This window comes from Anser cygnoides, chromosome 11 (genome assembly GCF_040182565.1).
Source record: "Anser cygnoides isolate HZ-2024a breed goose chromosome 11, Taihu_goose_T2T_genome, whole genome shotgun sequence".
NCBI classification, from domain to species: Eukaryota; Metazoa; Chordata; class Aves; order Anseriformes; family Anatidae; genus Anser; species Anser cygnoides.
In genome coordinates this window covers 18,316,932-18,389,020 of record NC_089883.1, presented here as the reverse complement: position 1 = coordinate 18,389,020, position 72,089 = coordinate 18,316,932, and the positions used below count along the sequence as shown (strand labels likewise).

Sequence of the window (72,089 nt, the reverse complement as noted above, 5' to 3'; positions counted from 1 at the left end):
GTTTTGATGCCTGCTTGGAATTCAGTAGCTACCATCACACTACGGTTAGTATAAATCCTTTCCGGGGAAGAGCACCTACAGCTGAGGCAGATTCTTCGGTATTGTGTATGTAAAAGAGTCCCAACAGTCCTCTTCATTTGTCTTTTAAACACTTATCGAAAGGAAAAGAAAGGAAGCTGAACCATCCAGGAAAGACAGCATGGTTTAATAGTTGAAGTGGAGCACTGGGAGCCAGGAGGATTTTGGTTTCTAATCAATTTGAGCTGCTGGTTCACTCTTTGACCTCCTTGTATTTTTGTAAACATGCCTAGAAGATGACGCGCAACACTAGACCTCCTTGAAAACTTTATACTGTGTTTAGGTTGAAGCTTCGTGGATAAAAATATTAGGAGAAAATGCCAAGAATCTTATTATTCAGTGAATCTGATTTTCCAGCAAATCTGCTTGCTGTGCTGTTTAGCTCTTTGCCTTGCAGACTCTTACGCTGCAATGCTTCCTATTCCTAAGTAGGGAACTATATCACTTGCCATGCATTTGAGACTGAAGGTCTTGTGCTGGCTGTGCAATAACCAGCAGGATCTGTGGAATGTCTTTGCTGCAGAGGTAAAGCCCTAAGTCTAGATTTCCTTGCTTTAGGGGCAGTTTCAAGTTTGTTTTTCTTCAAACAAAAACAAAATGGTTTATTGTGTTACAAGCAGAATGGTTATGAAAAGAGGGAAGGAAAAAAATAAGTCTAATAAAACTATGTAAAAGCTGTAACCTTAGCCAACCAAAGCAAGGATGCTTCCTGAATTGAGCTATGTTTACTTTAAACACAGCTTACTGTGCCGTGTTATTTCAGTACATATTGTGTGTGGTATCCAGCTATTTTAAAGATAAGATCAGATTCACAAGTAAGATCAAAATATCTCTCTCAGCTGTGAACTTCTTAAGCATTGCTAAGAGTCACAATGGAAGGCTGTGGTCTATGCGGTGCTGTATGACTCTGCACACGGATAAATATTTGTCAGGATGTCCAAGGCAGCGTGAGCCTTCTCAAAAGCTCGAGCCTCCTCTAAAGATCAGGAGAATTCATTTCATCAGTTCACCTGGCATCCTTTGGCTATGAAACTTTTTCAGATGGACTTTATTTAACAAGCACAGTGGGATAAGCAGAGAAGAGAAAAGAATGAGTAAGAAATAGGGCCACTACAGCCCCTACCCATATGAGGGGAAAGGAGCCTATGCAGGTGTGTGCCCAATAAATCTCCTGTATGCATGCTATGGTATACTTAATCAACCACCTTTCCCCTTCTGCTTCTTGCTAGCTTCTCTGCTAAGAAAGTGACCGATAGTGGCATTGGGAAATAGCAACTCACTAAGGTCCTTCATATCCTCTCTGCAGGAGAAAGGTAACTAAGTTTGCACATATATAACAGACCAACTCAATATGCTTACAGACTCAACTATTTGTTTTTAAAATGAGACAGTTACCCGTTAAAGTCAAGTATATATCAATAGATGTGTTTACAGTAGGTTCCATGAAGGCATTGTTTCAAAGACAAAACGGGCTTTTCATCAGACCTGCCCCCATTTCATGATGGAAATCTTGACTACTTGTATAGGATTTTATTTTACTTATGCTTTTAGCTTGTGTCCACAAGTGAAATGAGAGGCAGGCAGTATCTGTGATCCAGCCTGACATCAGAGCAGTAGTACTGGAAATGTCCTGATGCACTGTGATGCATCTATCATTCAGCTTGTTTGAGCAAAATAATGAGCTTTTTGTAGTCATGTAACTACCACATACCTAGCCTCTTGTTGCAATATGTTTGTATTCACCTGGAGGAATTTTACTGCACAGCTTCACAGTGCTGTTTCCAAGAAGTCACATGCTTATGACATAAGCCGCAGGATCCCATATATAAATTGCAGCATCTGTTGATGTCTGTGTGCCATCAAATGAATGATATTAGCAGTTTTATTTGAAGGGTAGGGGTAGTGCAGGTGGCAGAAGGCAAGTGAGCATCTGGAAGCCCAGTGGGCCAGGAAGTCTGCCTAGGTCTGTTTTGTACAGTGTCAAGCCTACCACGCAGGATGAGTAACTCCTGGGTAGAGTATGTCTACCCACTGAGTAATTAAATAAACCCCTACCTCCTATACCTGCCAAGCTGAGAACACCAGACTGATTTCACAAACTCTTATAAATCTTGCAGTTTTAGTTTTTCTTCTCAAGAACATAAGGATACCAACTAGCCATGAGACGTACTGGTGACACCCACGACACAAATTGCAAGCGCACTTTCCCAAAGCATACAGGCAGTGACATGCTGCTGATCACAACCTGAGTGTGCACAGCTGTTTGCTGCCCCAGACCACCTGTAAGGCCCTTTGAGAGTACTCTGCAGCAGTGCAGAGAATCAGATAAAAGCAGCACATTTATAGCTCTGATTGGCACTTTATCTAGTCAGTGCAATAGTTCTCATCACATTTATAACTTCTACAAATTTAGAAATAATATGGAGGAAAAAGGGGAGATTGATACTCATTAACTTTGCTGCTCCTCTGAAACTTTTCATTGCTCAGTAGAGATTGACATTCTTGGCTCTTGAGAAAAATGAAACAAAACGCCACAGAACAGGGAAAGCTTCGATGTAAGTTTTCCAGAGAGAAGTCTTAAACGTGGGAACTGCAGTCAAGACTGCAAGATGCTTCAGATGAATTGTTCTCATCAACAAGGAAAGGAGCCATAAACCTCAGAGGAAAGGAAGCCGAGAGCAGGGGAGCACACTGCGCAGGTGGCAGCAGAGAGCAGGCGGTAACAGTCCCAAACGTCCTGCCAATGCAAGTCTTAATCCCAGTTTGCAGGTATATTTTAATACATCATGAATTGTATTTAATGACATAATGCACTCTCTGTACTGTGACTGTATGCATTTGCCAAAATACAGGAGTTTGTTGCAAAGAATCTCACGCTTGGATATGTGATGCTGGTGACCACTACCAGTGGCAGTCATAATTTGCCCAGCGGCACTGCTGCCTTATTTTGTTGCTGACATCCTTCAGTATAATGAGGGTGGTAAAACTCCTCCCTTAGCACTGCTAAGCAGCCAGGAAGTCCTGCTGTGGCTGTCATTTCAGATGAGGTATTGCATCCTCTTTGATGACTTCTGTTAATTATGGTCTAATAGTATACATTTTGTCCTGGTTTCCTAGGCAGAAACTCATGTGGAGCTGACTGTTATACTCCTTCTGCAAAGAGGGCTTATATATAAATCAACCTAAAGGAGGTCTTGAGAAGATAAAGTGTATCTTGAAGCTTGGGAAACTTGAGGTTGAGCTCCAGCCACAGCAGATTTCTTGCAAGCTGGAGGATATTATTTAATAATCTTCCTTGGGTATTTAATATTCTCTTTGGTTATCAATTCTCCACCAATGTAGCACAGGACAGAACAAAGCCAGGCTGCCATTCTGAGAAATATGCCCTACAGAAAGTGATCTGCTCAACAAAGATCCTTTTCAGTATAGAACTATAGTCAAAATAGCATTTAAGATATTAAGGTGCATGAAGTGACTAAAGTGAAAAGGGGTGTGATGCTTTCCTATAAAAGTGCTGCTGCTGTAAGAAGTACTCAAATATACTATTGCATCGCTAGAACAGATTCACAGAAAACTGATGATGGTCCCGGGTCTGGAGAACTTAATTTGAAGAGCACCTGGATATACTGAACTTGTTCAGAGGTTTGTATTATGTGATGAAGGACAGAAAGAGCATTGATCAACATCTACTCTACTCTGTCTTGGAACACTGTGACAAGGAGACAATCGCTAGAAGGGAGTAAGGAGTATCAAAACTGGTGCTTTTTTATACAGCGTAATTAGACTGTGGAACTCTCTGGTGCTGATGGTGACAATTTAGCAAGAAGCAGAAGTTTTATAATAGGTAAGAATACCCACTATTCATGAAAATGTGTCATCAGGCTTTACTAAACCTATAGTTCAGAAAGTAAGCCAATTTGTAATGATTGGAAATCCAGGAAAATATTTGGAGGGAATGGGAAGATAATTAATATCTGTCTCTTGTGGAGTTCTTACTTCTCTCTCTCTGAAACAGGAAATCCTGGCCACTGACAAGGTAGACAGCTCTGATGCAGTCTGAGCATCTGTACTACTCTGTATAACAGCAAGTGATGATTTGAAAGACAATGTGAGGTAGTTAGTGACTAGAGCTGGACTACAACTTAAGAGAGAGAATTTCTCGGAAACTGAGTTGTCTTTTGCCTAAACACTTCAAAGTACTTTCAAACAAATGATTTCCAGCATCATTTTAGATCTGAGTTCATTCCACCTAACTTCAGGCACTGACCTAGAGAGGTGTCAGCAATATAATAAAAGTATGAGTAGGTGTGTTTGAGCTTTTGTTAGGGGATATTTTGTTGTGATCTTTCTCAGGAGTTTCCCCTTTTTTCATCTGACACGACAAGGTTCTAGTATCTCTGCCTTTCACAGAAACCAAGACCTGTTTGATGTTTGTTTACTGGGATATGGATCAACACCAGTGACCAGTCCATTTGCAAAGATACTGCTTGTGATGTGCAGAACATGACCTGTGCAGGCTAGTGAATTTTGAGGGGTCACCATTTCACTGTGTGGACCCTAAAAGTTACTTCACTTTTCTAGAATTCACACAAGACAGTAATGAACTGTGGTGAAATGAGCATGATTTATTTACAGGTTTTACACTAGCCATCTCATCAGGAATTTGTTATGTTTAATAGGTGATTGAGATCACAGTTTCTACTTGAACAGGTTCCCCTGTTTGTATCATGGAGTTCTGTACAAAATCATGCTCTTCGTGTCCAAAGGAAAACTCAGAATTTCCACAAAGCTAAAAGCTAATCTTTTTTGAAGATTTTACATTAAAATGATCAGATGGTGTTGACCAAAAGACAGCTAAATTTTCAGTCAAAGCAATTACAAGTGTCTAGATCATATGTGGCTACAGAAACACTGGAATTCCAAGTTATATCTACATAACAGGGTAAGTGACTGCATTATAACCTTTGTGTTGCTGTTGCAAAGTTGTTGCTGGTACCAAAATAGGGTAACTTAAAGGTATACAAGGAACCTGACCTGTATACTTCAGCTGTTTCTGGTACTGTCAGACAAAGAGCAATCCAACCAGAGGCTGAAAATCTTCCAGAGAACTTGATGGAATCTGTGAAAAATACACGGAGTACATGTGGTATTAGTAGAAAAATAATAAACTACATCAGCCGGAAAAGGTTAAAAACTGAAGGCTTGGTATATGTTCTGTAGATCAGGGAAATGAAAGATGATTGACCTGTGCCAGCACAATTAGATTCCGAATAATCTTAAAGCTATGTGTTTGTCAATATATGCTCAAGAAGGCTCTGGAACTGGGCTAGTAGCAAGTAAATAAAATAAAACAACCACCACCACCGAACTTATTTCAGATATCCTTAGTGCTGATGTTAATCTGTATCTGTTTGTGCTTGTCCTGCACTGCAAAAATCCAGCCTAGAGATGAGGAAGTTAATGTCAGGTTCCCACTGGGGTAAAAACTTCGGCCAAATATCCAATTATGTGTTCTAACTTGCTATTTCTAGGTCCCTCTGTTGCCATCAAAGGATCACCTTTATACTTAAATGATTCTAAATCTCGGGGTGAGATACAGTTTATGGTTACAACAGGTTTATATAGAGAAGCTATTGTATTATACAGGAAGATTTGGACAACTGTCGTAGTACCCCAAAAGTGTTCTTGATATGTTCATCTTCAGTTGTGGTTTATGAACACATTGGCCGCTGTCCCCTATCATGAGTCAAGGAAATGAAAACACTATTTTATTGAGAAACCTGTTTCAACGTTGTCACCTTAAGGATGGGGACAGAAATGCTCAGTGGGCATACAATTCTAGAGGTTGTTTCAATCACTTTTGTCTAATGGTTAATTCTGTAGAATCTTTTAGTTTAAATATATTCAACAGGACACCAAACGTATATTAACACAAGAGAACCCCAAAATTCATAGAGATACTATAATTCTAGTAATATGAGAAGTTGGAAATGTACCAAAATTCTTTCATAAGAGCCTGCTAGCCTGTCTGCAGTCAGAATATTTTGGTGTATTTTCCATTCTAACACTTTAGCAAAAGTAAAGTGTGTGTCATAGGATAGCTGATTGAAGATGATTTCTGGTGTTTGTTACTTCCCCTAGGTTTACTCAAATAAACCAAGCTAGAAAATGAACAGACAACAGTTGCTTCCTATCTATCCAGTATATGCAATTAATGTATTAATTGATTATAGCCTCTGTACAACATCTGTAGAACTTACTGGGAATTTTGCTATTGATTTTAGAGGCAGGAGGATTGAGCCTTGTGTTACTATTAGTCCTTTGTTAAAAGTTAGAAATATAGAAATTTCCAGGGACGGAGTGATGGTCTAACATCCTGTTTTCAATAGTGGACAATTCCCAGGGCCCCTCAGGAAGGCAAATCCCCTCCTCTCTTTCCCCTGCATAGTCTAGAGTCAGTTGTGTCACAGGAGACTAGTATCACTCTCTCTAATAATTGCTAGCCATGTGGGTAAACTTAACTGATAACTCTGAATTCATGCTAGCTAGTTCACTGTTTTTGTCTGACCCAAACCTGATCCCGTACATACATATGTACCTCCTTCCTTCAATACTAGCAACTTCTTTGTTCAGTGACCTGCAATGGCAATGGACCTCTAGGTTAATTATAAAAAGCAATAAGATAATTCTTTTGTACTACTTTAATTCTATTAACCCACATTAATATCCAGAGCACCTCCATTTACTTCTTGGTTATTATCAGGCAGATGCCTGTAAAAATAAGAGTAGAAGTAGGGCAATTGTCTTTTAGTGATATTTTGTGTCTTTCTATTCTTGTTCTGCGTTAGGGAGAATAGGTGTTCCAGACAGGGCTGTTCTAGGCATTCATTTCTCTCCATACCCCTCTTTTACCTGCTTTCTCTGCTTATATTAACACTGCAGTTCTAAGATCAGCAAGGTTAAGTTGTACTAACTAAAAGATGGGGTTAATCAACTGTTACACATATGACTGTGTATGTGTGTATCGAGAGAAAATAACCTTTGAATTAGACAATTTTAATGGGAAAAGAACACTCCTTGCTGAAGGTGCATTTTGTTATAAATACAGAAGCCTTCTAGCGATAGTTTTCCATGCTGAAATACTTCTGCAAAAAACAAGTGTGCAGCTGGGAAGAATTTAAAGACACCTCTTGAGATATGCCCTTTCTGTTTCCTTCTGCCAGGTGAAGATGAAATTCTGCCTGGGCAAGCTATAAACCAACTCAAGGAGGACTAATGATTCTCTTGTGTTAGTTATGCAGTCCAGATGGTTTGGTAGCTTGTGAAGCTTTCAGGTAACACCTTTGGAAGATTTCCAGAGTTGGGGATGGTGCTCTATTAACCTATAATAAATAAACGTCTTGAAGAAATAATCTGGATAAGCCAGAAGTGCAACAAAATGCCTGAGCATGGTGAAGTTATGAGAAAGGGAAAGGATAACAATTAATTATGGAAATTCAATTTTCCAGTCAACATTAATCATGCTTTTATAAATACCGTATATCTACAAAATTAAATATATATTATTAAAATTAGGTTGGGAAATTTAAAGACTTCATCAGCAGACATGGTTTGAAATCCTTTTACAGAAGCATGATGGAAGCACTAGAGACAGGGCTCAGGCACTTGAATAGAAAGAGAGATAAAATTGAGATGAGTGACGCAAAAGAGGAGCGGCCTTCCCCAGAGCCTGCAAAGAGTTTGTCATAATATAGAGTCACTTACTGTGCACTCCTTTCTGCATATTTTTTTCTGCATTTCTCTTGGATACAAGTAGAGGTAAAATGTAGGCCCATTTTGAAACGCGGGGAAAGATTTTTGTGGAGATTTCCTCCTTCCAAATCTCCTTATTGGAATAAATTTACAGAGTAAGTCAAAACTCCATGGAAATTAATGGCTCTTTCAAGTCATTTCCAAGGTCTTTCGATAGAGTACTCGCTATATTTTTTGTGTGTTTTTCTCTGCAGAGAGAAACCTGATAGGAATAAATCCACCGAGGAAACGGTTTAATTTCAGAATAGAAACTTTATTTCTGAATTATGAGCAATCTTGCAAACTGGTTAATTTCCTTTTGTAGACCAGCCTTTGTCAACCAAAAGCCACAGGTTTACTTGGATTTCACATTGTCATCAGACAGGCAGAATGTCAGGAAATCCTGCTGTACTGGTTCAGGTCACTGATACCGGTTTCATCTGTTTTAAAGGCTGTAGTATTTCTTGTAAGTGACTTCCTGGAATAATTCACATCTCTTGCTCTGTGAACAAGACCCAGAACTATGCTTCTGTCAGCTGCATTCTTGCTAACTAGATGATGAACCATATGCAGGTGAAGGAAAATCTCCCTGGGCTGAAGAGGCCTGAAGGATGACATGCAAGAGATCTGAGGAGTGGCCATCCAGATTCACGGATACAGTGTATGACCAAATATATAAGTGGCTAGGTGTGTGAATCCATTTCCTTCCTAAGACTGGGACTCTTGTTAGAGGGGCATTTTCCTAAGTAATATTTAGTCACTATGATTGAGCTATTAGTAAGTGCCCTTAACTATTTAGTCCTCCCTATACACTCCTTCCTAATAACTTCACCTCAGTTAGGCCCAATGATATCTTCTGTATTGATTATAACTTTACTTCTTTTTTGATTACTATAATGGCTTATGCGCAGAGGAAAGTAGACAGTTCTTGATGGGATAAAAAATTTTACTTGTGCTGTAGATACAGATAGGTCCACTAGAATGTTTTTTAGGGCTGGATGGACCAAAGTTTTCCTGATGATAGTCGCCTGATATCAAGAATCAGTATGATCTGGTATTTTATGGTTAAAATTCCTGCACTTCCACCTTATTTTCTTTTTACATGATTTCTGGTAAATGTTTTAGTAGTATTTAGAAAGAAAATAAGAGAATGAGATCTTCCACTTCACAAATTTTATGCATGGCTCCTTGTGCCAGCTATGGGTGCGAACAGGCAATGGGCTGGGAAAATCACTAATAATTGCTAAAGTGCCATGAGCATCATTCTGAGATGGGGAACGTGGAAGAATGAAGGCCTTAAACCAGGTCTAAAACCAGGCACAGCCAGACAATGAAGAACTTTTGTAGTATCTGTGCAGGTGCTCAAGAAAATGCCTGTTTGCTTTTATTGATTAGAAAAATATTCTATCATCCTCTGCCCTGAAGTAGGGCTGAAGTCTGCTACTTTTTATTCCAGTCTTCTATTATAAAATGGAACAGAATGTAGTTTTTGCCCCTTCTTCCTCTTCTGTTTCATTTCCTTTGGAGAAATAAAGAACTAAGGCAAAATCTTCCCCTTTGCAAATTGGAAGCAAAATATATGCATTGATTTTCTGTCTTTAACACTCTTGGTCCCTGAAATATGTCCATTACTCTCATCTGTAGAACTTGTACTTCACAGTTTGCCTCTAAAATTTACTTGTTTTCCTGCCACAGTAACAGTAATGAAAAAATAACCTTTTGGAAGAGATCTATCCTTTGATATTATCTCTAGGGAGTGGAATAGTTTTTAAAAGCAACTACCCAACAATATAACTGTGGTGCTAATGGTGGGCGTGCCTGTTTTTTGCTCTCCTACCTACCTTAACCAGTTCAATTATATGACCTGGCCAAGTCACACCCCTGCATGAGCAATGCTGCTACTCCTATGCTGCATTATTTTTATGTGATGTTTATATTGAACTGTTCTGCTTGCATACCATAGGCTGACTAAAACAAAGCCTACTGCTGAAGGAATAATCACAGGCTTCTAGAGCTGCATATTTATCTCAGGGCACATTGTTATGGGCTGTGACCATATGCTAACTGAATAGGAGATTCATGTGAAAGAGGAAATGGTGAAGATGAATCAAGGGGTGGTACTTCTGCTGAATAAGAACTGAACCGATGCCCTACATGCTTCAGCAAAATGGGAGGTGGTGCTACCTAGAGACCTAAGAGTTAGTGATTGAAAAATGACAAAACTGTTTTCTTTCATTCATGTGCAGCCACGTATTTATGATAAATGAAACTGTGCTATATTTGTCTCTATATGTTTAATATCTGTCTTAACAGTAGATTTCAGTAAGCTGCAAGCCTTTATTTTAATAAAACAAAGGCCATGGCTATAGCTATGTAAATATTATGGCTTATAGACATGCTCAGTCAAAACCCCTTCCAAACAAAGCTGAAAACATGCCCCTCTAAGGCTTTGCACCTTTCTCTAAAATCTTAACTCTAATTTTTATTTCACTCTAAGTTGCTTTTTAACAGTCTAAGTCTGCAATTCTTAGTTACTAGCTGTAATCCTCATTGTTCTCACTAACTGCTAGATGCACAAACAGCATGAAATACACCAAGATCCATACACGTGCATAAAGCTACACAGCAGAATCCCGTTGCTGTTACCATTACCTAATTAGCTTTGATGGCCGGTTCTGCATTCTTGTCCAGATATGAATTTAGTGACAAACCCATCCTCTTTTGTCCTTTCTGTTTCTTCTACAGGAAATGATAGTTACCATTGCCTTGTATTATGTATTTATTGAGCTATCTAGGATTCTGTGAGTTCATTGATACATAGTTGAAAAAGTACTGTGAGAACATCAGCAGGAAGATGGATTGTAATTAGGAAGTAAGAAAACAGTTACAAACAGAAAGCATTAAAAGAAAAACTGTTACTGCAATGATAGTGATTGATGACCAGTAAAAGTGGAATTGAGCTGCTATTGCAGGTAACTCTGGCAATTTCTTTTTTGATTTAGTTCAACTGTAACTGAAATAATCACATAAAATGGGTACTGAAGGCTTTGCAAAATAAAATGTATATTCTGCATTTCAAACTCCTGGTGTAAGAATTCCTAATTATAGATGTGTGTATGTGAGATCAGCAGGGGAGGTTCTGAGCTTCTGTAGTAATCCTGTAGTAGCCACGTACTGAGAGTGTTACGTGACAGCAAACAGTTATGTCAAAACGTCTGAGAAGTGATTTGATGCTTGTAGCTAAACCAGGCTGGATATTTAGATAGCTATGCTATGTCACTTCAAAAGGCTAACTGCAAACCAGACTAGCTCCAAAATGTAGCAAAGGCATATTTGCCAGTGCAAGATACAAATATTGCTCAAGATCAGAACTGTACAATATTATACTTTGGTTTGTATACTACATATTATGAGGCCTACGACTACAGAATTTGGAGGCTCAGTTTCAGATGACCATCTCCTAACAAGCTGTTTCATGTCTGTTAACAGGCCAACATTTTCATGCTAGCTGTAATGCCCAAAAAAGAAAGTTTGAGAGTTACATGATGCTGAGCTAAGTGCATATCTATAGAATACAAAGTTGAAAGCTAGCTGGGGGCAGGGGGGAATAATAATAAAAAAGAACAACTCTGAAGAAAAATAGGTGATCAAGCCCACGGGTCTTAACAGGTCTGGCTCTGAAATATTTTATATGCATCTATCCATTTGACAGTCTTTGCTGTAAGTGGGTTTCATGCCTTCGGGATGAATAAGGCAGAATAGATTTTAATCCCCCTGGAAAGTGAAGACTATTAGAAGTTAATTATAACACTTCATTTTTGTGGCAATACAAATGGGAATTTATAACCTTAATGACCATTTGTGTGAGTTCTTGCACAATTTGTAACTCCAACATTATTCCCCAATCCCACAGGACTAATACTCCAGCTGATAAAGTGTTGCTGGGATTTTTCCTCTGGACTCTGTCAGCTGTTAGTCTGAAGATGGAGGAAAGATATTGATGAAAAAAATGAGCCTTTTAACATGGCCACATTGAGGCAATTTGTTAAGGTAAGGCCAGGCTGCCTAGTCCAACAGTATTGCTGACACAGTTTGCTGTTCTGTGAGAGGAGACCTATTCCCCACTCCATGTATCGTATGTCCTGTTGCTCATCTTGTGACTTTTAACATAAAGGCCTGTTGTTTCTGTGACATTGTTTGATTTCTCCTGCAGCATAATGGCCTTTTACCTCCTAGACAAGTGATGCTGGTGGAAAAAAGGTACTTACACTTCAAATTTGATACAGTTTCTGTATAATCACATTAGCTGTTTCACAAGTATTGCCCTAGATATTCACATTATAGTGTCAGCTTGTAATTAACCTGCTGTTCCTTTGGATCATTGCATTCACAAAGCACTGGAAGGTTTTGAACTAAAAGCTCATCCATCCTGGTCAGATTATTTTCTGCCACCACATTGTATAGAGTCTGAGCAGTCTGTATGGCTGTGTATACGTTTTATGCAGTCTGCACAAGTGTAAAAATACAAAGAATAGTGTTGATTTTGTCAAACTAATCAAGTGGTGATTTACTTTCCATTCCCCCACCCTGTTTCTGTAAGTTAGTGCCATGTCCAAAGCACAGACAGCAAGAAGTGCCTGCAGAAGGGTGCTATGAACCATGCAGGGAATAAGACCTGTAAATCCTGGCAAATCTACTTCAGTCTTTATCAGAGCTAGCCAGGTAGGGTCATGGGTCCAAGCTGAAACAAGCAGATGTTTCTCCCTCATCTCTCAGAGATTGAAAGAGGGAGTGGATTGTCTATGGCGTGTCACTTCTTGACTTAAGTCTCCATGGGGGGTGAGAGAGAAAGCAAACCTTAAAATTCAAGGACCTCCCGAGTCAGTCAGTAGTTGTATAGATATATTTGTGATTTACAGTCCTTGTAGCTTGTCTTCCGTGAGTTTATCCAACTGCTTTTTGAGAGCACTTACACCTTTCATAAACAGAGTATCCTCTGCCATTATTTAATTTTGTACATAGATGTGGTGCCTGATTCATTTCAAATCCATTGTTCGCAAAGGTAGGAAGTAATGAATAGCTATTCCCCACTCACTTCTGCATACCATGATTTTATAAGTCTCTGTTGCCCTCTCCCCACTACTGTTTTTGTCTAAGCTGAAGATCCTAAGTTTCTTTATCCTGTCTTCATTCAAAAACAATTCTGCAACTTTGAACTTTTTTTGCAGCCCTTCCATGTACGTCTCATATTTCCACAACATCTTCTCTTGAGCTTCTTATTTCATACCTGGGGTACCAGGTGTTCGTTTAATACCAGCAGCTCCATCCGTAATCTCTGTAGTGTATCTGAGCTTTGGGGAGGGAGAAAAAGTTATTCCAAATGTTGCTTCCATGCAAAGAGATGTTTGTTTGGTATGGTTTGGTGTTTTTTGTTTTGTTTTGTTTTGGATTTGTTTGTTTGTTTTTGAGTCTCACTTCTACAGATTCTTTTCTGTCTTGGCAGAGCTTAGAGATTATGAGGCATTTTCAAATGTTTACCATGCACATAGGACCACACAGCCTGCAGAATGGCTGAAGAAACTATCGGTGAGTGCATGGGATACACAGCCAATTAAATTAGCAAGGTAGAAAGCGAGTTAGACTCTTCGCTACCCTTGTGCAGCTTGCTGATTTGGGGAAAGGGAAGATGATTCATAGAGCATCCAAACAAAAGCAGACTACTAACTGTGCATACAGGTTATTTTTTCTTAGAGGATTTTAATTTGGGGATATGCCCAAAAGCAGAAGATCCTCCAGTTGAAAGAGATATTGGTATATGAGGCAGACATGGCCTGCTGCTATTCTCTAAGAAGTAGGAAAAGCTGCTAGCAAATTAGACAAAGCTAAGAAAACTAGATTTGTAGTATTGGTCTTTGTGTTATCCATGGACAAGTCTTTTCTGTCTATCTGCACCAAAAAGATTTCCATCAAATTAATCATAATTCTCAAAGCTGATGCAGACCATGCAAGTTCTCCCAGAGATCCGATTATTGTACCTCACTTCATCATACTGTTGGGCATGGGAAGAAAGGTCCTTTCCCATAGTGTGGTGCAAGTTTAGTTTCTGTGCCTGTTCCTGGAAAAGCAGTTCTCCTGTCTGTGCCTGGCAATGACTAGACAGCCCTGTGTACACACATTTTCTCAGAGGGGAATGAAGTTCTGAAGGCACAGCTTCTCACTAATAAGGAGAACTTCACAGGTATGTGAACTTCTTCCCACCTGAAACCACACGAAGGCCATTGGCTGGCTGCACACCAGCATTTAAGCTGAGACATTTCTGCTTGCCAGAATGACCAGGAACAAGTAGTGACCGCTGCTGAGAGACAGCCCAGCAAGAAAGTGACATACTTGTGAAAAAGCACATCTCTGTTATTGAAAGGGATCCTCGACCTGCAACCCCCCTCTGAAAGCAGGACTGCTGCTGTGAGTTAGGACAATGGATGATTCGTATGGAAATGTGATTGTGGGCATGAGACATCTTCACGCAAAACAGTAGACATAACATTCAGCCCAATTTGTGAGAAATCCAAATACCAGTGATTGTTCTAGCTCATTTGCCTGATGCTGAATTACCTCCCTCAGATGGAGAAGAGAACAGTAGCTGGGAAAACAGAAAAGACTGAATCCTAAGTGCAGACCCTTCATTACCTCCTCCAGGCCTGCACAACACTTTCTTCCTCTCTTCCTCAGATCATATCATGTTGATGGCTCAGCGTCTTGCCCTGGTGGCTCAGCATCTTGCCGTAGGGACAGGGAACTGAGAGGTGGAAGAGAATAGACACTTTGTACATTGAGGGTGAGGCACCAGTAGCTCAGTGCGTAGCAACTTCCCCTTCTTTGTCATTCTCCGTATCAGGAAGCAGCACGTAGCCGCAGCAGTGTGCTCCTTAGCATCGTAGTGGGCAAGGACACCACATAGCCATAAGTGTGCTCTTTCGTGGTCTTAATTATTTCAAGGTAATTACAGGGAGAGAAAGGATAATCTGTCTCAAAACCGCTGTTCCATGTATTAGTTCTGCGTTTTGTTCCCCACAACTGTCTCCTTTGGCTGTGACTCCCCTGGTCCCCAGGGGCTGTGCCGCTGCTGCCAGATGCCCGGAGCTGCAGGAGCGCGGGGTGCGGGTGCACCCGGGGGCGCAGGGCCGTGCGGCTCGCGGCGTTCCCGTGGGGCAGGTCCCGGAAGAGCCGAAGCATCCCAAATGCTGAAGTCCGAACCAAGGAGCGTAAATCGCCCGCTCGGTGCCGGCTGCCTCCGGCGCCCCACGCTCGCCTCCCTGCCGGCCCTCGCGGGCCGAGCGCTCGGCGGCGGGTACCGGAGCCTTAACCCCCGTGCCAGCCCCCCCGGGACTTCCTCCCAGGCGAGGGAATCGCCCGTGCGGCTCGGTAGCCGAGCGGCCGCCGCTCCGGGCCCGCCCCGCTCGGGGCAGCCGCTGCGCAGCCCGGCCCCTGCGGCCGCCCGCGGCGGGGTGCGCGGGGCGGAGCGGCGCCGCCGGCCAAAGGCAGCCGCAGTCAGCGCCAGCGCGGCGGCCCGCGGGGATGCTGCGCTACAGCTCCGGGCTCACCGTCACCGCCACCACCCCCAGGAGGCCGGGCGGGGACAGCGGCCGCGCCCGGCGGAAGGTGCGCGGGGCAGCGCGGGGGAACGGCGGGAGGTCCCGCGGGGCGAAGCGGCGGTCTCGCCCCCCGGCTCCGTCCCCTTTGGGGTTGCCAGCGGAGTGCTTTGCTTGCTCTTCACCTCCTCGTTTGCAGGGTTTTCACGCGGAGCTCGCGGAAACATCTTCTTGCGGGGCTTTGCTAGGGCTGCGGTAGGTGCCGGGAAGGGCAGAGCCTTTAGAGCGTCCTGCTGGGCTTTTGTTAGCGCTAGTCCGTCCCTGGCCGTTCTGGAAACCTGTGGGGAAGCTGGGCATGTGTTAGAGACTTTTCCTCTTGAAACGCGTCTTCCTATTTACAGCGGAGAACTTGCCCACCAAGACTTCCTATCACGAGGAAGCTTACAGTAATGATTTAGATGGTAAAGGTCATTTCTGTTAAAATCAGTTCACCAGATACAGAAATACAATTTACTAACTTGCTTTTTGTAAGTTTCGTAACTGAGATAAATAACACTGATGAATTGATCTGCTGGGAATCGTGTCTAAAAAGTTGTTAAAACTCTGGCAGATATGCCAGCAGTGTCTCTGCAGCCACCCTTCTCTAAATAGTCCCTTCGCGCTGCAGTAGCCACACTTATCACTGGGGCTGCATGTTGTATGGGTGCAGAAATAAATCAACAAAATCAAATGGTAAGCTCGTTCTTCCAAAGAATTCCAATTTTGTGATCATGATGCAGCTTGAAATATTTAGACATGGGTTTGACACTCCAAAAATTTGAGTTTCTTAGGGATGATAAAAACTTAAGTAAACTCGTAAAATCTAATTTGCAAATGAAAGCCAAAGGGAAACTGCTGTTCCTTCTGTAGGGAAATGTGAGTCCCTTACAATGAGTTGTTGAAAGACGGGAGGAAGACAGAATAACTGCAGAATAAATGAAAGATGCCTGTCACATTCCTGCATGCCTGTGGTCACAGGAAAAGTGTCCTTTAATTGTGGTGATGTGGGGAGTCTCACAGTGGAATTTTCATAAATGAAGCAGAGTTAAAATCAGTAGATAAATGCCCAGAGAAAGTACTTTCTTCTCTGCTTTTTAAGACCGACTGGAATTAAAAACCTACTTTATTTTTGCTCTCACCTTCAAAACTCTAAAACTAATATCTGGTTTTAGGCAAAGGAAGTGATTTTTGGTCATTGAAAATAGATTCTGGTATTGTTAAGTCCAAAGTTGAAGTTAGATCAATACTCAACCACATTTTCCTTTTTGGGGATACTGTAAAAATCTTAAATTGGGACTGGTTGTTAATAGAGCAGCTTCTATTTTTCTAGTGCTATGCTAGTAACCTTAATTATTCTATCAAACCAATGCTCGTTATTTCAACATTAGCTTTGCAGTTATTTCAGTACATAGTTAACTATGATCAATCCCATTTTGGTTTTTGGAAAAAGGGGAGAAGAGTCTGAAGAACATTGCTAAAAGTGAATCTGTCATCTGTATTTATCTGAAGTTGCACCCTAGTGCTTTGAGTAGGATGGTAAACATGAATGTGGATTGTGGATCTGGGCCATGAATTTTTAACATTTTTAACTAACCTAGATTGGCTTTTTCTTAAGTGCCGTATTGCAGCACCTCTCACTTATGCTGTCCCACTAGCTTCTTAGAAATTGTATAAAAGACTATGTCTTCACCTGTTAACTTCTAGTGCAGTCAGCAAACTTTTGCTGTCTGGTGTTGTGGTGGGGTGAACCTTCCAGTCTTTTTTTTCCTGTCTGCATATTCATTTTGCAAATGATGTCAGATGCGCTTTGGAAATACTGCTTGTGGGTTGCTGGTGTCAAAAGCCAGGAGTGAGCATAAAATGCCAGCATGATGAAAATTATGTTGTTAGCTTGTCAAAGCTACTGATGCTGTAAACCAAACTAAAATTTGATAGTCTAGAAAACTTGATGCTTGCACGCGTTCTATTTTTTTTTTAAAGTTGTGCTCACAAAGTTGCAATGTTGGTGACATAAAGGTAGGGTGAAAGCCACATCTGTCCCTCCATTTTTCATCACTTGTTCTTACTGTCAGTTACCAGTTGAAGGAAGTTGAATCACAGCTTTTTCCCTGCTAGTGGAGTTCTCTTTCATTCTCCTCCTGGGTTTCTCCCTACAAAACCCAATTGTTTCTGTAAATTACTGCTTCATCCTCAGTTGCACATTATTCTTCCACTGTTTGGCACTGAGTTGAGGCTCTTCCTGTTTGGATTTCATTTCCATTTTAAGGCATCGCTACAGCCATGTCTTACTGTTAGGGGAGGGCTAGCTGTGATTTCCATGTGAACCTGCTCATTCATTTGGTCATGTAAACTTGGCAACAAATGGTAGAGGAAACACTATATAGCAAGAACACTATAGACACAATATCCATTGCTTCTGAAAGTTGAAGGGAAGTGTTGCCTGTTCCCTTCTAATCTCCATAGTGTTGTTGAATTTCAACAGATTGGTCTATAGTTCTGTCCTTAGGTAGAGTACATCATCTGTGGTCCAGGAGTAGGAGGAGTGAATTTATACATTTGCTGCTTTTTCCCCAGGGATGCCATGGAAGGGCTATTGTTATAAACAGTGACAAGAGTACAGCCTATATAAGGTTGTCCTAGGGAGGAATTCAAAACTGGGAGGTACTTTGCCACTGCCGCACAAGCCCTGCTGGGTGTGACTTCAAGCCCGGAATTCTCAGATGTCTGCTAATGCCACCCTCTGCTTGGTACTTTTGTGCAGCAGGCTGCAAAGTGAAGCATTAAATCTTCATTTTGTGTCAGAAACACTGCTGAAAATATGATACTTGTTCGAGGTGTTTTAATAATTAGGAGCTAGCTTGGAAAAAAAGAAAATGGAAAAGGAATAAAAATGTGCTTCAGGGAGTTAATAAGAAGGCAGTCTGAAAAGAAAAGGGCAAGAAAAATAGTTTGAATGATGATAACCCTTTGTAGAGTGCTCCTAGTCACAACAAGTTCTTGCTACTGCCTTATATTTCCAAGCTAGTTGTTACAACTTGCTTGTTCTCTGTACTGGGCTTCTGTGGTTTCCTTCATGGTAACCTTGTAACACACAAATCGCTGTAATGTGACAGGCAGTCATGATTCACTAACTGGTGTACACGCACAGGAAAAATTGTTTATTTACAATCACTGCACTGTGAATCTATAAATGTGTTGGCTATAATTAGTCCTATACTGACTAACAGGCAATCCATTTGCCAGCTTCAGAGAACATTATACAACTTCATTTCTCCTCACATTGAGTTGCCAGTCATTATCTTTTTCTGTTTCTTTGAGGGTATTTCTCATGTTTTATCCTAACAATCCTTTCATTTCTTTTAACCCAATTTTCTTTCATTGAAATCACTGTAAGGAAAATTTGGCCTCATCTGTCGCTTCCTGCACAGCACAGCACAAATTCAGTCCTATTTCCTATTTATGAGTCTGGTCTTTCTTTGTTTGCCTACATGGAAGAATGCCAGACTCTCCCTTTTTGTTGTCAACACTCATGTTTTAGAGGAAAAAGCCCTGCTAAGCTAATAGGAAGAAAGAGCAAGGGGAAATTTAAATAGGTGAGAGAACATGGTATTAGTTACTATATGAATCAATGAGCTCCAATGTTGAGGAGTTTATTATTAATATATCTTGATAATTTAGTTGTAAGCAGGAAGTACTTCCTGCTTCTGTGGCTAAGGGAAGAATGGTATTCTCTTCTCAGCACACTCAGTCAGTGTCTAAAGCCAGTGTGCAAGGACTCATCATTTTTAAATGTGTTTCTTTGTTTCAGAATTCTTTGGGAAATATGAAAGCATAACCAACCCACTTTTATGCTAAGCTTTGTTTCTTCTGTTGCTTTCTATGAGGCTCCTTGTTACAGAGTTGATAGCATACAGCTGAATGATGAATTAACAGTGAGGAACCCTCTGCACAAAAAAGTAGCCTCCACATGTAACCTGCTGAAGAGTAGGTTATATTTCACATTGGTCTTGTTTGGGACATTTTTGTTTCCCCAGCAATAGGATGACTTTTCTGAAGTCAGGTAGGAAACAAGACTTATTAAATTTTCTGTGACGCATTTTTACATTTAGCATTTATAAGCAGCTTTGTATGTAACACATTTCAATAATTTCTGTTTGAATTCAGTGGAATTCCAGTAATGAAGTATCCTAGAATCAAATATTTTTATGTGTACTGAACAAAAAAGGGGCATCCACTCCAGAATGCACTTTTTGTTTCTAAATAATTCCTTTTGAAGATTAAAAGTATGCCAAATCTGCAAACAAAGCTGAGAAACTAGGAAATTACGTTCAGTGCTCTGATATCTCAGCTCTCAATGTCATTTATGAGTACATAAGAACATGTTGTTGATTAAAATGGATTTTTGCTATTTCAGGTATGTAATTATGGGGATGCCCTTGAATTATTTCTCACCAGCTAAAAAAAAAAAAAACTCTAGCCTTTAACAAATAACTTTTTTCTTTGTCAGCTATGTGACAGAAGGTAGAAAATAGTAAATGAAAACCCGAAAGTTAGTACAGTTCATTTTGCAAAACAAGTTATTAAAATTAATTTTTTGTAACTCTTAAAACTAAAAGCAAACTTCTGTTTTTCTTTCAGATGAATGTTTGTAGATTACGCTTAACAGTGCCACCTGATGAAGGCTCACAGCCTGAACAGGGAGCAAAGGAACCCGAAAGAAAGAAAAACGTAAGTTTTAACAATCAAAGTTAAAAGCTGTGTAAACGGGGAGTAAATACAGACATCCACAGAAGCTGATCTTAGTTGTTTTGGGAACCAGATCATCTGGGAATGCTGAAGAACATACGGAAGCTGAGCAAGTCAGCTGTGAGCTTTGAGCCTGAGTTGGGGACAGGAAAACTGCATATAAAATAGAAGGACTTTGAAGGTGATGTGTGACTGAGGTACTTTTAAGACTTGGTTCTTTAATATTTATATAGCAGGAAGCGTAGGAAACTGCTGTCAACAAGCAGGGTCTTGTGTTAAGCAGGATCTTGATCCTAGACTGAATGCTGTTTCACATAAGCTTAACAGTGTACAAGATTTGGTCCTTAACATGTAGGGGAGCTGGGGCTTGGATGCTCTGCTGTGTCAGCTGATTTTGGTAATGAGTGGTATACTAATAAGAAATATAAGAAAAAGAATTCAAGATTGTTTTGAAGTGAAAGTGATTTGAAGGTCGTGTATGTAGAAGGGTTTAGAAGGGCAATTCTTCATAGAAGCAAGTAGTATACACACAAAAAATCTTCCAGCTGCTTTGGTACAGAATTTGTTCTCCAAGAGCTGTTTCAGAGCAATAGATGATGTTTAATTTGTCTTGTTTAACCAGTAAAATGTCTGAATAGCAATATGACAATAAGAAGTAATACAACAATAGGATTTCTTTGAAATAATTTCTTAGTGGTACTCAGAAGCAAAAGTAACAGTAAAATGAATCAGAAAGAAACATTTTAAATCAATAAAAACAAATGCAAAGTAATATGGTCAAAATAAAGAGTCATTATCAGATATTTGTGTACGCACTCAGATCTTCATACAGTGCTCTGGCAAAGTAATAGGTCCTTGAGGATCTTTAGATGTTATTTACAGAATGAAGTAAAAAGGCCTTCATGCAAACTACACTTAGGCCACCAATAAATTGTGATAATTAATTTTGTACAGAGGTGTTTAGTTGCAGCGATTAGAGTATCTTTGCCCACCACTTAGAGTTCTCTGTCAGTTTGTATCTGATTGCAGAAACCCTTAGTCTAGCTTAAGCATATGCGCCTGTTGCCCTAAGAGCAATACAAGTTTGTTTTTGAGGAGGATAGAAATTGACTCATGACTTACTCACTTTACTGTGCTGAGTAGTGTAATAATGAGAAAGAAGTGTAATTGATTAGGGCTTGGACAATCCTTGGGCACTTTCTTATGTGACTTATTTTTTTTTTCTCTGTGAGACTCTGTGTTTAATGAGAACTGTATTGTAATTATTGTATTAATATAAATAAATCCAAGTGGGTTTTATATCAAAGAATGTTAAGAAGATATGAAAGATAATAAATACACTATTTGGCTCATGCTACATTCCAGTATACTGCACGGTGGTTTTTAGGAGATGGGTCCTTTTAGATGAGAACAAAAGTGTTATATATAGTTCAATTATTGCATATTCTGAGTAATTTTCTGAAGTTTAGTACTTATACAGAAGTGTGCATAAAGAAAGCCTTCAGAACCAGATGGGATCTAATTATTCAGTGTCATAGCAATTAAAAAATACAGAGTAATTATGCCATCTACTTATGTTTTACATATTTTATAAACTGTATAACCATACGGTGTAGAAGCAGCCACAATAAATCACGATTATGAACTGTTTTTTCTCATGCCTCTGAAACAAGACAGTAATTTATTACCTGTAGATTTTTATTGTCTATGCAATGTATTGCTTTATATATTTGAATTAGTTACACAGTAACTTACAGTGCACACAAGATTCCTGACTAGTCATACTGTGATAGTTTTATCTTACTTCAAACTTGATTAAAAAAAAAATCAACAAAAAAAATCTTCTGAAAGCAGTGATCAGATATCTCTGCTGATCCACCCATGTTCAACTGACTCTCTTAATAAAGCACTATGAGAATAAGGAATTTTACAAATATTAGATAATCCTCACACAGTTCTATGAGAACTATGTCCCTCTTTTGGAAATAAGGATAATAAAAAGAAATTAGAGAACTGCTCAGTTTTCTGCTTTATGCTTTACAATTTAATGTCAAAAAATACAGCTTCACCAAGATTCAAACTGAACAGCAGGACTTGTTGGAAGCTAGAGTTCTGTTCTGTCTTTAAATGTTGGGTATTAAGAAAATAAATGTAAAGGAAAAACTTTTGGAAAATGTTTTTGATATTTACAAAGCACTAGTGTGACTTACGCAAATAAACTCCATAACCTGTGGGATCACCCAGTCTTTGCTGGAGTGCTCAGAGAGATCAGGCAGTTTGCGCTTGGCTGCTGGGCACTCGTCTGTTCTGGCAGGCCAAGTGCTGGAGAGAGAGAGAGACTCTTCCCTGACTCAGCCTGCTGCTGATGAGGAAGGAGAGCAGAGACCTTGCTGTGTCACAGGGAATGCCAGAAAACTATAAATACACCATGGCGTGACATTTGGTTGTAATCTTCTCTTTCTAATCTTTCATTGGAAGGAGGTGATTTTGAGCTGCCCCGATGTGACATTGTGGTAGCTCACTGGTGCGTATTTGTTAATCTTCTATACTTCCTGGGACTAGATACCATTAGGAGATGTGTCAGTTACAAAATCAGCTAGTGAACTGTACAGAAGGTCTTGCTAGCAGTGATTCTGCCAGTACCTTGTCTTGGAGCTCACTGTCAGTTCAGAACTGATTCTTCATTGGTTATGTTAGTAGATGTTAACTTGGCCTTTTTCATTGTAGTGCAAGTTTAGTCCAAGATATATGCTGTATTTCCTTAAATCTATATCAGTACATTATGTTTCTAGGTTGGCTTATTTATTGCTATACTACTCGTAAATAAAAATGAACCAGTGCATGAGATTAAAAGGAAGTGACGGAGCTGGGCAGTTCTGTTGCAAGAAAATTACTGCCGGCATTAATGCAGCAGGATGGCCTCTCCCTGTCTTCTGTGAAAGGCTGGCGGATAAGTAAACGGTTAGAGGATGATCTCTAAAAATGGAGGAAGAGAGAGCTTGTGCTTGTATTTGTCAGGCCAGATTTCTGTGTTCCTATTTAGGCTGTGATACCTTGAAAGAAATATGTGAGATTTGAAGACACCAGTACAGGTTTGTTGGTTGGTTTGCTTTTTAGTGGTGAAAAGCTTACTGCTAAATATCTCTGAATTGTTGTACTTCAGATAGAATATCTGAAACTATCGTAATTTTGTTGTATTTCTTCTGTTAACGTTAGACAATGGATGAAAGTGGTGTGAGGCTGCTTAGTTCACCATGAAGTACAATGGAATATTGTGCTGGTCAGATTGTATGCAAAATCTGTGTGTCCTGAGGCCTGTATTGTCTTGCATAATAAAGAGCTACTAGACAATTGTATTGTCTCTGTTTGGGCCTGGGCTTATTTTTATCCATCTATCCCTTTCTTCGCTGTCATGCCTAAATTTGGAAGTGTCATTGGAAGCTGCAGTTAGATATTTGAGGGCAGAATATTGAGATATGTATAGAGAGATTTGTTTGTTTCTTTGTTTGTTTGGACACATTGACAAGATAATGAAAAATAAAAATTTGTCTCACTTTCCTGTTTCTGTGGCTTTCAACAGAGTTCGAACAGCATTTAATCTTAACTGTTATTGGTACTTTGGCTGTGTATATGCTCAAACTCCTTAATTTACGTTTTTAAATCATCACATCCTAGAGGTGAAACCCTTTTTGCTTCTTGCGTAGGAATACAAAAGCAGAGTAAACATTTTTCTCCCAGCAAAAATGTAGGCTGTAAGGAAGCCAGAAGGAGAATTTGCTCCAGTGTATTATGCAGAACACCAAGCAGAAACTTGTGTCAGGGCTGGATCAAAGAACATGAGTGCAATGAACATGAGGCTGTTGTGCACTTTGAATCTAGGACAGTGCCTATTTTCTCTGCTGATCTGTGGCTGCCAGCCCACTCCTAGCAGCATAGCACGAGTTGTGACATAACAAATGTAGTTCACCTGTTACAGGTGGCTGCTTCTCAGCCTCTCCAGCACAAATTCATTGTTTTTGGAAATGCTGTTTAAGCAACTCCTTCATTAAAAATAGCACTACATGAAGACCACAGAAAGAGTTCCACTGACCTCTGTGATTACTACTGTGTTTGCTGTATTTTATTTTCTTAGCATATAAATGCTGGTGTTCTGGGTACAGATTTCTTTGATTAGATGTGACTTTGTGTAATGCCTGTTACTTCTGTTTTATGAGGCAGGCACCTAAATTCAAAAAAAAATCAGAGTTTAAAAGTTGAAATGTGTTCAGTGATGCTTCTGATTTAGCATCAATGAGTTTAAGAACACTCGTGTCTATGTCTTGGCATATTTTCCATATTTTAATACTATTCATATATGAAACATCCCTAAATGTAACATGAGTTCCATGCGCTGTAGGGGAATATGAAGAAATATGAAAACATTGCTGCGTTTTGTAAGAGCACAGTAACTTTGCTTGGTGAACTCAGTATTGTAAATTTGTCACTTTACTCGACAGGAAATATGTAACCTAAGTAACGATATGAATGCTCTTGTTCTTTGTATACACAGTGAACACACAAAAGATAACTGGATATTTCAGAACCCCCCTGGAATGCAGCAGATGAGGAAAAGATAAAGCCTTACCTAACTAATTTAGTTGTAGGTTTAAAGAAAAGTTTTCAGGTGGTGCTGATAAACAGAAGATCACAGTGAATTTTCGAGACCATGTGTGTACTATCTCTGAAATTGTGCAGATTATTATATGAAATGTTGTTTTTCCTCAAAATAAGATACCTCATCTATGCTTCTGCTTCCAACTTCTGGGCAGTGAGAAAGTATGAAGCATGGGGGTACCTGACTTGCATTTAAAAAGTTGATGGAGACAGATTTGGAAGAAGTCACCCCTCAGTGTTATTTACATAATGCTAATAAAACTATGGCGGTACAAAAAGCAGCTCACAAATCATATTTAAATATGAGTCTATTTTTATAGTATCTTTGCTTTATATTACATTACGTGCTGCTTGTGCTACTTCCTTGGACATAGACATAAACAGGATGTATGGCAATTATCAAGACTTTTGCAACCTTGGGGTGTCGGCTTCTGTGTTAAATAATTATTAATTAAGTAAACACAGTCTGCTTTTCATTAAGACATGCTGTGTGATGCTGCCAACTGCAACATGACTATTGCTACAACTTAGCCAAAGCATGTTCCTGGAAGCTGCTATAGTATTCATGTACAGCAACATGATGTGTTGTTGCTGTTAACTTGGATTGTCATATAATTGACTGTAGCCACAAAAAAATATTCATGAGTTTCTTGAGTTTTGTCTGCCTTTTCAGATAAGCATGTCATATTAGAAGGGGTTTTCAGCACATTTTGGGGCAACAAATTGCACTTAGAAAAGGTCTTGTTCCAGTGCTATCAAGTGCATAGGCAGGTAGGGAGTAAGAGCTTCCCTGTACTCTGGAGTTGGCTGATATTCTGACCTTAAACAGCTGGAAACCTTCCAGCTTTATGTACTTTTCTGGTTAACTTTACAGTATCTACTTGCTTCTAAATACTTGCATGTATTTATTTATTCTGTTATCATCACTGAGATGCCTCACTGCAGATCAAAGTAGAGAGAGGCGAGGACCTTGTCAGAAAAATATGAGTAGTGAGAGTGGATATGTATGGGAGACAGAGGAAAACAACGAGAAGTTAGAGCAATATCCTGTGTTGTAAATAGCACATAGTAGAACTGGAACACCCAACAGATGATGGAGATTCTTTTTAATCTTCTGAAAGAGAAATGACAAAGACATTTTGGGAGGCTTGTGCAGATATAGACTAGAGACAAGTGTATTATTATTGCTGGAGAAGTGAAACCAGTCTGGCTTTGTGCATATTTATGATGCTCATTGTGTGCCCATTATGATGTAAATTTAAGTCTGTTCATCTGTGAAATATTTAAGTGTCATGGGTGATTCTCTGGCTGCAAACCTAGTGGTCTGAATCTGCTGGTCTTTGCTAGAGGGGGAAAAACCTTTAAAGCGTTTCTTAGGAATCTGTTTATGATGTTCAAAAAATAAGGAACTTGATCATAATCTTCATGCAGAACTCTGCCAATATTACTTTAAACAATTCTGCTAATGTTTTAGAGGCACGAAGGGTCTTAGTAGTTGCTGATACTCAGCTGTTCACCTCATAAAAAATGAATGAGAGTTGGTAAAGGGTATGGATTTATAAATTCAATATCTGGGGCCTTAGTAACTTCTAAGCAATCGAAGTGATTACTCATCTGGTTCTCTGGAAGATGGAAAATTGTATGTAATCCCTTTATCCAGATGCAGGGGAGGAGCTGAGATGAAACTATCAAAGAAACTGTACAACCCTGGAAGTAAACAGACACTAAAGTTTTGAGTCATGTCCCCATCTAGTTCCTGTGTTCTTTACTCTCAAAAAATCAGCTCTAGGTTTTTTGTTTGTATGCATCCAAAGTAGAAAAAAAGAGGTACTTATGTAACTTTTGGTTATCAGGATATGAAGCTTTGCATATAGTGTTTTCAAACTGCAGAATTATATCTGTTATTGGTAGGACTGGTGGCCCAATATTTTTCCACTAGGTGTTTCTAACCGATTCATTTTAAATGATTACTTGTAGCCTCGTTGTTCTTTGCCTGAAATTGTCTTTATCAGGTGTCTGCTCCAGGATTGTTCCCCTCCCAGCCCCGCATGCACACATACAGAGTTTCAGCAAAATAGTTAAGCCATCAATGTTACGGTAAAGGTTTTCCAGTGTTGAGAAAACCGGTCAGTGCCATGCAGAAGGGACACACCTTTCTTTTTTATCATGTATAACAGATGTCCATCTTTAACCATTTCTTTTAATCCAAATAGATTTTCCTGTTCATTTTTACCCTACCCAAAGAAATATTTATCCTTACATTTCCACTGTAGTTGTGTTGGTTTGGCTGCTAAAAATTGAAGGAGCTACTGCTTGAGAATGCAGATACCACCATTGGCCTTTGTCATAGTAAGAACTGGAGACTAGCTGGGGGTGCAGTTTCATGTGGGTACAAGATGACGAGTTTCATCTCTTCCTGCTTCTGTTTGGTGTCAAATACAGCATTTAGATGCTCCTTAGATTTACTAAAGACTCTCAAAGTCTGTAGGTTTTCATACTGTATCATTACTGAACAACAAAGCAAAAACAAATATATTCAAACGCCAATGTTGCAAATATTATCAGATTTATCCACATCCTGGGAAATCTTTTGTGAGAAAGGAAGTTTAGTGAAATTACCTGTAAGTAATTTATCTCTATCACTGGCCTTTAAAAGGCAATGTGCAAAATTACATAGTAACAGCTGTTTTTTGTTTGTTTGTTTGTTTTGTTTTGTTTTTTCAAGATTGTATCTTTCTAACTTTATATTCACAAAGAATCATTCATTTTAGGTTCCCAATTTGCAAACATCCAAAGTTAGGTGATATTATTTTTCCCCCCAGTTTAAAAAGCCATAACATGGATGTTTTCATCTGAGCTAGTTGTGTAAATTCTTCATAAACAAGAAGATAAATTAGTACTTATGGAGCCTGACTTATTTCAGGTGATTGCTACAGAAGTATATTTCTCTGTGTTGATTAGAAGGGAGGCTAGGTGAGTAGTCAGGATGGGTGGTTACATCTCATCTTGCAGATATTTATTTACATGCTGAGGGAAATGATTCCTACTGTTTGTATGAATATTTTTCTTACCTATATTGATGAGATGAATAAGAGGAGTCTGTTGTAAAGAGCACCTTAAAATAAAACATTTATCACAAGTATGTTTCTATAAATTTCTGCAGATTGTCAAAATAACAAATGTAGGCACTTTAAAGCTGCCAATCAAGTAACTATCAAGATCTGTGCTTGAAGTTATGTCCTCCTATAATAGTTCATAACACAGAAACAGTCATGTGGATGCTGTGTTTCATAACATTGTTTTGGCTCTTACAGTGTCAGTTCTACAATTTCTGGAAGAGATATGCAATGCTGAAATGGATGTTTGATTACTTTGGAGAAATTTGGAGAATTTGCTAGAATGCAAACTAAAATCCTAGATTGTTTATCTACAAGATAAAATGATATTTTCTGTGCTCTGTGTAAGAGCTCAGAAGTTGCAATATCAGTTTCATCTGAGAACTCTCTAAATAATTTTATTAAACTTGTGAATTTTGATATATTGCACAGCAGGGACTTTGCAGAGGGCAGAAGGGAACTCTGTCTTTTCAAGAATTTAAAGGGAAACTGTGAGAGCTAATAATGCTCTAGAAGAATGCAGAAAAGTAGCATATAAGTTTTCTCTCTCCTATGCCTCCATCTCTTCTTGCACTAATCCAATCTGTTGCTCCTGACTGTACATATACCACTTCTATTAAAGTCAATGGAAATTAGACATCTGTATCATCTGTGTCAATTATGAACTGATTATTGATCATCCCAAAAGTATGAAGGTTGACAATTTGGCCCCAAAACATTTGGGAACTAGTATTCTTAGGTGCTGCTGTGCTTTCACTCTAGTTGACTGTCTCTCCTGGTCCCATGTTACAGTATTTTAGTTTTGTTTTTAAATTATTCTAGAACTGATTTTAAAATAATTTATTATTTATTTGTTTTCAAGGAGCTCTACCATGTACCAAATGGCATGTCTCCAGGGACACTTTCTCATGGAATGGTGTATGGTGTCGTGCACCGGACTGACAACAATCATAAGAGAGAAATGGTGGTTTATGGCTGGTCAGCTGATCAGCTGAAAGAAGAGATGAATTACATTAAAGAAGTGAGTTATTCTATCAGCTTCAAAATTTGTCAAATATCCCTTCCATTTATTCATGTAGAGCTGTGAGTGTATGTGGGACGACCGACGTCTAGGCCAACACCCAAATTTGGATCAGGAACCCACTCTGAAGTTAAATGCTTGCCTTGTTGGTACTCAAGTTAAAACAAAACAAAAAAAAAAAAAAAGAAAGAAAAACACCCGTTAGGTACTTGGGAGCTACATGTTTCAGACTCAAGTCCTCTGTGACAAATGATAGTCCTTAATGCTTGGTGACTGAGGTGAGGGATGCACCTGGACAAGCAATCGGCCAAACAGATCTTGGGGGCCCTTACCTGAAGTCTTCATAATTTCCAATGTGATACAGGAGAATCTATGTAAGCAGACACCTGGAAGGATAAACCCTCTTCTCTTCTGCTTTCCCCTCCCCCATCCCAGTTTTGGAAAGGCTCCTAAATTAGGTGATACACTAAAATCACTTGGGTATGTTTTGGGGCAGTCTTAAAATAGTCAGCCTAATAAGGATGACTTTGTACTATTTTCTTTGTGCATGCTCATTTATCATAATTGGCAGGAGCTCTCCTGAAAGAAAAAAAAAAAAAAAAGGCATTTATGATGCTGCTCGTTTCTGTGCCTGAAACTCACCATCTCTTTGTGTGTCAAACTTTGGCAATAACTCCTTAATTAGCCCAGAGCAAATAATTTGACCTTCTCTTTCTATCTACTGTTGGTCAGTGGCTATCATCTTACACTGATTCAAGTGCAAGAGAACTGCATTGCTATAAAAGGGAGGAGCACTGAGTTAAGCCAGCAGTGTAAGAGACTGTAATTATGTGTACTCCTAGCATCTGCCTAGTCTTGAGCTATCAGGACTTGTTTTTCTCCTTTATTACTCACAGTTTACCAGCTCCCAGCATTTACACTCTCCAGTTCCTGCACTTGCCAATTAGGATACGTTGCTACTGCTGCGCAGGCAAGGCATGTGACCTGTCTTGGCTGCTCTTTTCCTGCCTACGTAGTTTATCTACTTTGCTGAAGTGCTGCCAGGGGATGGGTGGCTTGGCATACAGCATGATGCAGCTTCCTAGGTTGCACTGCTTCTGGTACCTGATGCAGGTTGCTTGGACTGGGACCATCTTCCTCTCCTTCGCTGTTCACTTCCAGCTTGTGGCACGGTGGGAAATGTCAGGGCTTTTCAACAGCATGTCTTGCATTGTGTTCAGGGTACTGATTCTTTCAGAAAATGTGGGAAAGACCTTTGAAGAGGTGTACTGACCCTTGCACTGCTGTCTTTTAGAGGCTATGTTCAGTTATGCTAATTTGTGAACTTTGGCCTGCCAGATAAGTTCAATCTTTAAAAGTAGAGTCTTAAATAAGAGTTCTCAGCTTGTGCCACGTATTTGCTGACTTAAATAGACCAAAAATGGTGGGCCACATCAGAACTGCTGATCATTTCTTTTGTATCAGTGTCAAACTTATACCTTGCAGGGGGCATGCACATGTGTAGGGACAGGACAAGGAGGGTTTCCTTCAGAAGTTCAGGAGTCAGCTTCCTTCTGTGTTTCTCATCCCAAAGGGAGCAAGTAGTTGGGAGTAGGCTTGTGCCCACTCCTTGCATAGGTTTGGTGGCCAGTACCCTTCTTTCTGGGAGGGAGTGTGTATACCACAGAGCTTCCAGAAATATCTCCTCTAGATATTTTCCCCTCCTTCCTTCCCCAAGTCTCACTTCGGCTATGCAGAGGTAAGGTAAGCTCACTGCCCTAGATTATCTGCAGCCAGTGTGTGTTCAATTCAGGGCAGGGAGAAAAAAAAAAAAAAGAATCTGAAATCTGAATTATATAGCTGGAAGGTAGACTGTAGGTGAACATCTAACTAGTGTTTACAATGCGTGCTCTTAAGAAAATTGGTTCTTTGCACGTTTGTAATGGCATGCAAACCCAAGCTGGCTTCTAACATATTTTTTTTTCTTCTACTTTTTGTTTAGAAAGGCAAGACATAATTTACATCCATAGTTCTTAAATAAAATCAAATACTCTTCAGATTTGAAATTGTTGGTAAATTTATGCTAATATATTGTTTAGTTAATTACGAGCCTAAAAGTCCAAATGCAGTGAAACTAAAGGGTTTATCTTCAAAGGACACTCAGTGAAAACTTAATTAAACACTTTAAATAGAATGAAGGTGTTTTAAATCCACGTGTGGATGCTTTTTTGAGAAAGAAAACATTGTATGTTCAAATTAGTTTTAGTTCCATTAGCCATCAAATTAGGTTAGAATGACTTATGGATAATTGAAATTCATTTAAATTATTAATTTACTGGTGTTTAAGTGTGTACAGAGAAGTCTAGAATTACTCAGAGACTTTTATATAGATCATTCCTATGTAGACAGCTTTTAAGACTTAACTTCTTGTCTTAAGTATAAAGTATTGTTGAAAAAAAGTTAGATTAATAATGGCCATTACCAAAAGTAACAATAAAAGATATAGAAGCAAAATATTGTGTCCCAGTATAAACAGTATCATCAGTAAGTTTGATTGATAAGGCATGTGATTTTTCTAACACCAGGTGAGAGCAACTCTGGAAAAAGTAAGAAAGAAAATGTATGGGGAATATGATGAAATGAAACGAAAAATACAACAGCTTACGAATGAACTGAAAGTAAGTATGCATTCAATTGTAGGGAAAGAATAACCATCCCTGTACTATCTAGAGACATTTTTCTCTCCTTTTTTAAAATTTTATTTATTTATTTATTTTATTTTAGAAAAACAGAAATAATATCTCAAACCATTCTGGTTTGTTCTTTAACATGACATATTTACCTTCCTTTATTTATCAACCTTTTCCCTCTAGCAAGGTAAAGTAGGACAGGGATGCTTTTGCATATGGAATTAATTGCCTGTTTCTTGGAAATAAAAGAACAATCTTGATAGCGTCATCTGCGTACATGCTCATTCTAGACAATTTAGTAATTATTGGAGGTGTTTGGAGCAGTCATCTGCCAGGTGATTTGAAAAAATATCAATTATATAATTACGAGTAACGTGCAACTTAAATTTGGTGTAATTTCAACAGACTGTTCTGTTTTACTGACTCTATTGTTTAAACATGATAACAAAAGAAGTAGTAATATTACTGAGTATTAAAGTGCATGGCATTCCTAAAACGGCTTACCATTTGGTTCTTAATGGAACCTGTTGATGGTCATTTGATGACCTTTCTTCTGATGTGTGCTTTAGCAATAAAAGCTGCTGCATTCTGTAGAAATACCATTCATCTATTTAAGTTGGGTTCTTTGTTCCAAAAAGTCCCCCTGAAAACCTGCTGTGGAATTTATATTCAATACTGTTATTCACAGCCCTGGTTCAGATGAAGCTTTGACAATTAAACATAGCCTGACTTTTAAGGGTCTGGGACCCTGACTTGTGCCCTTCTGACATTCTTATTTGGAGACTGTTAGTTCCCTGCATGCTGTATTTATGTATACAGATCACAACACAGAACAGAAATCTGTGGCAAGTAGTATACTGAAATAAAATAATAACAATAATAATAATAATAAAAAAATCACCCCAACTTGAGAGGAAGAAGGAGAGAAAACTGAATTAATTAGTCTTCATGATGCCAGCAAGATATACCCCCGATTGAGTAACATGTAGGCAAATGTGGTGTTGTCTTCTTTGTGGCTGGTCCTTACTGAGTACCAGTGATGATATTCTGTATTTCTGGATCTTCCACTTGACCAGTAAAAATCGTGCATGTGCCTGAAAATCTCTGGGGTTTCTGACCAGCTCTTTCAGAATCTCTAGTTCTGAAGCAAATGTAGTTTACAAAGGATTCCTTCTGACATAAACAGCTCACTGAGACATTCCCCACCATGTTTCTTAATATTTTAGAGTTTCTGAAAGAAAGTACAGGTGTTCTTCTACCTAATAACATATGCTTTTTGATTTGTTTGTTTGTTTGTTTGTTTTTACATCAATGCCATCCTACATGCTATTTGAGGATCCTATTTAAAATCCTTTCTATACTCTTTGCTTCAGCTTTGAACCACTACGCTTTTTTCCCACTAATTTCCAGGACTACTTTTTGTTCATGGAGTTTGTATGAAGTTTGTACTTCAAATACTCAGCCCTGGGCAGTATGTTTCTTCACACAAGTTCTTATCTTGTAACTTTCTTAATCCAGCCAAAGCATTTCTGCTTTTGTTTGTTTGTTTGTTTTACCTGAGCACACATTTGTATAGGGTTAACAGTAACTACTTGGCTTCTGCTCCCTGTGTTGATCTAATCCATGTATGACTTGGTTACTAAACACTAATTGTTGTCCATATTGGTCCCTGGTGTTCTTATGCTTTTATCAAGAAACAAATCTGATTCATCAAAGAATCCAAGTTGGGCTGGCCTCCATTAGTAACCTTTTTTTTTCCTTTTTTATTACTAAATGGTTCATAATAATTTACATTATTCTGAGTTTCTGTCTCCTCTTAAATGATGTCATTTTGTGCTTTTATTCCCTCCAGTTTTAAGCATGCATGTGTGTGTATAACAGATGACAAATTTTTGTGTAACATAGCTCTCTACTGACTTCTCCTGCCTGCTTCATATTGTTTCATCCTTGAGTCTTCTTGCTGTTGCTTCTTTATGTATCCAGTTAGTCATTTCCTTCTTAATTAAGGCTATTCTACAGTTCACCCAAACCTTTCTAGATCTCTTCGTTTCTTGCATTCTTCTGGTTTTCACCCTGTGACTTTTTATAGTCCACCCACTCTGTCTATATAAGCTTTCTGAACAGACATCTGCCAAGTGTTTTCTTGTCCTTTCAGAAAACAGACAGGTTTTACACTGATTACAGATCAGCAACAAACATAGCTACGTGTGCCTTATTTGTGTTAGCGTATTTGAATTACAAATTTTGTTTGTATGTTTTTGAGGTACAGGGACACAGTTTATGTATTTTAAGCATCCTAGTACTGTGGAAATTAACCATGGGGTCTGTCTATTCTGTAGGTCCCTTTGAAGCAGTAGGTAAACTTGATCATTATTCTATATAAAACTTCTTTTTTTTTTCCTGCTCAGGTGACAAATGCTCATCAGGAATCCTTAGAGAATCATGTGCGAGTGCAGGCTGCAGCCTTAGATAGCTTTAGTGAAATGAACAGCTCCTTGACATCAGCATCAATAGACTTGCAGGTACATTTTAATAGCTGTTTGACAGCTGACAACTTCCTTTTCTGACGTGCATTTAAAAGCGTACATTAAACATGGATAACAAATACAGATTCTAACCCTAAGCTAGTCCATAAAGTATTGTCTTGGATATCTGAGGCATCTAATTTAAGAAACTAAGGAAAAAAATCTGCAACTATTAAAAAAGTGTACAGTCAAGAGACACTGTTCTGCAGCAGACTAATGTCACTAGTCATGTCTTTACAGAATATTGTAAGGTGACAATGTAATTTGTTCTGTATTGTGCAAAACAGAACATCTTCTGTCTTATACCTATCTTCACCAGGTAATAGAAATGGAAGTGGCATGTGTTGATGCTAATAAGTACTTGTGAGGTTGTATATACCTGCAAAATGTAGGGGGAGGGAGAATGCGGAAACGTATTTTCTGTTTTAAAGACTTTCAAATTCCCACGTATCTGAGCTCAACAATTAACGATCCTGTTTTCTTGTATGTCACAGTTTTTCTCACTTTAATATGTTTAATATGTATAGCATGACTCTTGGAGAGGAGAAAGGAAGACTGTTGGGAATAACATTTGTACTAAAATGTATCCATATTCCTTTATTTTTTTTATAGTGTTCCAGGACTTGATTTCAATGAATATGTTCCTCATGGAAATTCCTTCTAGGAAACCAAATACAAGAAAAATCAGAATTTTAAATGTTAAAACTTTCAAAACTGTTCATGTTGTGTTGACTAATCATGAATCTCTTAAATGTTTTTTTCTATTCCATAATCTCTTGACTACATTAGCACACTAGATTATTTGTGATTTTTAATATGTGGTTTGCCTCTTTCCTCCAGAAAACTCTAGTGGATGTTACTTTGGAGAACACTGATATAAGGGAACAAATAAGGAATTTAAAACACACACATGAGCAATCTATGGAAAAGCTGAGAGAGAAGCAAAAACAACTGGAAACAGCACAAATTGAAAATCAGTTACTGAAATTAAAGGTACAGTATATAAACTTCCCTGAAGATATTGCACAGTAAGGGCATTTAGGAGCATATTAAATGAATTCCTTGGCCTTATTTGTAAATGATTCTTCATCCATCACACCTTGCTCATTCCCTAGAGCTGTCATATTCCTGTGAAATGGTTCTGTGTTAATAACAAGAATCCCAGCTGGCAGCAGTCAGTCTTTCCATAACATGGGATTACTATCCAGAGATGTTGGCAGGTGGAAGTTCAAACTATTAAAAGGTAATTAGTGTCCATTTCTGTAAGTAAAGGGATTTTATAACTTTACACAGTGCTGTAAGAATGTCTTGATGTTGAGCCTGTTTATATGATATTGCTTAATTTTTAATAGGTAATCAAGTTTTATGAACATACGGTCAGCAGATAAGTGCTGTAGCAGCAAGTGTTTTGGAAAGAGAATTAAGCTATTTCTTTCAGAGAAATACAAGGGAATAAAATGCAAACTATATGGTTTTACATGGCAGAAAGCTTGACCGTTTTCTCATTACAATAGCTGAGGTTGGAGAGCTTGCTTAAGAATACTGTGACAGATGCCATAATGCATCTATATTTTAATGCTTGTTTTCACTATCCTCATTGCTCAAGTTATAAGCAAAGAAATGATGGAGAGTCAGTGCCAGGGATCATATTCCAGTTCAATATCTCTCAAGGACTTTTGGTTTTGATTGTTGGCTTTTTCTGAATTACATGATTCTTTCAGGCTTCCTATAGCAAGAAAGGTCTTGTGTTATAGTGAAACTTAATTTATCTTCAGTCCCTCTCACAAAGCGCAAGTTACTACCTCTGTGCCAGTATCAGTCTGTGAGTTGCAAAAGAGGGCAATTGTAGAACAAGTGGAGTCCTTCTGAGCTTAGTCCCTTGTCAAAGGATGAAATACACTGTTGTTATCCTACAGGGCACTAAGACAGTTGTTCCCACCATGTAAGATAAACACAAATTTTAATAAATCATTCAGTCCTTGAAGCGAAGAAAGCAAACAAAATAAATGCACAACTGAGACCTTGAAATCTGAACAAGTTATTTAGTGGTTTTGTAACCTCTAGTGATGAGCAAGGAACACTATTCTTTTCTCAGATGACAGTGTATTCTCATCTCCCTGATGTGGCTTTAGCAGCCACGGCATTCCAGTATAACCGTTTCCGATTTATAGAATGTGCATTAAGAGGACTAAGTCCTAGATGAGCTATTTTACTTTGCTTTTTATTGCAGTTTACAGAGTATATGGGTTTATGCTGTAAATGTATTATCTTGTGTTTAATCAATGAGGGTGTGGTTCAGTGAGTGTTTTGAACCAACATAAGGGGGAAATCCTGTCTCTGAATTACCATTCTTGCCCTTTTCCCTGTAGCAGTAGTAGAGTTTCTGGTCCTGTGGTTAAAAATTAACCCTCCCCTACCCCTGGGTATTTTCAGTCTGAGTTGTTTGCTGATCAACTTTGCTCGATGGTCACCCCAGTTCCTGTGCTGGCCTTCAGAGCAGTGTGTGAAAAAGCAAGAGAGAGGAGGGAGGGTGCAGCTGTGTCTTCTGGTTAGCAGCACATACTTATGTTCAGCTTAAAGTAATCGTTGCTTTGAGAGTTGGTGGCTATCTAGAAACGGGAGCTAAGTCTACGCCATCTCTAATCTACACTTCAGTAAAATGGCAGGAAACAAAACTTTTTCCATGGGGAAACAAACCAAGTGACTTGGAGGCTGTTATGGAAGGGCTCAGTAAAGAGGTGTGGCCTGGTGCTCAACAATTGATGGCTAGTTAAATTCAAGCAACGTGAAACTTGATGAAATGGTAACTTCTACAAATTTGAATAAGTTCTACATTGCCAAAGCATTGCAATAGTTTTGATGCAAATGACAGTCTGCTTCAATAATGTCAAATTTATAACAAGGTGGAACTGAAATTCAAGGTGTTATTCTTGCATCATGTGAGTTTCATTTTTCCTGCTGGCAGCAGTGCTCTGCTGACAGATGGGTCATCCATGACTTTCATCCTTTTCTCTCTTATAGGTGGAATCATCACAAGAAGCCAATGCTGAAGTCATGAGAGAGATGACAAGAAAACTGTATAGTCAATATGAGGAAAAAATGAGAGAAGAGGAACAGAAACATAAAGCTGAGAAAGAGATCCTCCTAGTACGTATAGCTGGTCTGTGGCGCTCAGTTTGGGTGTCATTTCTCAGTCACCTAGTAATGTAGAGTTTTTTACTCCAGAGTGTACATATGCTACTTCACTCCTTTCTCTGCAACTAGTCATGCCACTATTACTAAGTTTTCCAAGCTATTGGGGTTGTAGGGCTGAATAAAGAATGTTCAAACACAGTAACAGAAATGATAATGTTGATTTCAAAGTCTGAAATGGAGTAAGTTGGCTCTTTTTACTTCCATTCCTCTAAAAAGAGGAAAACAGGATGTCCAATTTTATTGATATTTTTAAAAGGGGATGAAGGGACAATTTCGCTGGACACTAGGGGAGCAATAACTCTTTCTGTCCACTGGTTTTGGTCCACCCCCAAGTAAAACCTAACTTTGAGCAGTTGGTCAATGTGTTCTTCTACCTGGTAAAGACAGATAATGACTGAGACTGAAGGTAGATTCTCTAGCTTCTTCCTATTTATATTGTTTTTTATGTGAAGAAAGTACATAGCTGAACAGGGTAAATGGTAGTGTTTAAAATGCTGTCAACTGGAATAGCGCATTTTCTTGTGCTGTTACTTCACGGAATACTCAGAAGGGAGAACAAATATCTAAGAAATGGGGAAATGTTTTTCTCATACTTTCATAATGATGCTTTACAAATATGTATGCACTTCAGAGTGCCCCAGATCTTTTGTTACATACAATTAAAGTTTAGGGTCACAGCTCTTCCAGACTTCTGGGCAAGTGTAGTGAAAAGCCTTGAGCTTTGCTTAAAAACTATTAGCCTGGCTCTTTGGGCTAAAAAATGTTTATTCCTCATTAACATATTGTATGTTAATACAATAATTTAACATATTAAACATATATATTAATACAATAATTTAACATATTGTATGTTAATGTGATCGTAAATGTTCTTGTTTAAAGGAGGAAACAAATCGGCTTCTGAAAGCTATTGAAGAGGCAAATAAAAAGATGCAAATTACAGAAACAAGTATACAGGAGAAAGATCAGAGAATTGGTGAGCTGGATCGGCTGATTGAACGCATGGAAGAGGTATGAGAGTTCGTTGCTTGCATTCTTTAAAGAAAATGCAGAATTATAGGAAGGGAATTTGATTTTTTTTTTTTGAAATTGCCTGCTGCTCAGTACCCTGCTCAGTGACATACCATTGCTGTTTGCATCTTATGTATTTATTGTATCCATGTAAGTAAATGCACCTGGACTACTGAAGAGACACTGTGATTAAGTGGTTCTTCTATTTTTCTAGTTGTGTTGACAGTCAGAGCTGCTTAAGGCGTCAAAATTTATTTACTAAACCATAATTTCTGTCAGTGTCCAAGGTCTCCTGAGTCTAATGATGTAATCGTATATGACCTGAAGTCTCTTAAAAATGCTGTTGGTAGGTCCACTAAAATATATTTTAGTTAGGTAGATTAAGACCTTATCATTAAGCTGTCTGTTAGTTCTGACTGGAATTGCATCTCCAAATTTATCCACGTTTCGATGAAATGCTAAACTGAGGGCTTCAAACTAAAAGTTTCTGGAGGAATTTTTGTGGATATCTAGCAGCTACTTAATTTTCAAAGATTTCTAACTTGTTTAGATTATGACTCTCTGTTTCCTGGTCTCTTTCACCTAACTGAGAATGAATGTTATTGTTTAGTCCTTAGACTGAAGAGTGTCACTCTAAAAGGCATAAGAGCAGCCCTTCTGTAAGACTCCAATACTTTTGGATGTACTTGGGTGTCTCTCGTTTAATTCAATCACAGGCTTCTCATTATCTTTAAAGATCTGGGCCTTGCTATCTAGCATATAGAATAGAGAATATACTGGGAAATTCTAGTAAGTGGATAGAGTACAATCTTCTGGTCTTACAAGTGAAGCATTTTTTCACCAACTTTAGTAAATATTTGCTACTACTGAGAATTTTTTTATAAGACAGTCTTGTTGTCTTAACTGGTTAGTCTGATGTGCATTTATACTGAGCCACTTTTGTCTAGTGCTTGCAGGTAGAATTAGTGATTACACTGAGAAATGGTGTCAGCTTAATATGCCCCTTATCAACTTGATCTGGGTTTTGGCATACCACTTGTAAGTATTATGCAGTGAAAAAAGGATTGTAATATAGTTCTTACAGTACAGATAAGTTTCAGGTTATTTAATTTGCTGTTATCTGCTTCATATTTGCAGAGTAAAACTGAACGCCTTTGTTAAATTCCCATTAAAGTGGATAGCTTCTGTTAATTTGTGTTGACAGTTCCCAATTCCTGATAGACTTTCACAAGCAATATGTTTGTGGATGCCCAGAAGATAAACAGGAACATTTTTTGATTTGGGTAGAAGATGGGGTAGAGGTGGAGGGAAGGAATAGAGCAATAGCTTTTATCTCTGCCTTGGGCTGAGATATCTTTTTGGAGGGATAAAATGGAAAATATGAGACTTATGTAGTTAAAGATTGTGAGGACTCATCTCTATGCAAAAATTTCAGTTTCAAGTACAACTGCACATCTTCAAATGGGAAATTGAAAAATCTGATCTTATTTCTGTGGATAGATGGAATTTGATTTTATTATTTGCATTCTGTGGTCCTTGGCTATAGGAAATACATGAATCCTCTGTAACATCTGTAAATTTTGTTTAATTAGTTTCTATTTTAATTTCAAAAATGATCTTTTGAATTGCAATGAAATTGCAATGAAATATGCATAGTGAAGCCTTTATATATTGACATATGAAGAACTGAAGGATAGCATTTATTGTTTTTTAGGAACGTCACCAGCTGCAGAAACAACTGGAACTAAATGAAATACAAATATCTGGAGCAAAATCTGAAAACTCTGACAGTGAGAGGTGAGATATGTCTTGTTTGTGGAACTTCTAGTGTTGGTAGGTAACTTTAGGGGGTCAGTTGATTTGTTTGTTTTTGAAGACATCTGAATTTTATCTTTCCTAACTTTAACACTGCAGTTTAGGAGAGATAATCCATCTGATGAGTTCCTTTATTTAGATATAAAATATCATTTCCATGCATTCTTCCTGAAAAGTTGTTTGTAAACATGCAGAATACATTTTAGATGGAACACATAGTGGCATATTTGTAGATTGCATTTTTCTTAAATCTGCATTCCCAAATTCAGCATAGTATGATCCTGACTATGAATACTTTGTCTCCTTCTAGACTGTTCAATGCAGTTTTAAAAGAAAAGACATTCCGTATAAATATTAAGCTGTAGGATAAAAAAGGTTCATCTTTGAAAAGATGAACTCATGATGAGAGCAAAAGTTCTGCATATGACTGCCAACATCTCTTATGTATAAAAGAGGGAGAATGGAATATATTTGAGGCTTGGAGAAGCAGGTCTACAAATGTGAGGGACATTAACATATGCACGTGAACAAATGAAGGTGTGTAAAAAAAAAAAAAAAATCTGTCATGTAACATCACAGTGCAGAAATCAGCTGTGGAGTTAGTTATTTGAGGAAAGTTGAAGGTCATGTTATTGGCAGTGAGACCTCTGTGAATGGTTCTGGAAATCATGAGGTTTAAAAGGAAGATCTGGTGATGTTGATGGCACCTGAATGTGCTGTTTCTGCCAACGGGTGGCATGTGCATCCATTGCTACTTTGAGACTGACAAAGCACCACAACTAGGCAAAAGAAATTTATGTGACACTACTTGAATGGATAAAGATGAATTATAAGCAGCCACTGAATAATCATACTTGATTATTACTAATATTTCTGGGGCACCTAGAAACTGAGTTTTAAAGTTTTGACATCCCACTGTTCTTTATGAAGTATAATCATAAAAAGAAGTCCCTGCCCAGAGCATCTTACTAGTTGTATTGATGTGACCTGCTTATCTGGTTTCAGGAAAAAAACATCTTTTTACATCAGCCTGTTAAAATAACAATTTAGAGTGTACAGATGTTGCATGCAACATAGAATATGGAGATGAAAGATAATTGCGTTCTTTCTTTACCACCGGATAACAGATACTCTTCTCACTTCAGTGAATACTGCCCTATCCACTCAGCATGAAAAGTTATGCTGCATTAATGAGGGTAAAGGAAAGACAGGAATTTGTGCAGTGCAATGAAAACAAGCATGTGGTTGTAATCTATGTAATGCAAGCAATGAATCTCTATTCAGATGCTGAGGTCTGTGCTTAACTTCTCTTCACCTGTGTATTCCTAGCCACACACTTATCTCCACATGAGCAATGACATCTGTTGTTTCTCTGTTACTATCAGTACTTAAAATTTGGAATCTTTCAATGAGAGACCAGCTCTGTGTTACAATTGCAATCAAAATGGAAACTTACTTTGTGAGACCTTAATATGCAGGATTGAAAAACCTGCAGCAGTGCCTTGATTTTTGAGTCCTTGTCAAAGTGCTGCAGTTACAGTTTCGTAGACTACTTTACTGTTAATAGAAACTGTTTATGCGAGAGAAACAGCATACAATTCAGTCATTCATTGGAATCATGTCATACAGTTTGCCATCTGCTGCTTTGCCTTAAAATGGTCATTCTGTTTGCAGCTTCAGCAGTTTCTTCTGCTGTACACAGAGCAGGATGAAAAGATCCCTTTTTGTTTTTGAATCCCCTCCTCCACTTCTCAAATCCTGTCCAGTCCTGAACATAGGAGTACAGAAGTTTATTTTGCAGGCAAGTGATGGATTTCTTTAAGAATTTCAGGAATTGTTCATTCGGATAAAAACAAACAAAAAAAAACAACAACAACAACAAAAAACAGAGGTTCCTATGCTTCCCTCCTGTTTCTTCACATATGCTAAAACTACTTTCCTGGCAAGCTGTCAAGTTAACTTGTGATAGGAGTTCTGAGGGTGTTCTATTTCTGTGTAAAACTGCTTTGAAGAAATACAGAATCTGTCTGCAAAGTGATACATAGAAACTTTAAACATCCACACCAGTTCCTGCTGACTGTTGTTGACTTAAAACTACTCCAGTTAGCATTCTAGTACTGTTGGCAACTATGCCAAATCCTTGATTCATGGCTGCCCTACAATAGGAGAGCACTTAAAAGGACACCTGCGGATGTGCCTTCTGGCTTCTATTTAGTATGCATTACCAAGAAGTTTGCAGGTGCTAATAAGTCCGTATAAATGTGCCTTTCTGGTGATAAAGATCTAGTTGTCTAAATGCCAAGAAAAAACAGACATCTCAAGGAGATGTGCTTTATTATATCATTTAATTGTCAGCACTTTGGGCTCTGAGTAAGCACACCAGTATGTGAGACAAAGGTGAATTAACACGGGTGGACACAGCAACTTTGACTACAAGAGTACCATTAGAACGTACTTTACACAAATAAAATCCACGTCTGCCAGTGGAATTTGGCTTGTCTACCTCTGGACCTAATCTTCCTGATTTGTGGTGGGATTATGGCAATTTGTTCTTGTTTTCCTCATACTGCATACCTCCACATTTATATGCTTAATTCTTCCATCTTTGCTAGGTCACAGCATTTGGAGGAGGTAGCAGCAAGCCTCAGGGAGCGAATCAAACATCTGGATGATATGGTCCACTGCCAACAGAAGAAAGTCAAGCACATGGTTGAGGAGGTGAGATCCAGTAAAACAATGTATTTTTGACTTTTCTGGGAATGGTGATTCTTTTAGTACGTAATCCAGAGAGCTATGTTCTGTGTGCAATTTCCTTATGCCACCTGAGTTACAAATACAATACAAGACGAATTAAGCATCTGAAGCTAGTAAAGCAGAAAGAGAAGCTAAAAGCAGTTTAATCCAATGTTTTTTGGCTTATATACTGTGATCTTTAGGTTGACTCAAGTCTTTGAGCTCTTTATGTCAGTCCAGGAAATACAACTTAATTTGAAGCATTCGGAGTGCAGAAACAGGGCAGACTAGTTATTAAGGGTCTTCTTCCTATACACAAGGGTAAGGTAGAAGCTGCCCTTTATATTTTATGATTCAGTTCCTTATAGAAATAGCAGGACAAATACGGATTTCAACTTAAAAAAAAAAAAAAAAAAAAAAAAAAAAAAAAAAACTTGGGATATCATCATAGCTGATCTGATTTTCTGCAAAATTATAAGCATCTTTTTGCTGGAAAGCTGCTTTAAGTTACAGGCTACCTACATGCCAAGAAACCATTCAGCAGTCAGAAAGCTGTGATTGCAGACATTTCTGTTTCTCCAGGTCAATGATAGACTGACATGGGATATACGTAAATTGTTTAAATTGGAGCTATACAAAACAGACTGACAGCACTATTATGCTGAGCCTTGTTCCTGCACAGAGGATGGGCATTCATGAAATATCTCTTATTTGTATTTCAACATCACACCTCCACAAAATCAAATATTTGGAAACTATTCTATTCTAAGGCATTCTTTCTGCATTCATAATATGCTATTAGAGGATTTCTGATTAGACTTGGATTTTTCTTAGTATTATTATATACACCTCTGTCTATATGCTATTTACCTATATCTATCTTGCTTTATATATTGGTTACAAGATTCTGATGCAGTCCTGATATATGATCAGATGTTTGATACTAAGTGATCCTGTCTTACATGCAGAGAGATGCAAAACTGAATAGAAAAAAAGTGGGATGCTACCTCTCTCTTTGCATTCAAGTTCTTCCGTCACATATATTCAATAGTGTACTGTTATAAAGTCTTGAGGTTTTCTAGTTCAGCTTGCTTTTTTTTTTTTTTTTTTTTTTTTACTACTTTCAAGCATCATAGAAGGTTGTCTAAAACTGGGCTAGCAGTCTTTATGCCACAGTACTCTAGTAAGGAAAACATCTCCAATCTAATAACCCAATCTAATTAATCTGGAACAATTATTTAATCTGGAGTCTATTTTATATCTCAGTAAGTCAACCAGCATATTGTGAGACATTTTTTTTTCCCTGCTCTGAAGTACTATAGGACTTGTCACTTTGATATTTGTGGCAAACCAGATGATTCTAGTAATACATACTACATTCTAGTAATACACACTAGTAGTTACTGCTAAGTATACTCTAAAGTGCTCAACGTAACGACCTCTAGTGGACTGCGTTGGTATAACAAATACGTTCAATTCCATGGAGTGTTTTCGCAAAAACATGTATAAAGCTTAGGCCAGGGATTATTATCTCAAAAATAATAGTTTTAATTGGAGAGTTTAGCTTTCTGATTCTGTTAGTGTTCGTAAAGACACATAACTACAGAGTGATTATATGAAGGTGCTTTTATTAGGTGCCGGAAGTTAGGGGCATGTCTGCCCAAATCTAACTTCGTTCGATTTGCATACACAACAAACATTTATACTATTTAGAAACACACATTTTCATAATATACTCATAATCATCAGTTATCTTCATATTCATTGGATGAATGTATATTCCATCTTCTGTAATCACAGCCCCTTTATTAATCTGATTGGTCCCTTTTTCAGTTACTTAGATACTTTACTGATTACATTGGATTTCAGTGGTATTTACCTTAGTTTCCAAACCATTTATTCACCTAGCAATAATCTCCCAGATACCCCTAATATTTATCCTAACTACTATCTCTAGATCCAATGAGCATTTATGGTATGCATTGTTAGCAGCAATACTGCTTTTACTATTAATATACCTGTTGCCATGTTAACTTTTACCAATACTTCCTTGTAAGATGTATCTACTGGTGTAGTCATCTACACAGAAAGCCCTTCTAGATCTTCTGGTCATCCTCTTTAAAAAGTAGAATGTTAAATGTCTAACTCACTACTTAACTGTCAAATATAACTACTTTATTTGCTGTCTGGCTACCTGCTTTTCAAGATCAATTAACTCTATGCAAATTGTTTATTGCTTTATATAGAGAATATACTTTATTTTTTCCTTTATTCCTTGTCTATTTTAGTTTTTCTTTTAATACAGTTAACTTGAAAGCTGCATGAACACTTGTAACTACATTATATTCTGATTAATGAACTAAGATTTCAGTAGCAGAAATTTGATCAGGTCTGATGGTGCCAAATAAATTAGGCACTTAATATTTTTAATTTCATGGTGTCTATGGTGTATGTTTCAGGTGTCTGTGGTGTATGTTTCAGAAAACATCTACCACATTGCTGGCATGCTCCATTTAAACCTTTTTTAATTAAAGGCTTAAAAATAGAAGCTTTAATTGGATACAAAGAGCTGTAGTTGCCCACTGCGGGGAAGAAAGCATTGTGATGTGTATGCCCTTTAAAAATCAGAACTGCCCACACACACGGCATTGTTTTGCGTCTCTTCTGTATGTAAATATTAGAAAAGTGTTTTAAGGTTCACTTTCAGCAACACGTATTAACTATGCCATAGTAGCTGAGAAACTGACAACAAAAATACTTCTTAAAAGGTAGGACGTTGAAAGAGAATACTATCTGAAGAGATGATTTGGAGATATTAAAAACTAGTGAGCAGTAGCACTAAAACACACTAGAGTAGATAGAGAAAATTTTATAATTGTACTGCTACTTGAGTCCCAGGAAATGTGTTCATCAGAGTATACTTGAACAATACATATCTCTCTGCATTAAATTTAACCTAATGCAGAATATAGTGGCTAGGAAGATCAAGTAAAATCTCATGTAAACCTGCCATGTTACTCATCATTGAAATACTTTTATGCTTGATATCTGTAAAATAACATTACATCTTAGGGTTTATGAGGGTATTATAATGATCAATAACTTGTATTTAAATAATATAATTGAGAAAGAATGACCTAAGGAGCTAGGAAGCATGCTCTCTGAAACTCTTAGCTTCTCTGATGCATGGGAAGAGACTGCTAACAGGCTAACCTGGGAAACCCAGAACAGAAGTAGAATGACAGTCAAAATTATCAGCAGTATTTTTGTTAGAAACTGAAAAAAAAAAAAAAAAAAAGATACTCTGTGAACTAGGTGAGAACAATGTCTAAACACTTGCTTGACTACAAGATAAGCTTAGTGTTTAGTATTCAGCTTGGTATATTCAGATATAGCTCTGAAGTATAAATGGGCATTTATTCTTTCAATGTAAACCACGACAGATTTGTGCTGTTAGCATCACCAATTTAGACAAAGTGCAGCTACAGAAATGAACATCATTTCAAAGGGGCGCTGAACAAACAAAATATGCTGCTTCAAATTCATATGGAGAACTGTCAAAATTGAAAAAATACTCAGACAAATCTGATGGCTGAAAAATCACAAAATAGATTGCTGTTCAGTTCTTTTTTAGGGAAAGATGATGGATCACGTGCAAGTGATAAATGGGAGGCATTCTGTTAGAGAACAGCAAGCAGTCAAGAGGGAAGTGAAAGGAAAAGCTTTAGTGTGGAGTTTTGAGATGCAATCGGCAGCTCTTACACCTTTAGTGCTGTTTTAATAGCATTTAAAATGTGTTAGGAGGCTGTTGTCAGTCCTAATCTAGGCATGCAGGAAAGGGGACACTGACAAAGAAGCACCAATTGTAGAAGGCATAGGGGAAAAGAGTATTAAGGTCTTCATTTCCAAAGGACCCATCTTGCTGATACTGAATGCTGTAAATATGCGAATTGCCTTTGGTGGAACTGAGCCCAAGCAGAGAAGGACAATCACAGTTCAGTGTGCTTATGTGACATTTCAGGCATTAATAAAACCTTCTTCAATTTGACCTAGACAGACCAGTCATAAACAGGAGCATGGAAAACAATTTTCAGAAGAAAAAAATAAAGAAGAAATAAGAGGTAAAATTAAAGAGATTAAAAAAAAAAAAGACAAAACAAGGAAAAATTCTGGAAGTTTTCTCAAATCTGTGACCTTCAACATCTCTGTGTGTTACATCTCTCACACAACCATTTTTCAGCCTCGTAGGGTTTCTCTTCTGTGAGAACCAAGATCAGAAAGAACCCTTTAGAGCAACAGCTGACCTGAAAGTTATCCAGCATAGTCTTGAAGCCTGATGTTATCATTGGAGAGAGACTGCAGATGTCTTAAGGTTTACAGATATTTCCCTGCTATTGCAGCTGAAAGTGCAGGACTTGCATTTGGCAAGTGTGCAGAAGTCCAGCCTCTATCTCCTATTTGTACGTAGCAGGCTTTCAAAACAAAACAAAAAAAAAGAAGAGAGAGATGGACAGAGGAATGGGTGACTTAAGAGCTCAGTGGTGAAATCAGTGAACATTAGTAATGATAGACTTGATTAGCTTCACTTCTGTTTTTTTTTTTTTATCCCTCTCCTTTGTAATCATTTTAAAATGTTGACTGGGCGGAGACAGGCTTTCAATGGCAGGCCCCAAAATAGCTAGCTTGATCAGAAGCAGAAAATTCACAGGGAGAATCCCAACATAAAAGGTGGAAGGATGCAAACTTCAGACCCTTCCACTAAGGAGTTTCCAGTTCAGAGACTGAACTGATAGGCAGATGGAGCCACAGCGGCGCTAGGGGAGGGTAAGGGAAGCTGCAACCACATTGCTTCTTTAAGGGTGGAAATGCTTCTGTGAGAGGGATGAAAGCTTGCTCTTTTAGGTTATCTATTCTATATGGTCAGTTGGTTTAAACCATTTATGTCTGTGTAGGAGAATGGAAACAGTTTAGTGTAAGATAAAGCTAAAAATCTTCAAATCAAATCCAAAATTTTATATGAGCAACAAAAGCATTTCTTGACATTATCCCCATTTCAGTCCTGGAGAGATTAAGAGAGCTTTAGATTTGAAATCTGTGCAGTTGAAATTGAAATGGAATGCACTTTCATGGCACAAAAAACTCATGTTGTACATAATATTATTTAGTATTACGAAGCAGGGGAGAGGAGAAAAGTATTTACATTTGTAAGCAAGGCAAGTGGGTTGATGCAGATATAAAGAGCTGTTCTGAAGTGGACTGAAAAGAGAAAAGGATATTTGATTCTGTGGCACAGAATTATCAACAGAACTCAGATTTCACATGGAATTCCCTAACTACTGAATTGAACTGTCTCTAGGTCATGGCCCATCAGCTGTTCTCCAGCTTTAGTCTCAGATTCACTGGATAATAAATGGTGACCAAACACCAGAGAGAAGCTTTATCCTGTTCTGTTGTGGAAGATACTTGCATGAAAGGACAAAGTGCTAACGAGCAAGTGATGTTTTGTACTGCACAAACGAAGAATACAGAAGTTTTCCCATCAAAGACTTAATAAACAGCTGCAAACTTCTTTATCAAAATACTCCAACTTGAGACACATTGAAAAATAGCCCAGTTTTAATATGGAAGTAGTTTCAATTTTAGGTCAAGTAAAAGAAGACAGAGAGAAGCATAGAGGATGAGAAGATGAAATTATCAGCAACAGACAGAAGCCAAATTATTACTAACCAAAATCTGCATTGTATAGTACCCATAGTAAAAGCAAAAACAACAGCAACTGCAAAAACACAACAACAAATGTAGAAAGAAACCCACCCTGGGAGCTTGGAGAAAGAAGATATATGGCAGAACATAAATTATACACCCGCAGTCCAAGTGTTCGTCATGCCTCAGTGGACTTGAGCAATGCAATACATTGTTTATCTATTGGCAAAAGTAGAATCACTGCTGGAGTTTAGTGAGATTGTTTATACATTCATAGCATCAGCTCTTTCAGCTGGGAATTGCCTGGCCAAGTTGTTAATTAGAAGACTTAAACATCGCTAAGGTAGTTCTTAATAAGGTGTGTTGAACTGTTAGACAAGGTGCTGATATTTATAACCCATTAGGACATCTAGGCCCTGTGGGCCTGCTGTAGGAATAGATGGACATCAAAGACTGCTGTAATACATTCATACAGGTCACTAGTTTAGAAAGGTTGCTAAGTTGGTGCAATAACTTAAATCAATAAGTAGTTACTTTTTCTTTATATAAAATGGGAGTTTTAAAATACCAAGAAGTACTGATTTAAGGAGGGCTAAAGGAAAAAGGTGATCATTTCTATTTGCTTTATTATGTTACCTGAAAAAAATTTCAACACTAGCCTCTGATAGGTACTACTTAAGGTCCAGTGAAATATTGGAATCTTGAGTAAAATCTTGTTTTCCTTGTACAGCAACTGTCTGAGAGTTCAGGCTGATGTTGCAATGTCTTGTCTGTCTTGTTTTGTATGGTGTAATATGTGTTTGTCCTGTGTTTAGTCATATTTACAACCAGTTTGTTCATGTCTCTGTATCAGTGTTACAGATGCCAAATTGACTTATGGTAGATGAATAAGAAAAATGCATGATACTGGAATAATATATAATATTTAACTATATTAGTACTGTCATAATGTGTTAAATATTTTAAATTAATGGAAGATATTATCAGGTGGTAAATGTTGACTTAATTTACCTAACAGCTGGATCTGTTCCAATTCAATAGATAACTGTATATTTCGAGCCTCCAGAACTGTGACTAAGTATACAGAATAAAATCGTTTGCTATTTCAGACTTTCTTTATAAAGGCTCTACAATTGGACATAACTTTAATTCTCTCTTATGATGCTTTTTCTTTCTCCTTTAATTGATTCATAGTTCTGTTGATTTCCCTTCTAATATCACTACTCCTCCAGCAGTTATTTAGAGGACTCTTTCTTTCGGGTCTCTTGATACTCCTCTTGACTGTTCTTCTTAGGTGCTCTACCCATAAAATCAATGTAATGCTGTTGACTTATACATCTAGCTATCTATCTTTACTGAAGTAGCTGGTTGACAGAGCAAGAGAAATTCAGAAGTGCAGCTCTTCCCAGGAAATATTTACACTGTCCATTCAAATAGCATGAGCATTTCATCTGGTATTTGAGGACACTTACTGGAGACCCCATAAGGTACAGTAGGGAGAAATAAACATATCTTCATTGATGGGACAGACAACAATAATTGAATTTTCTGGGAGATGCTACAAGATAATGTCAGTCTGGAAGTTGAGGGAGTTTGAGAGAGATAACCTTGAGGTTTTAGAAGGAGGCAAAGGTATAGAGGTGGTAACAGCAATAGCACAAGGAGGAGAGAGCCTGGAAAAAAAAGTACTGTGGCATTAGTAATCCTCAGCCAGTGAATAAATTCAACAAGATTCACATTGTACATGGGGGGTCTCATAGGCTGATTCTGATCACCGTAAACTGCAGTAGACATGTGCAGTGCAAGCTGTACACCCAACATGACCTGCAGGGATCTTGATGGATCTGGCCATGACTGAGAGAGATCAGGTGCCCTTTCCTGTGCTCAGCAGCCAAGTGTCAGGGATTGAAGTGGGGTAGACAAAGGGCTGAGCTTGTGTGCCCTCACTCTGTTGACCTGTTGGGTGCTCCCCAGCCCTGGGATGGCCAAAGAGCACATGACGCCTCTCAGTTCCTGGCAGACCAGGTAAGTTACAATACTGTAGCTTGGGCCTTGTTGCTCTTCCCTTCCTAATTTCTGGAATAGTCATCTGTTACCCAACAGGAGGAGGAAAGGCAGCAACAATGAATGCAGTGGAGTGGGAGAGCTAAGAGAGAATGAAGTGATAGGAAAAGAGGGTGATGTGACCCAGGACTGCTAAATTCACATTTCTACTGTTAGCAGAACTGTCTTCAAAGGAATGAGTGGGTGGGTCATTTAACACAAATTATGTTGTTAAGCAGATTTTTGTTTGACTGCTTAATGTGGGTGTGAGTAAATATTGGTGGAAAATTGGAGGAAAATGAATGGCTAGTGAGTCTAGCAATGCAAGGCAGGGAAGAGGTGAGCACTAAGGAAAAGCCTGCCTGGGCATTTCTAGACAAGGTTGGAAGAAGAGAGTCTGAAGGCTACATCTCAGTAGTACTTGAGGAAAATGATGGAGAAACCTGAAAGGGTAGTTGTGCAAAAGCCAGATTTGGGAGCAAGTTGCTGAGTTGGCTATGAGCTGAAATGCCAAAGTTTGCAGATACAGCAAGGGTGAGGTGGACTACAGCCCTTGGTCATTGCCCCCCCAAAATGTAGGAAGATCTTGGTGATATTTTTGTCCTGGAGTCAGTCCAGAAGTGATTCAGTCTTTGGCTTGCACTAATTTGTTTTTGACCCTAGAATGGCCTGGCCACCATGTAGGCCTTTAGTTCGGTATTGTGTTTGACCTATCCTCCTTCACCTTTCCTTCTCCTTACCTTATGTTCAACCAAAAGTCAAAATCTATTGCTATTGTTCTGTCATCTGTTAGTTGTTCTCTCACTTTATACAACTCCTTGGATCAAAGATCCTCTTGAGATTGTTTTGTGCAATACACGTCTAAGCATTATTATCTTAGATTAGTTTGCCATAAGTAAGATTTTTATGGAAAAAAAGTCAATATAATGTTAAGTAGCAAGGCATTATTTTTATTGCTGAAGAGCTTTTACCCAACACCAGCATTATGAGCCACTGTCTTGTTACATTCCTCTCTCAAAGGAAACCAATATAAATGCACTGAATTAAGGTTTCATTTTATTTAATATAGTAATATCAGTAATATATTAATATAATCCCCCAAACTTATTCCTGTTTTGTTTGTTTGTTTGTTTTTCTCTCTCCCTCTCTCTCTCCTGGTTTCTTCCAAGTGCATGTCCCCTTGAAGAGTAATTCAATCAGGTTTGCTCATTCCTGGTCTTCCCTAAGCTAATGGCATAAAATGATGTGTACCCAAATTCTTATTCTGTAAATAAACTTTTTTTGTAGTAAACTACTCTGGTGGGATGTGTCATCCATGTCAAGCCTTGTGGTAGGCTTAAAGGTGTTTCAAAACCTCGGTGGAAGCCATTTTAGCCCTTGGACAGCAGTAGTGCTGAGACAATTAATTGTCTGTGTGTTGGGGAGTACAGCATGTGTGTATGTTGTATGGGTGCCCTGCTGTGCTCTGGCTTGTTTTCCTTCTGCAGTGGCCTCAAAGGGTAGCTCTGCTGCATCTGGGGAGCAGAGGCTGCCGGACTGTTTTCCTGGCCCTGAAACAGCCTCTGCCATTATAACAGCTGCTAAATTTCTCATGATATGTATTTGGCCTGTATAGCTGCCTTGAGTTGAGTTTAGTTGTCTATAGTTGAGTTGATAATGTTGTAAAGATCTACCAAAAGGTTTTATATAAGTTCCATAATTTGCAGCCTTATCATATCTGTAATCTGCATGGTCTAATCACTCAGTTCTGTTTTACTGCTAGACTAAGACTGCATGTGATGGTACACTACAACATTGCCTCTTCTCCATATGTTAGAAAGAGAAGGCATATTTTAAAATTCTAGCATAATTCTTTAGAAGGACAAAGTAGATTGATTAAGTGGGCTTTGATTGATGCTATGTAAATGTGTTAAAAGGAGGCAGGGAGTGCTGTTGTATGTTGTCCAGTCTGCCAGTTCTTAAAGGATTCTTAATTAAAAAAAAAAAAAAAAAGTAAAAGCAGTAACATTCCCACCAAATTACAAAATCTTATTTTTGGAGTTGAGGTTTGTGTTTGGGAAGAGGAGGAAGCAGTTTGTCAGTCTTCCCCCCTCCCACCAGGGGAAAAAAAAAAAAAAAAAAAAAGGCAGCTGATGAGCTCTTGTTCAAAAACAAGAATGTATAGCTATCAGGGCAAAACCTTCCCCTGATCCCATAGCTCTGCTTGGCTTCAGTCTTCTCTGCACTGATTACAGGTGTTAAAATTATTTACTTGTATGCACAGTAGGAGAACAGAATATCGACAGAGAAGACCCACTTAAAAATCCTAAAAGAACTGTTTTATCTTTTCTCAAGTGGAATTTACTGGCAGGGCTGAAGCTGTTGAACCAGTGACTTAATTTAGTCACACTAGTAAACAAAGTAGTAATTAAATAAGAAGATATTACACTGTTCTGAAAATTCTGAAGTTATACAGTTCTGAAAATGCTACAAGTTTGGATTTCTGTGATCAGAAAACTGAAATGATAATAGCTTCAGATGACTGGTAACTTTTGCATGCATCTCAAAGTAAAAAAACAAACAACAAAAAACTGATTTTGAGAAAGATGAATGATGTCAGCACTCATATTCTGTAACTGTTCAGATAAAAATACTCTATGAAATTTACATTTTGCTTTTTTTCTAATAATAACTGATTATTGTGTTAATGTTAATTGAAAATTGGGAAGACTGAATTAAAGTGGATTTGGTGATTTTATAACTTCGGTTGAATTTATTTATCTGTTCTTCATTTTTTAATGCTTCTGTGAGTTTTGGTTGCACTGTAGATTTTTGGGAGGGTGATAGTACTACTGGTGCTTTGATTATTGTACTTTTGAGTATTTTATCATTCTCTTTTAACATGATGTGAATATTTTTATTAATCATTATTTCTAGATGTATTGAAAAGTTTTAAACTGGTGGCCTTGGAGGGTTTTATTAATTTGCTTTCACAAAATTGGTTTTAAAATATAGAATTAAAAAGTGACTGGTGAGAGCACATGAAAAAATCTGACCAAGCAATTGGAAATGGTCTGTCTTTGTGACTGCCAGAAAAAGAAATGTATTCTGAGGTTTGTTTGGTTCTATACAATTCTATAAAATAATTCATTTTAGTAAAATCCACTAGGTTTTTAGTAATATATTTTCCTTTTTTCCTTAAAATTGTGAAACCCATAGCCAACCAATAACCTGACAAAAAAGGCTACCTCATTTTATGTGAAGTTTTATAGAAAATGCCTATGCTTTATTATGTATGGATATTTTTATACTTTTCTTATGATGAAGAAAGCTATAAGTATGGATCTACTTTTTTCACTGTTGGCATATTGCCCCATAATAGCAAGGAATGTGCAGAACACACGCTTTTCTAGTGCTGTAAAGGCATTTTATATCTTTCCTCATCTAACACAGCTTTAGCTTTTTTGTACATACAATAATAAAGACTTTGCTAAAAGCAGTGCATGGTAGACTGGCATTCTATTTGTGATGCAGACCATCCATTTACTGCCTTGGTTTACATCTGTTTTTCAGCTTTCAGGTGTAAGATCAAAAGCTTTTTGAATCTTTAACCTCTAATTTTGAGGAACCATGGAGACACTTGACTCAGATAATGCACTGTTGAGTACAGCAGAAGTTGTTTGTTGGGCTCTGCCTAGTTAAAGAGAGCTGGCATGGAAGAGGGACAGGGGGTTAATTAATGATGTTCCAGCACTGAAGTTATATGAAATGCATTCCCATGGACTTTGAAGGGGAAAAAATCCTGAATTTATACTTATTTCACGTCATCTGACGTGAAATAGCATGTTCAAAAAAGGTCAATTTAAATGTAATTAGAAGAATTAGACTTGACACCATTTAACATTGAGCGCATAAATACTGTCCATTGCTATCAGCTTTCATTGCTGTTGTAAGACAAAAATTGCATGAGCACAGGACAAAGTGGGAAATTTATCTTCTCACAGTTCCTACCTGCATACAAACACGATGCAGAATCCATTGTCTCCCAAGGACTGATCTTTCAGTGCACTTCTGATGACCTGCCATAGAAGTATTTTTATCAGTGCTTTCTGCACCTGAAGCAGACCGTAACTGCAGATACAGGAAGCACCTTGCCTGTTGTGCCTGTTAAGTGGTGTGTGTGTCTACAGCTGTGTGAGTAAGAACCTGAACCTCCTCCTGGGGAAGCAGTAACATCTGAAGTTGCTATTTAGCTATTGTTTTTGTTTGCTCTTTTTATTAGTCACCATTTTAGTAGGTGCAGTCAGCAGGAGTTGAGAGAGAATAACCAGTGATTTTTCCTTTGGTCCAAGGAGAAAATGTGATGTGTTTGCACAAGATTCTATTGTCTCCTAAATTAAGTCAACAGGTTTCTTAGACTGTTGCTGATAACAGCATGCACCTTACACAGCAAATCAGCTTTAAGCAAGAAGTTCAGAAGAATGGAAAAAGAGAAATGCTTGTGGCTTTAAGAGCTTTAGAAAGCCAATTCCATGCAATGAGACCAGCTTTGGGCCAGCAACAAGAGACGGTTATGAAATCCAGGGTGCACCCAGTTTCTCTGGCCGTACCTGCTTGTGCTGGTAGCAGGGACAGATTTAATGCTAAAGTTCTTGTTGTATGACTCTGTGATCAGCAGAAATTCCAGAGTGTACAAAGGTCATCACTGTTCTATATAGAACAATATTAAGATGCAATACTTTTGGTGCAGCTAACTTTTATTTTCATGAACACTTAAATAATTTATTGCCTTTACCTTCGTATAAAATGAAAAAAGTGTTTTTTTTTTTTTTAATGAGTTTAGTATGCCAGGAAAGAACTGAACAAATATGACCTTCAAGAAACTAGCAACGTGCAACCTATTTTTGGATGTAGGTAAAATTCACTAGAGCAAAGGCCTTTGAATCAGAGATGGAGTTTTCCTGAGTTTGCTTTGTTACATGACAATGTTTGAGTTTTCATTTTGTATCCAGGTTTATAGATTCTTAAAAGCCATGTTAGTATACGTGTAGTATACATGTTAGTATACAGCCTCCTCTTCTCCAGACTAAACAACCCCAGTGCCCTCAGCCGCTCCCCAAGCCCTATGGGGAGCGGCTGAGGGCACTGGGGTTGTTTAGTCTGGAGAAGAGGAGGCTCAGAGGAGACCTTATTGCTCTCTATAACTCCCTAAAAGGAGGTTGTGGGGAGCTGGGAGTTAGCCTCTTCTTGCAGATAACTAGTGACAGGACTAGAGGGAATGGCCTCAAGTTGTGCCAGGTAAGGTTCAGATTGTAAATCAGGAGAAATTTCTTCTCAGAAAGAGCAGTCAGGAATTGGAATGGGTTGCCCCAGGGAGGTGGTGGTGTCACCGTCCCTGGGAGTGTTCAAGGAAAGGTTGGACGTGGTGCTTAGGGACATAGTTTAGTGGGTGACATTGGTGGTAGGGGGATGGTTGGACCAGATGATCTTGAAGGTCTTTTCCAACCTTAATGATTCTATGATTCTATGATTCTATCATCTATATACAAACTATCTTAACTGTATTGATGATAGCCACAGTTAAGTAGCTTATAAGTAGTTTGTGAATATGTATAGCTTTTCAATAGTTGCTGAATAATAAAATTAAACATCTTAACTTCCTGCAGTATCTAGGTCTTTTTCCTGTGCTTCCCATCCACATTAAACCAAATGTTTTTATTTTATTTTTTCTTCACAGATTGAAATGCTAAAGAAGAAAGTCAAAGAGAAGGAATTATTTATCATACAGCTTTTAGAAAAAATCTCTTTCCTAGAATGTGAGGTAAGGCATTATATTATTGTGATTATTTTATGAAAGCCAATAAAATTTGAACTGATATGATCTGATGTTGCCTAAATGCATGTTTATTGTATATATTTCCTGTACTTCAGCAAATTAAACTTATAATACCAGTCACATGAAGAATGTATGTAATACAAAGTCTCAATACCTCTACTATAGAGACAAATAAAGTTTCTGCTGTTGTTTCTCACCTTCCTGGGGCTGTAGGTTCCAATAAGTAGCAGGGAGTAATAAGAGGTATAGGTATTAAGTAGCCTGGGATTTGAGTGGTCATGAAGGTCACTTTTTCCACATCTGTGCTCCATGTGATGGCTTTATCTACTCAATTAACTGGGACAGATGTACAATTTCAGTGCTAGCTTTCTTGACATAGAATTTTATAACGGTATTATAAGTATTTAGAAGCTTCTTAACAAATACAGTTAAGTGTTTTTTGTTTGTTTGTTTGTTTTCCGAGAAATAAGGACTCTCTATTTTCTCAGTAAATACTCTTACATTATTTCTTATGGGGAAAAGCCAGTCTGGAACTTTTTTTTCTTGTTTAATTAATCTAATTTAATTAACATAACTGAAATAAAATAAACTTGTGTTGAAAATTACTGTTTTCCAGAATAAAGAATTACAAGATAAATTGGACTATTTAATGGAAAATCAACCAAAGACCAACGTAGAAACCAGAGATGCTGGTGTAGGATGTGATCTTCCATCCAGGTATTTCAATTTTCTGCTTGTTTATAGCAAACTTATTCATAATGTCCTTTACTGTCACTGTGTTGGTACACTATTAGCACAAACTGTGAAGTCTTGCAAAATTTTCCTAATTTTCAAAGAGGAACTAGTAGGTACTAGGTGTAATATGCTTTAATGACTTAAGCAGTTTTAGATGCAAATGTATTGCAGACCTTTGGGGAGTACTTAGTTACAGTAACATGTTTTAAGCAGGGAGTAAAGCTAGAAGTCAAGAGATCTGACTTTGTGAAATGCAGAAAATATTGATGAAGTATGTCTGCTAGCACCACAGCAGAAGACAATAGACACCACTGCCCTGAGCCTGTTTAATGCTGGTTTCATGCATGCTTTATTCTCTGTGTTCCACCAGATGCATCAAGGACCATTTTAAAGGGCAGGTAACACCAACAGAAATGTTTCAGGGCTGCAGAAATTTTTGGAGCTATGCTAGGCCTAAGTGGATGATTGCCAAGTAAACAGCACAGTCAGATTACCATTTCTTCGCCTGTCTCTGTTCTGTGGTGGCAGGTGGCTCTGTAGCCAGGTTTAGTAAAGATTCAGCCATAGTGCCTTCCCTTCTCCTCCTCCTCTTCATCCTCTGTCCCAAACGCTGCAATAGGGTTGTACTGAGCCCTGGAAACAATGCTATGGACTTGCACTTGAATTTCTCCCCCAGCAAACCTTCACAAAGAAGGGGCAAAACAGTACAGTAACAAGGATCATTGCATAGCACTTTTACTATCAACAGGTAAACTAGTTCATTTTAACTGTGCTGCAAATTGAATCATTTAGTTTGAGGAATGTAAATTAGCATGTGAAATCCGCACTAGCATATGAAATGCAAACTAAAATTTCCCTTCCCAATTTAAAAATGCACGCATGACAGTGTTCAGCCTAGAGCAGATTTTAATGGTATGAACTTTGAAACATCAGAAACAGTGCTTTTCACTCAGGACGCAAACATATGTTTGCGTCAGGATGTAAATGTCTTTGTTGTCCTCTCTGGGTCCCCTTTGTATGTTACCACAAATCCTACTTATCTGATATTTTTTCTGTTTTTGAGATTTATCTTTGACTTCTATGCAGTTTTGCTTTTATGGAATTACACTTCACAATTAGTTGCGTTCTTAAATTTAATGCTACTATCTTCACTGTTACAGGATCCTTCAGCAAAGCAGCTCTATTGCTGAACATTCCAATATGAGCTCCAGCAGAGCTCAAATTGTCAATTTGTTTGTCAAAGCTGTAAATGATAGTTAATTTCTTAGCTACAGAAATTTAAATATATATCTTTAGAGACTTTTTAGCCATGTATATTTGTAGCCAGCATGTAAATTTGTCAGTATCAGCCATGTTTTTTATCAAATATACTTTGTGGCATTATAGAAAAGAAATATGGAACATATCATTGCATTGAATAGTTTAATTTTAGCCCATCAATGTCAATAACAAGGCACAAGTTCATTGTAGTGGCACTTAGAGCCCTCTGACATTAATTCTGTAATTTTTGTTTTGTCTCCTTAACAGTACAAGTATTGAGAACAGAAGATCTCCTGAAAGTGCAAGGCCAGTGAGGACATACACCCCATTCAAGAGAGTGCTGGAATTTAGCACAAAGAACAGTACGTCTTGAGCATTCAGGTCAATGTGCTTTCTAAATACAAGCAAATATTTTGCGCTTTTGCAGCTTGATTAGATACATTTTTAGCAAGTCATAGAGAAGAACAGCAGCATGGAGTCTTGCTAAATTTATCCTGAAAGCAGCTTTTTAGTAGCTTCATATCTGAAGTTACTACAGACATTAACTGTGAGGGAGATACGCAAGAAGTGGGATAAATGAAACAGCAGTCATTATTGCTTCTTTAGAAGCTGTCTAGTGCAATGTGTCATTTCAAATAACTGTAAGGAAGGAGTTGTATAGCTGTACAGATTTTCTTCAAATGTGTTCTATTTGTACAATGAATCTCTAATATATTTTATTTTCAGTACTACCAGGGGAAGAATCTGAAACCACCCTGGCAGAGGGCATTAATCTGAAAGCTCCCTCTTTGTGTACAAAGTGAGGGCTGTTCATATCTATCATAGAGACCTGCGGAGATTGAGGGCTCCATTCCCCTGGAATAGATTCACTAGTAACCAGCACTCTTTTGATGGAAGGGAGTGATGCAACTGGGCTGTTCTCAAAGAATGCCCTCAACACATGCAGGTGAATGTCATGTTTGTTGCTCAAAACAGTAAGTGACAGAGCAGCTTTATGACGGGTTTTGTTTTGTTAGATGAGGCACTGGTTTGTACTTCCCAGTCATGGGGTAGAGTGACCATTGGTTTTACATTCAATAGGAATTGTGTAGGAAAATCTTTTTTTTTAATTACTTTTGCATTAGAGGAAGGAATTCTCACTAAACAGCATTTTGCTTACAGCAACTTGTAGCAGTTTCTGCAATTCCTACAGCAATAGCAATTCTGAATCGGGATTTTGATCTTAAGTAGTTTTTTTTCCAAAACACTTAAAATCTTATCCCTGTCTTCAAAATACCAGCAGGAGTTACTGCATCTACTACTGAACTTATTTAAATATATATAATGTATTTTTTACATGTTGTTTAGATCTCCTACTTTTACTGAACTAAAACGAATTTATTAGTATTTTCTTGTAGTGCTATTAACATAAATGCAGGGCAGATTATTTTTTTATTACAGTAACTGCTATAGAAAACAAACAACTTACGTTCTGTATGACTGATACTGTTCTTGTACTGAATGTCAACCCCAGAGGTATTCACTTTGCCACAAGGCTTCACATAGTGATTGCTTTTGTCTCCAGTTTAATACAAGTTCTTAAATTCAATAGTCTGTTCAAATTAAATACACTCAGAGTTGTACTTAAAATAATAAAACTCACCTCATAATCCCAATTCTATTCCTGCATTATTTCATGGTTTTCTGAATTTGTTAGATAGTTTTGTTTATTCTGTAACTGTGCTGTTTAACTAGTAAATAAAGAAGCCTGGATTGGAGGATGTTTTGATGTTACAAGTACCTCACAGGAATGAGAATTGCGTGATGTAATTAAAGCTCCAGCTTTTATGCTTAGATCATCCTCTGTTTGGATGTAAGTTATTTTTTCTCTTATGACCTGTTCAACTCTTGAGGACTTAGAATGGTTGTTATTTTTTAGAAAGTCAAACACAGTACTGTGGGTTGTATTATGCACAGAAATCAAGAGAAACTGCAATCGAAGTCATTGACAAAAAGGTAAAATGTTTACTGTGTGAAGTAAGCCTGTAATCTTCATTGGGATAGAAGTCACAAACATTAACAGCTGCTTAGCATTTCTTTTAAAAAGAACAATGCAAAATTACACCAAGTTAATACCTCTAAAAGGAAACTCATTTACTTTGCATGTGATAAACGAGTGAGAATGATCTCATAGGTATCAAAAGGCCAAAGAAAACCCCAGCTGTTGCATTAGTGAACAGGAATAATACCACACATTTGCTTAAATTGCTCACCTCTTTTAGGTGTAAAACTTTTTTTTTTTTTTGAGCTAGAAAGGGCTTGAAGAGAAGGTCCCTGAGAATTAAGTCAGCTGCTCCCTATCAAAAGTCCTTCAGAGGAAGCACCCTCATTATGCAAAGCAGAGGAATTGTCTTGCACCACAATACCAATGACAAGGAAACAGCTGTAGTCTTAACCTGATTGAAAGAAGTTTTGGTGCTTGAGTGGGTTTGAACAAAGTTCCCAAGTAACAGTTAATTTGATCAATAACTGAGTTAGGTTATGTACAGCTAGGATCTTGAAGTGAAACTCTAAATGAGAATATATTTAAATTGGAAGTCTATGTTGATGAACCCAAAAGATGATGGGTAATGACCCAGCCCAAATTTCAGGCACAAGCTTTGGACATGTATAATCATATCTCCCTCTAGTGGCTGATAACAGCAAAAATATTTGCTGATATTTGGAGAAAATCAATTTTGAAGAGAAATACTAGAGACTAATCCTATCTGTTCATATTAATATCCATAAGGGATGCAATCTCAGTTCATTGCATAATGCCTGTTACCATTTTATGTGCCCAAACAGATTGTATTTCAGAATTTTAATTCTGAACCATGGTTGGTGAGTTACCATCAAAACAAGATGAATAGATGAAGGCTTTATTTATAGAATAATGGAAATGCAGGTTGTTGTAAAAGAAAGACATGGACTGGACATTTTAAGTAAGTTAAAATACTTTTATTGCTCTGTCTGGTTTTAGCCAGAATTCAGAAAACAGAACCTGGTAATTGAGGAGCTCAGAGAATGGTAATAGAGAGAAGGATGAATCAAAATGCTGTTCTAATACAGTCTTCAAAAGGAAGTTCTCTCCGCTTTTAATATATTTCTGAGTATATCTCTGAAAATATTGCAAGATATTTCAACTTTGAGACTTGCAAAATTATAATCATCTGCTCAAAACTTTACCAAGACTGCAGCAATCTTTCCTGCAAAAGTGTTCTGTGTAAGCTCTCTTTATTTGATGAAAAATGACATTTTTTCCAAATCTAATAAAGATTGAAGTTTATGCTGTATTTTGGAGCATTTTGATATTTAGTGAGCTGGATGACCATTATTTGATTGGACTATTGGTCTAAATTTGGTAACTGTGAAGAAAAGCAGAGGAATAGTATTTATATAATTCTGTTACATGAAAATATAGAGCTTTCCAGTCAAATCAGCAGCCATGTAAATTAGCAGAAATAATAACAAATCTGACTGAAAAGACTGTAATGCTTCAGTATAATTTTTTTCAGTTTGAGATTGGATTACTTAGTACTATAAGACTAGAAACTAGTAAAAATTCTGTAAACATCCACAAAAGCCATATAGCTAAGTACCAGAAAGTGCATTAAATGTAAGTCAATTGTATGACTTCATTTGTACCATGGTAAGTATTCTTCTGTGATTCCAGATCTTCTGGAAAGTATTTTGGGATACAGTTTTCATATATGCTGTATAAATAATGCAATTAAATTGCATGCTTTTAAAACATCCTGTATGTAAGACCTGAAAAGGTTAAATTGCAATAAATATTGTATTTAAACTTTTTGTTCTGTTGTATAAACACTCAGAAATAAACTTACCTTAAAACCTTGCAAACTCTTACTCTACATAATCTTGTTTGTTCAAAACATGTATGAATGCAAAAGTGGTTACTCTGCAGCCTTGACGTTCTTGTCAGTGTTTCCTTTGGCAGATGTGCTCTTGAGAACAGGAAGACACTCCCTTGCTAAAGACTAAAGACTCTTCTCAAAGCCAAGTAAAAAAAAGTAGACAAACTCTTTTATGAAATAAAGAACTATTGACGTGCACAGGATAAACAAGAACTGGGCAATGTAGCACTCACAAAAACAACAAAAATCTTCAGATCCCACAGATAACATCTGAATATATCTGGAGTGATGCTCTCGAACTGTAAGAAGAATAGGATTGGGATGAATGTGGCCCACTTTCTTTTCTTTTTTCATTGTTTTAAGTTTATATCCATTCATTGATGATAGCAATTTATCTTAAAGGCAATCACAATTAAGCAAGCTACATCAAACTACATAAGAAGAGGTTTTACAAAAATGACAATTACAGTGTTACTGGTTTGCAGTGCTCAGCTGTAGAATGTGAAGGTTTTTACTTGACTAATGCTTCCCTGTGTGTGTAGTCAGAAGAAATTGCCAAAAGTACCTTGTAAAATCTTGAGATCAACAATGTTCAGTGCTGAAACTAGAAAATAGGGTTCTGCAAGTTGCAGTCTAAAACTTTTGGGAGAGGCTTCAAATACTCATTTTGACATCCAAAGGCTTTTAGACATGAATGGGTAAGCAAACAGGTAACAAGTTAGTACTTTCTACATTAAGTCTGTAATTCTGTACGGGAAATACCTACTCCAAGAATGGAGGTGTACATGCTGAACAGTTTCATTCCACTTGCATTTTATTTCATTCCTATTCAGTACTTGGAGATATTTGTACACAGAAGAAGAAATGTGCTTAAGAGTCCTGAAGAGTTAAAGCCCTTCCAACTCTAGTTTCATCACTAGAACATGGAAGAAGCACAGGAAAACAAGACAAAGGTGGTAGAAGTCATCTATAACTTCAGGTATGTGAAAACTTCCAAAAATAAAAAGAACCTGGTGGATTAAAGAAAAAATATGTAAAAATGTGCATCTGAGTTTACAGTATTCTATGAAGGTGTGTGTGGTCTGTAGACATACTACAGTAATTTGAGTTGCTTCCCAAATGTAAACCACTACATTGAAAGGTATGAGAAAACATGGGATAGCCTTTAAAATGTTTTTGTTTTGTTTTGTTTTTAGAGAAGTAAGGTTAAGGGAGGAGTTTTTTCCTTTAAATTAAGGAAAATAAATTATTATTTTAAAAATTCCTTTAAAAAAAAAAGTGAAATGGAAATGATTCATGTTCAGTCCAAATATTGGTACTATTTTTTCTATGATTTGGGGAGTGGTTTACTCAATGTGTAGGTTGATTCTACCTCCCCTGCCCCCCACTATTTCCAACTAGCAGCAGAGAAACTGTAAGTATATTACCCCGTCTCAAAGCCTAATTTCTAAAGTTGTTTTTCCTCCTTTTCTTAGTAAAGAGAATTAGGAGTAACATTTACACATTTATTAAAATAGAAGAAAGGAAAGGAGGACAATGGAAATTATACCCGTAACAAAAAAGAAGCAAGAGTGTTAGCTTTACTTTTAATACCAGTTTTGGACAGAGCTGGATATTTCTGATGGAAAAACTTTTCCACCTGAAAAAATTTAGGCAGGTAAACTTCACAGCTATCTCACTCAAAATGCCATATGACTAGAATACATCAGCCGAGTGGTACTTGTCATTGATAAAAAAGAAATACTAAAAGCACAGTCAAATGACTGCGCAATGTTCCTTGCAACTGGTGTAAACTTTAAAAAAAAAAAAAAAAAAAAGAAAAAATCTATGCTAGAACAAGTTACTTAGTTATTTGAATATCTTTCTTTTCATCTATATTATACGCAACAATGAATACTCTTGGGCCACTGGAACTGTGCGTTATCCATGAAAGAGATTATGGTATTCCAAAACTTAACACTTAAACTTTAAAGATGAGCAATATTACTTCCCAGTGATCTGGGACAAATAATGACTTGGTGAATGATATTCCAAGTGAGGATACAGAATGATCAATCATGATCCCAGCAGCCACGCTACTAGGACACTTTACCCTCTTCATCTTTTGTTTCCTTTTTCTGTGTTTACGCAGGTTAGCAAATAAACTAACTCACCAGTGTCACTTTTCTGCATATGTAGTAACAGCAGTTGAACTGAGATGAGCCATCATCATGTGAGTGTAGAGCAGAAGTCTAATGAGATTGTTCCATTTAGACTTACTTCCACATGGGCAGAAGCAGTTTCCATGCCCAACCTTCCCATTTTCTCCAGTGTGCGCAGGAGAAGGAGGCTAAAAGGAAAGATAAAGCATTCCTTCTTGCAAGTTGCAGAAATGCTACATAGACAGCATAACTTAGGGTGGCATTATAGAGACAGCAACTCAGAGAACTTGTGTTCTACAACATTGAGTGATCTCCTGGTAAGGGAAAAAAAAATATAAAAAAAAAATTCCTCTTCCCTGAACTCTTAAGGAAAATTCCCTGAGTGATTTTCTTGGGAAATGCTCAAGGTTGTACATAGCAGGCAGCAAAATGTTCTCTTCAACTAGGCACTTAACTTGGCTTTTCTCACCCCGATTGTGGTATTTTTCCATGGGTAGCTGCCTACTTGATTAATCTCATTTCCCCTGGTCCTCAGCCTTTCCATTCACCTTCCAGCTGAGCAAACAAAGGGGTGGGCAGCCATTTTAAAATGCTTCCTCCTCCATCCCTCCGGGATAGGCCTCTGTTCATCCTGTTCCTAAAACAGCTGTTTTAACAATCTCTGAGAAATGTCTCTGTACTATTACATGCACCAAGGAGCCTCGCGTAGGATCAACTTAAGAAGGCCGAGCTGTGCCTCCTGGGAACTACCATTTGGCTAACGACCTTATCACTGCTAGATGGAAGGAACGTCCTAAAGTCCACGGCATTTGTAGCAGTAAGGCAGTTTGAAGCAAGTAAGTCAACGTTACACGATGATCTGAATTTCTCTATTCGGTCTCCGCGTTATACATAAGCGTGTTTAAATACCATGCAAAAAGAGAAATTGTAACAAAACCCTGAAAGCTGCACCTCGAGTCCTGAACAGCAATTTGCACTCTGCTAGAAGATACTCAACACGTGGGCAGGGCAAGGCTTTAATTAGCGAAAATACAAACTAGTTAACGTAAGAACTATCTGGGCTTCTGCAGCTCCCTGAGCACCCGGGCTCTGCTGAGCCCGCCCTGCCTTCGCCTTCCTACCAAGGTTGGCCCTGCCGCCTCGCCGTGGCTTCTGCCAAGATGGCGGCCCCCAGGGAGGCGCGGAAGCGGGGCCGGCGGCGCCGTGCCCGGGCGGCGGCCCCGGTGCGAGGCGGCGCGGGGCGGCATGGCGGCGGGCGGCCTGCGGGGCCGGAGCCTCCCCGAGCTGCGGGACATGCTGAGGCGGCAGCAGCGGCTGCTGGCGGACCGGTGAGCGCGGCGGCGGGCGGCGGGGCCGGGCGGAGCGGGCGGGCCTCCTGGCCGCCTTCGCCTGTCCCCCCGTAAGCGCCAGAGCGGAGAGCTGTGGGGCTGTAAATGCTTTACGTCTGGCTGGTTTTCAGAAATGCAACTTGTGAAGAAACTTATCGATAGAATTGAAGCCTGACAGATTAACGGTTCTAATATAACAGTCCTGTATGTCAGAAAGAAGTAGTGTTGTTTATACCCTGTTAAATAACTATCTTCTTTTATTTTAGGAAATTCATTGATAGGCTTCCAGATAAGGGTAAGAAGATCTCCGATTTTGCTGAAAAGCTTAAGCTTGCCATTTTACAAGAGGAAGAACTAGCAAGGACAGCTGAGTTGTTAACTGCTGTTAGGTTGGAGTTCCAGGCAAATCAGGAGAAGGCTAATACAAGCAAACAGCAAGTTACCCTAAAGGAGGACACGCTAAGCCAAGAAGATTCCTCAGCCTTGAACAAAAACTCTAATATTAAAGTAGTTTCTAAGATTTCTTCCCAAAAGCAGGAGGCAGAATGTATTGGGCAAGATGCCACAAAAACGGCTTTAGAAAATCAAAGGAGTCTGAGAGATGATGATAAAATAAAGACTGTTTCAAAAGATCAAGGTCTTTTTTGTGAAGTTGTCTCCAAGTCAGCTACAAGCAGTCATCTGAAAAATGATCAGCAGATATCTCAGAGCAGTGCTGACGATAGTACAGAGAGTACAGGTGCTACAGACAACAGTAGAGACATGTTGGTTGATGCCTTTCAAAAAGTTACGATTGGAGATGGTGATAATAGTGGAAAAGTATTGGAAAAAGAGCAGAACGTGGCTAAACGTAAGGGCAATATCTTTGGAAGCCTGCACCCCAAGACACCACATTATATTGAAGTTCTAGAGTCTAGAGCCAAGAACCCAGTCATAAAAAAAAGCAAATTCAAAACAAATGTGTAAGTATTATTAGAAAAAAAATGAAATAATTGACTTGTGTAAAATTGGAAATGTTGCAGAAAAAGTATGGTAAGTTTATTTTCTTATAAGCAAGGGGATTTAAAGCCATAGGACATTGTATATTAACATATTGGCTTTTTAGCATTAAGTACTGTATAGCCTCAATACTGAATGGTGGTTTAATTCAACAAATTTGGAAAAAAAAAAAGTCATAAATCTTCTTAAGCTACAAAACTCTTAAACAATTGGCAAAAAATTCTTCTGAATTGATTCTAGAATTTATAAAACTTTAACAGCAGGGGGCCTTTCGTTTTCCTGCATCTCTACAGAAACTGCAGTTCACATTGTATTGGCAATAGTAACAATTTCTTTTTCCTTGGACTCCCAAAGCATTGCTATTTGGTGCTTGCCAAATCATTGGCCTACCTTTTTTGTTCACTCTCAGGAGTAACTTGTGATATTGTTTATCTGTAGAGACGGTGTATATTACTAAGGAGAAGACTGATCTTGTAGTTTACCCAATTGATTTTTGTGGATGGCATCACAACACTTCACATGTTCTTTCAACTTTTCTGCTCTTGCATGCTGAAAATAAGTTTTAGAACTGAAGCAGTTCAACCTTGTATTTCAAATATGGGTCACAACTTTTATGTTTTATTACTTGTAGATTATCAGGAGAGCAAAGTGGATCATCACATGGTTCCTCATCCAGTCAGTCACCTGGGGGATTTGGCTCTCCAATTACTACTGAAGAAAGACGACTTAGAGATAAGAAACATTTGAATGACATCACAGCAGCTCGGCTACCACCACTTCACCATGCCCCTGCTAAGCTATTATCCATAGAGGAATCCATAGCAATTCAGATACAGCAAAAAGAAGCTTATGAGGTAAGTATTTTTGATTTAGTCTGAAAAGTAATTACTTAATTACTACACACACACAAAAAAAGATATAACATCTTTGATACTGTTGAATTTGGTGATGAAATTGAGATTGCCAGACTGAAGAAAAACACCTTTTCTTGTATTTGAATCTCTTAAAGCTGTGATTAAAAAATATATTAATCCCTTCTGAAACTGCTATTCCTGCATTAAACAAAATCTAATGTTACTCTTCATGTGCACTTACGTTAACTTCATTACAGTCTCTTTACCTCTGACTAGAAAGTATAAACCTTGCCTACTAGCCTTTAAATAGCTTTCAGTCTTTCCATAAATGAAAGACTAATAGTATTTGGTATTCTTAAAATATGCAAGTAGCTGTATTTGCCTTAGTTTATGCTGTGTCTGAAGAATCCAAGTTCTGAAGTTTTTCAATATTAAGGAAATTTCTTGCTAAATTCACCTGTAATGGACTTTGATTTTAACTTTCTAGGTGATACTGGGCTAATGTTTTAAACTAGACACTACTGTAAAAGTGTTTGTTGCTACTTACTGTTTTACAAGCACTTGCTAATGTAGTCTTCTTGATACTTGAAGGGAGCTAATTTATTTGTAAAAAGGACTTTTTTTTTCTGGGGTTGCTGAATGAAGAGCATTGCTATTGCTACATGGATAGTGTACAAGTCTGCTATATAGACTGATTTTGTTCTGTTAAAGCTGTCATAAGTATATCACAGATGAGGACTGCCATATGGGGAATTTCAGCTTTTTAACTCAAAAAAAAAAAGTCAATCTTCAGATATTAATGGCACAATTATGTACTAATGTAAAATTTTTTCATCAGTTACTGGAAATTTTAATTAAGTTTACTGTGAAGTTACTGATATTATTACATTGAGTTTCTCCTCTAGTATATTTGTTTGATAAAAATGACAAAAACACTTCTAACTTGTCTTTTTTTTAATAGGAAATGCAAGCCAAGCTTGCAGCACAGAAGCTTGCAGAGAGATTGAATATAAAAATGACGAGCTTTGAACCAGAGGGGGAGGCCACAATGCAATACAGAGAAGTGAGAGATGAAGATTATTTTTCAGCAGAGGACTGAATTCAAGAAGGGATGTCTGAGGATGAACCATGTAACTGATCTTTCTGCAGTACTTCTTAAAACCCAAACGTGAATATTCAGAATCATTGATCTAGTTAGTTATTTCTGAAAATTTTAACATTACAGCTGTGGGAAGGGTTCTTTATAAACCTTTTAAGTGTTAAGTGGCAACCCCAAGTGTTATTTGGAGACCTTTTTAGGAGCACTTTGGGCAGTTAAGCCTTGTGGAAAGCCGAATAGTTTTCAACTATAGTAAAACAAGCTCCTTAACACACTTTTGCAGGCTATGATGAAATCATTTATAAGAGAAGATTTCTTCTGTGAAGAAATATGAGTGCAAAGGGCATCATAACTCATATCCATAAAGTTAGCTAAGGTGCCTGTGAACTGCTGGATGGAAACTGCATGTATGAAATGTATGCATGTATGTCTTGTATAAATGTAAGATACTTCCTCTATTGAGGCATAAACTATTTAAGATTATCTTGCTTTTACCATATGGTGACAATACATGCCTGGTAATTTGCAGCCTAACTATCACACATTTATCTTCTTATCAAATGAGAACTTGTTTCTGTGCCCGTAGCTTAAAATAACACTTTCTGCCATTGTACTGTAAACAGGTACAAAATTTCATTATTTTCTAACTCAAATTCTGTTTGGGCTTTAAGGGATTCTGCTGTTTCATTTTTGGAGATTACTGCAAAGCACATCAAGAGATCAAGTTAATCTGAAGACTTTAATATTTTTATTAAAGGCCTCAGTGTTTTCCCATATTTTTGTACAGTGCTTTCAAACTTTGGAATACTATTTTTTCATAGTCTGATACTGTAAATTAACAGATCCACCCTGTGGTTTTCTTAGAGAAAATAAGTTCTCTGTATTTTGCAGATTTATCTGTTCTTTGAAGATTTAAAAAAAAAAAAAAGTCTTCCTTACAGTAACATTTTCTGCCTTTCATTATGAATTTTGAAAGATAAGGAACACAAATGAGAGGTATTTCGCAATGATGTTGCACTGCTGACTAGCATATTCAAACCCTATTATGAGTTCATTTTAGTTTAAAAAAAAAAAAACATTCTCAAATTCCATGTGTGGCTTGGCAAATCCTATTTTCTGAGGTACTCCAGCAGCAATGCATAAGGGGCAGCTCTGTGTGCAAGGCTTCCGCTGGATGTGAACATATTCCTGCAGGAGTGGTGTCCCTGGAAACCAAGACAGGAGGCATTCAAAAAGCTGCACAACATCATTTAGTAAAGGAGACTGAAAGTCCCTACCACTTCTTGAGTGCATAAATCAGTTAATGCTATCAACAGTGCCTTGTAACCAGGCACTTACCCTTTCCCAAACACTCCATAAGCTCCTACGTAGTCCCTGTGGTACAGTCCATACCCTGGCACTGCAGTTTGACAGGCAGAACTGCTGCTAAGCTAATACGTGGCTTTTTTTTTTCTTTGCTATGTCATCTGTGATGCCTCTTCCTATACCCTTTCCTCCCACTGTTTTCTTGTTCTAATTGTTTCTTGGCTTCTTGACTCTCTGCTTTTCCCTTCTCCTCATAAGACTCATCTGCTCTTAAGAGCAAGTTCATATTCTACATCTGCACCGCCTATTCCCTTTTGTATCACATACCACTTCCAGCTAAATGCAAACGTATTTAACTTATGTCATGTGTCATGCATCTTCCTGCCATTGTTATCTCCTCTCGCTTTCTGCGGGTCCATCTAAATAACCAGCTGTGCACCTGGACACCTTCTGCATACCTCAGTCACTTGAATATCTTGCAGAGACCTGAACGTCTTTGTGTTTTCTGCCACAGCTGCTCTCTTACTGAGGCTTCTTATGCTTTCTCATTTCCTATCTTGGTTTCAGACTGTAGATTGTGCAGGTGTTTGCCACTTCCAGGCCTTACGACCTTCTCCTTACCACGTACCTCTGCTGTTGAGTGGTTGGTTTGTTTGTTTTTGTGCTCCTGCTTCATTCTCACGGCTTCTTAATGTCACTTGTCTTTATCAGCACTAATTTTTGGCATATTTTCAGTCTTTCAGACCTCAGTTCCCATATTGATAACCCACCTGATCCCTCCCCTGCATGTGTTTCTCTCCTCAGCCCCTTTCTTCAATGTGTGGCTCTGGCTGCACAGGAGGCCAGTTCTTCTCTCATGGATGTAGTTCACCTCTCAGATCACTATTGCCTGCACTGCCATCCATGCTCCCTGCTACTAGTCCAGTTGAGTCTCGTCATTGGTCTTCCTATTATTTCAGTCTGTTGAACTGCCTAAGGACGAGGGGCCTCACAGGTGTATTGGCTTTCCCTTTGCTGTTGCACAAAGCACAGGTTGTTACCATTTCCAGGCCTGTGTGTATCTGTCCCTGTTAAGATCATCACCCTTGTCCTTGTACTGACTGCTATGTTGCACCCTTTTCAAGTTGTGTGTGGTTTTTCCATACTGGCTTTTCAGTGCTAAAGGAATTTTCACAAAGCTGTGCAATTAAGAAATTGTTTTCTAGATTACTGAAGTCTTAATGTGGGCTTCATAATAACGAAAATTACATTGTCTTCATTGTGCTTTCAAGGCTTACTTTTGCTTTCTAAACTTTGTGAAGCAGAGGCAGATTTCTTGATCTGTGTTTTGACAGCATTCAGCATGTTGGGACTTGCCAAAGGGGATCCCCTGAATGGGCAAACTTCACCCTTAAGGAAAAAGAATTGCTGTAGTAATGGTTAAAGTGGATTATATAGTTATACATTTAGCAGCTGTTCAGCACAACGTTCAGGAATCCTCGCAGAAGGGAGTGCTGTGAGAACACAAAACTAAGTTTAAAGTGTGACTTGTAAGCTATTGCAAAATAGGGAAGCTGTCATGGGGGGTTGTTGCTCCCAGATTCTGAATGCAGATGTGTACTCCATGCTAAGATTTTGTGAGTGGCAGAAGAGCAAAGAGTTACGTATAAAGAGAGTCCCATGATAAGGAGGATGTGCAATCCAGGAGCTTGTAATAGGTTAGAGAATAAGAGGGTGAATCCTGAAGGGTTTAGTCATCCTGAATTAAATTTCTTATCGTATGTAGTATTATTACTGTGTATTTCACTGTTCTCAGGTTACAGAACATTTCAAAACATAGACTGGGAATTGAGGATCTTGCTCTGTTTTATGGGAGTGAACTGTTTTGTCGGACTGGACTGTTAATCTGGCAGAAAATAAAGAATTTAAATTGTGTTTTTGAAATTCTTGT

General features: G+C 38.1%; 1 protein-coding gene across 4 annotated transcripts; it reads left to right on the top strand.

Annotated features, from left to right (window-relative positions):
- Window positions 1–11,877: 11,877 nt before the first annotated feature.
- MYZAP (myocardial zonula adherens protein) lies at window positions 11,878–68,923 on the top strand. 4 transcript variants are annotated; one of them, XM_048060300.2, is made up of 15 exons: window positions 15,312–15,528; window positions 20,136–20,225; window positions 28,875–29,033; window positions 31,598–31,690; window positions 34,111–34,224; window positions 35,068–35,220; window positions 37,249–37,374; window positions 38,305–38,433; window positions 40,148–40,230; window positions 42,861–42,966; window positions 56,444–56,527; window positions 57,159–57,259; window positions 66,169–66,864; window positions 67,533–67,755; window positions 68,717–68,923. In XM_048060300.2, exons 1-15 carry the CDS (start codon window positions 15,445–15,447, stop codon window positions 68,852–68,854), a joined length of 2,379 nt encoding a protein of 792 aa, XP_047916257.2. In that variant the 5' UTR covers window positions 15,312–15,444; the 3' UTR covers window positions 68,855–68,923. The 4 variants fall into 4 exon arrangements, with proteins under 4 accessions (XP_047916254.1, XP_047916257.2, XP_047916255.1 ...); XM_048060297.2 differs by lacking the exons at window positions 15,312–15,528; window positions 66,169–66,864; window positions 67,533–67,755; window positions 68,717–68,923 and adding exons at window positions 11,878–11,919; window positions 58,805–60,941; XM_048060298.2 differs by lacking the exons at window positions 15,312–15,528; window positions 66,169–66,864; window positions 67,533–67,755; window positions 68,717–68,923 and adding exons at window positions 15,588–15,713; window positions 58,805–60,941.
- Window positions 68,924–72,089: the final 3,166 nt, after the last annotated feature.

What these genes read in the sequence shown, in the direction of transcription:
- MYZAP (XM_048060300.2), top strand. Translation starts at nt 15,445, where the DNA reads ATGCTGCGCTACAGCTCCGGGCTCACCGTCACCGCCACCACCCCCAGG. An exon ending in AGCTTACGAATGAACTGAAA is followed by an intron (nt 31,691 to 34,110) that starts GTAAGTATGCAT and finishes TTTCCTGCTCAG; the next exon opens with GTGACAAATGCTCATCAGGA. An exon ending in GAAAACTCTGACAGTGAGAG is followed by an intron (nt 40,231 to 42,860) that starts GTGAGATATGTC and finishes CATCTTTGCTAG; the next exon opens with GTCACAGCATTTGGAGGAGG.